At 40.4% G+C, this 71,006-nt stretch overlaps 5 protein-coding genes across 7 annotated transcripts; 2 read left to right on the top strand and 3 right to left on the bottom strand.

Moving 5' to 3' along the window:
• Positions 1–10,549: 10,549 nt before the first annotated feature.
• On the bottom strand, positions 10,550–14,282 carry c1h6orf120 (chromosome 1 C6orf120 homolog). 2 transcript variants are annotated; one of them, XM_036538153.1, is made up of 2 exons: positions 14,227–14,282; positions 10,550–12,412 (listed from the first exon to the last, which is right to left on the bottom strand). In XM_036538153.1, the coding sequence occupies exon 2, from the start codon at positions 12,352–12,354 to the stop codon at positions 11,797–11,799; it is 558 nt and encodes a 185-aa protein (XP_036394046.1). In that variant the 5' UTR covers positions 12,355–12,412; positions 14,227–14,282; the 3' UTR covers positions 10,550–11,796. The 2 variants fall into 2 exon arrangements, with proteins under 2 accessions (XP_036394046.1, XP_036394037.1); XM_036538144.1 differs by lacking the exon at positions 14,227–14,282 and adding an exon at positions 13,729–14,211.
• A 687-nt stretch (positions 14,283–14,969) lies between these two features.
• On the top strand, positions 14,970–22,455 carry ppm1g (protein phosphatase, Mg2+/Mn2+ dependent, 1G). The gene is made up of 12 exons (XM_036549170.1): positions 14,970–15,112; positions 15,322–15,481; positions 16,245–16,314; positions 16,732–16,817; positions 17,261–17,390; positions 18,118–18,587; positions 18,957–19,067; positions 20,058–20,292; positions 20,482–20,611; positions 20,791–20,890; positions 21,643–21,880; positions 22,213–22,455. Exons 2-11 carry the CDS (start codon positions 15,371–15,373, stop codon positions 21,829–21,831), a joined length of 1,632 nt encoding a protein of 543 aa, XP_036405063.1. The 5' UTR covers positions 14,970–15,112; positions 15,322–15,370; the 3' UTR covers positions 21,832–21,880; positions 22,213–22,455.
• A 3,808-nt stretch (positions 22,456–26,263) lies between these two features.
• Positions 26,264–42,790, bottom strand: dna2 (DNA replication helicase/nuclease 2). Its single transcript, XM_036555532.1, has 23 exons — positions 42,761–42,790; positions 42,603–42,653; positions 41,056–42,155; positions 39,950–40,114; positions 39,427–39,610; positions 39,034–39,182; positions 36,707–36,838; positions 36,194–36,422; positions 35,673–35,790; positions 35,354–35,513; positions 34,807–35,001; positions 34,335–34,565; positions 33,797–33,913; positions 33,266–33,375; positions 33,054–33,163; positions 32,561–32,785; positions 31,130–31,323; positions 29,677–29,766; positions 29,337–29,544; positions 29,087–29,176; positions 28,723–28,905; positions 28,228–28,374; positions 26,264–26,308 (listed from the first exon to the last, which is right to left on the bottom strand). The coding sequence occupies exons 1-23, from the start codon at positions 42,788–42,790 to the stop codon at positions 26,264–26,266; spliced, it is 4,263 nt and encodes a 1,420-aa protein (XP_036411425.1).
• A 6,764-nt stretch (positions 42,791–49,554) lies between these two features.
• si:dkey-197c15.6 (putative nuclease HARBI1) lies at positions 49,555–51,490 on the bottom strand. Its single transcript, XM_036546881.1, has 2 exons — positions 50,580–51,490; positions 49,555–50,196 (listed from the first exon to the last, which is right to left on the bottom strand). Exons 1-2 carry the CDS (start codon positions 51,241–51,243, stop codon positions 49,775–49,777), a joined length of 1,086 nt encoding a protein of 361 aa, XP_036402774.1. The 5' UTR covers positions 51,244–51,490; the 3' UTR covers positions 49,555–49,774.
• An 88-nt stretch (positions 51,491–51,578) lies between these two features.
• LOC118780468 (TATA-box-binding protein) lies at positions 51,579–56,390 on the top strand. 2 transcript variants are annotated; one of them, XM_036532976.1, is made up of 8 exons: positions 51,579–51,662; positions 52,419–52,499; positions 53,037–53,362; positions 53,533–53,620; positions 54,986–55,077; positions 55,172–55,339; positions 55,585–55,679; positions 56,019–56,390. In XM_036532976.1, the coding sequence occupies exons 2-8, from the start codon at positions 52,446–52,448 to the stop codon at positions 56,096–56,098; spliced, it is 903 nt and encodes a 300-aa protein (XP_036388869.1). In that variant the 5' UTR covers positions 51,579–51,662; positions 52,419–52,445; the 3' UTR covers positions 56,099–56,390. The 2 variants fall into 2 exon arrangements, with proteins under 2 accessions (XP_036388869.1, XP_036388858.1); XM_036532965.1 differs by having other exon boundaries at positions 52,303–52,499.
• The last annotated feature ends 14,616 nt before the right edge of the window (positions 56,391–71,006 follow it).

Below are 71,006 nucleotides of genomic sequence, written 5' to 3'. Positions count from 1 at the left end.
CACTTAAAATATTAAGACAAAATATAACATAAAGAGTTAAAGAAAATAAATTTAAAAGTGGAATTAAAAGAAAATTTTCCTGATCATGCAGATCGAACTGAACAAAGAGGCTTAACACAAATCGTTTTTTACAGCAGTTTTCAGGACTTTCAGAAATGTGTTAGATTCAATTGTACTACAAAAAAGGAACTCACTTCCTTCACACCAAAAGGGGAACAGTTTGAAAGTAATGGTAGATTTAAGGTAATGTTGGGGCGTCCCCTATTTCCAGCTCCCCCGCCGCCACTGCTTGTGATAGCTAGCTACCTTGAATGATGCACCCCTACTAGTTAGATGACGACGCTACGTGACGTCCGTTCAAAACATCTTCAAGCATTAAATTCTTAGGTAAGAACAACAGGGAAATTATTTAAAATGTTTTAATACGTTTATTTTTTTGCATCTGGCAGAGAGTTCTGTGATGTCTGCCTTTTCCAACAGGGGGTGCTGCAGCACCCGCAGCACCTCTACTTCCCACGGCCCTGCTGTAGCGATTGTGAAGTGACCTGTTGTCTCCATCTAGGGATGAATATGTGAAAGACATGTTGGATGTCCTGCTGATTTTTACTCTGGTGGATGATAAAGGACAGATTGCATATCTTACATATGTTTTTCTTTTACCTCTGCAGTTTATGGAAAAATAATCTTAAGTGATTCCAAAACATATTCTAAGAGACACAAAGGGTTATAGGTACAGGAATGGACCAGCCTGTCATTCTAAATTAAACATTCAGACATCTATCCATCTTTCCACATAATGTCTGTTGGGCCCACCCTGCTCTTCCCTTGAACAAATGTATCAAGGAAATTGCTCATTGAAAGTTGTTCCAAAATTCAAACCATTTTTATACATGCAAATAAATATTAGACATTGATCATTACACATCTATGGTTATACTCTATGCATCAGTACATGACCAGCGAATATCTACAATAACAATTTCAAGCATATACAGCTGAATTGCACATTTGTAGCTAACATATAATAATAGCTACCACTTTGATTGTCTGAAACTGAATTTCTCTAATGGACAAATTAATAACACATACCTAATTGAATTGCAGATATCTTCATTTGAACTGTGGATATCTGCACCTTAGCTGAATATATTTAACTGAGCTGAAGTTATCAAAAATAACCATTCAAGGTATCTTCAGTTAGAGGACAGTTATCCTGAACTGAGTTGATTTCATTTTTTGATATCTAAAATTAAAGTTAAGATTTGAAGTTTTAACTGTATCTGTAATTTAATTCCAGATGTCAATTTTTAACAGTAGATTATGGCAAGCCATTTTAACATTTAATAACTTGAGTTTACTAGTCATGATTGCATTTTGACTAGCCATAACTACATTTTGACAAGTCAGAATTGATTTACAGATGTCTTTAATTCAGTAATAGATATCACCAATTCCTCTGCCACTACTGATGATAACAATTAAAGATTCCCTTTATTCAATTCACAGTCATTGAAAACTTATTTTGACTAGTCACAATTTAATTTTGACTAGACAGAATTCCATTTCAGATATCTATCACTGAATTCTGACTAGTCAAAATGGCATTCTGACTGGTAGAAATTATGCCTCAACATATCAATAATATATTTCTGTCATCATTGCATTTCAGATATCAATAATTGCATTCTTAAACAATTATAGATATCTTGAACTGAAATTATGACTAGTGATAATTAAATTAGAGACATATAAAGTTAATATTACAATTAGTCATAACTAAATTAAAGGTATTTTGAATTAATATTATGACTAGTCAAAATTGCACTGTGGATATGTTGACCTGGAATGATGTCAAGTCATAAATTAATAGTAGATATCTTAAAATGAAGGTTCCATAGAAGACAATAATGACAGTTCCTCCAATGTGATTAGTTATTATAGAATTATAGATATCTACAATTTGTATTATCGCTGTATCCAGCAAAAACATGCATATCCAAGGCAACATGCATCAATTCCCCCAACCACCACCCCCATTCTGCAATATGACATCTGCTGGATGGCTCCACTGTGGCCAGTAACTGGACTCCCTTAGAGCCCCCATTCCCTCCAATTTACACATTACAGGCTGGCCATTTGTGCCAAAGCACCCTGCGCTTTCCAGGTGACTAATTGGCTGGGTGTTGTGAAATATGGATGAGACCTTGCTATTGTGATACAGCTGTAGTTCATGGCGTTGGTTAGAGGTAGCAGAGACCATTACACAAAACTTGTTTGCTTTAGGTTTATTGTGTTTGACACACATCTTTGAAAATAATGACATTGGCTGGTTAATAATAAACTCTGCAGAGTCATTTAATAGGGTGAAGACTTGCCCACAGAAAGCTGATCATATCTGGCTCTGCATGCTGAATCTGATTATGAGGGGTTGACAAAGGGGCAGAGAGAGGTCTGGATAGTTCACATGAGATATACATGAAAATACATTGAAATTGCTAAGATTAAACTATATATATTAAAGTAATATATATTAGTAGAAGTAACCAGATACAGCTGCATGATTTAAGTGGGACAACCACATAAAAACAGTAATTATCCATCTGAATGATTTTAGGACTTTACATAGAAGGTTAAATAAGAAAACCACTATAAATAAGAATACTCAGATGTTTAGATAATGATAGGCTTTTTATCTGTCCTGAGGAAAATCAAAGAAATGAAACAAACTTACCTCAAAACCTAATATTCATAATGCCTAAATCCATAATACCTTAGTCCAATCTTTGTACTTTGTCACTTCTGTTCAATTTGAGGATGTCATAGGCAAATGACAATCTGGTAAAAAAAAAATGTAGCCAAACTCTCAAAAATATCAAAGAGAACACAGCCACAGGCAATAGATACTGTAAAAAACCTGGACTAAGACAGGGGGTAGGTACATATTCCTGCATTGCCATAAATGCCACATTGTGCACATTTTCTGTTAACAGTAAAATGTTGAATGTTGAAAACGGTTGAAATAAAATAAAATAACATGTTGAATTCATCATTACCTGCAATCATGGAACCTCCCAATTGATCTAACTAATAATGCAACAAGGAGTGGTTCAGAATGGACAAAAAAGCCATCTCTAATAGGCTATATGAAGATGCCTCAGGACTAAGGAACCTCAAACATCCCCAGAACAGAGTGTGAGCCTTCACTGAGTATTACACTGAATGTAATGTAAAATTAATGTAATGTAATGGATCTTGTGTTTGAAGTCATTCAGGAGGCACACAGAGGAGCTTGATCAAAGGAAGAGAACCTATGTCCATCCATGCCATTTGTTGCAGGACATTGCCACCTTGTGGAGAGCCTATTCCCACAAGGCATGTACAGTCTTGCACCGCTTAACGTCCACGATACGTTCTGTGAAATAGGACGTTATGTGATTTGGACGTTGCGCGAACACCATACTATATACTTAGCAAACCTATATGGAGTAGGCTACTGTAGCCAAGATACTGTAAACACACAGTACCGTACTGTATTTCAACTAATGTATCCAGTAAAGCACACTCGAATATATGGGTTGGTTGTTGTAAGTTGGTTAATACTATACAATACTAAACATAATACACATTAATACACTGTACCATTATGCGCCTGGCAGCGCAATCACTTTAGTTCCATGAGACATGAGATACACGTGTTGCGTGCGGGAAGCGTTGCCTTCACTACGTCCAGTTACGTCCGTTACGTCCCGTTCTGTGATCGGGATTTTTAAACTTTATTATAACTTTATGGGACTATGGACGTAGATGCGAACGGATGTTGTCCAAATGGACGTTAAGTGGTGCATGATTGTATAGGTATTGCTCTCCATGTGCCACTGAGAACAAATATTCGTTTGTGATACTTTGTCTGGGCAGGAAGAGTGTGTAGAATCATAGGATGAGTGCCTTATGTAATACACAGATCTGGCACACAGTACAGTCAGCATAACTTCTCAACAGTCGCCTCATACTTGTATAAATTCAATTATAATGTAACAACCTGAGCCACAGTTGAAAGTGAATGTCTTTTGGTAACACCTTAGCTATATAAATTTCAGGGAGGTTGTGTGTATGCTGATTATGTCCCAAGCAATTTATTTCACATAACTGATACAATCATACATTACATCCATTTAGCAGACACTTTTCTCCAGACCAGCTTCCATCACAATAAGTGTATCCATTCAATTTAAACAAAAGTATAGAGCCTTGAGGGACACTCACAGACAGGCTGTGGGGTCTAGACGACACCACCGTCCCAGGACACCTTGAAAGAGCATCCAGAGGGGTAGGATTCAACCAAAAGGTGTCAGCAATCCCCAACATAGCAAAGGTGGCAAGACTGAGGAGTAGGAGGAAGTTCTAGCTCAGTGTTTCCCAAACCTCTCCTAGAGGACCCCTTGTCCTGCATGTTTTAGATCTCTCCCTGCTCCAACACAGCGGATTCAAATGTTCAACTCGTTATGAACTCCTGAAGCTGCTTAATAGCTGATCATTTAAATCAGCTGTTTTGGAGCAGGGAGCAGGGAGAGATATAAAACATGTAGGACAAGGGGTCCTCCAGGAGAGGTTTGGGAAATGCTGCTCTAGCTGATTGAAGAGCCTCAGTAATGGAGAATAGGGCAGTCTCTGTGGAATGACCAGCCCAGAAGCCAGACTGGAAAGGGTCAAACTTATTCCACAAGAAAGGACAGCTGGTTAGCCATAGCTCATTCAAAAAAAAGAGGGAAGGAGAGACCAGCCGAAAGTTGTGCACATCACATGGGTCTAGATTCCTTGTGTTCAACAGGGGTGCAACTTACGCCTCTTTGAAGGCTGTCGGCACACTGCCCGTGTCAGGGCTCCGCCCCCTTAAGCCGCAGTGTTTTTGTTTTCCCTGTCCTTGTGCTTTTGTTTTCCTTGTGTTCCTGCCCCGCCCTGCTCCCCGCCGGGTCCCCGCCCACCTGATTCCCTCATTGCCTGCACCTGCCTGCCTGCTCACCTGCTTCCCATCTCCTCGTTACCCCAGCCCTATATCTTCCCTACGTGTCTCTGTCTTGTTGCTAGTTCGTTTCAGTAAGTTTCTTCCTGTCTCGTCCCCGCTCTAGTAAAAGCCTGAATTCTGATTGCCGTTTGCCGAATCCTGCCTGTCTCCCGACTTCGTCCTTCGCCTGCCGACTTCAACCTGTCTGACACTCTTCGCCCGCCTGGTTACCGACTCTGCCCGCCCCGACTTCCGATCCTGGATCTGCCCCCGGACTGCTTCCCCGTGTTTTTGAACCCTGCCTGTCCCTGTACGACGAACTGCCCGCTGATTGTCATTAAACGCTTGGCTACGTTTACCCGGTGGTCCGCGCTTGTGTCCCGATCCCCGTTCCTGACAGCCCGTGGAGAGTGATAGACTCATCAGACCAGTGATGAATGGAAGAAAATTGGGAGCAAGTGTCTAAGAGAAGTGAAGGAATGAGATCCAGAGCATAGGTAGTGGGTCGATGTGATGTAAGGAGGTGGTCAACATCAGCATCTGAAAGAGGGGAGAATTGAGAGAGGAGGGATGGTGAGTGAGAGGGAGGAAAAAGAGGAAGAGGTGAGAGACTAAGTAGGTGTACAGTAACTAGATGACATGTATGCTGGTTTTGGTCCAACCTCTTAATTTTTTCAGGAGTGGATAGAATGCCCAGCCCCGCCACAATGGGTTCATTCCCTCTTTGGGATCCACCCGCCATAAGGACACCAGGACAAAGCGTGTTCTTCCCACTCACCTTATTTTAAGAAAAAAAAATAAGGTGAGTGGGTCCTACCGCCGCGGGGGAGGCTCCACACATGTACACCACGCGGGACACACACAAAACAAAAGGGGGGGGGACATTAAAAAAAAAAGCAAAAAGACAAAGCCCTCCGCGTCGCTCCTGTAGACAGGCTGGCGGCAACCCACATCGTCTTCGCCAGCAGCCTTTGCAGGCTCCGCGGGGTCTCTCCGAGGGAAACAGTTCAGCAGCCGGTCCACCCTCTTCCCTCTCCACCTCGTGCCGGGGACTCACGCACACAGTTGCCGGTTCGCGGTGTCACCTCCCTCAACCGGGGGAATCCTCCCAGGCACGCATGCGGGGTGGGGGCTCTCCTCAGGCCCAGCTACGTCCTGGAACTGTTAATTGTTTCTCTGCATGCTGATTCCACTCACCTGCCTAAATAGCCCTGGCATCCCCTTAACCAGATAGGCAGCAGGTGCAGAGCACGCACCAGGCAGCGAATCCCATCAAAACGCCAATAATATAATCATCGAATTAGCCCTGCCGCCCCTCGCTCTCCCAGGGAGTACAGCACGACCAATTACCGCTGTCAGAAGAAACTCCTGACAATTTATTATCCCAGTTTACTCTGTGAAGAGTGAAGTACTAACAGAAGTGGAAACCCCGGCTTCAGAAAGTAAAAATCATGCAATATATTTGTTCTAGCCATTCATTACACCAGCTGAATTTAATTAGCACAACTCTTTAGCCAGGTAGAGGAGCTAATTAGTGAAATCACGTTGTTTAGTGAATGTCTAGAACAAATACCTGGCAGGACTTTTACTTTCTGAAGCCGGGGTGTCCACCTCTGATTACTAATTACATTACTGCATTACTAATTGACAGGTGCATTTAAGTAGCAGAGTAATGCTAAAGTGGCAGCTGTAGCAGCAGCCTCGGTCAGACAAAGACTTTGTCGGACAAAGACAAGGGAGTCTTTCTGTGGGAGTCCATCAAGGGAGAACAACGGGTAAACAACAATGCACCATGCATTATCCAATCCCTGTGATCATCTCCTGCAGAAGATACAGAGAAAGGCTGACTTTATCACTGCATATGCCTCCCTCCTCTCTCTCCAGTTCCTTGCCCTCACAGAGACATGGATCACCTCAGACAACACTGCAACTCCACCAGCCCTCTCCACTACATACTCATTCTCCCACACTCCCTGACCCTATGGCCGAGGTGGTGGGACTGGGCTCCTCATATCCCAGGCCTGGAAATTCTGTTCTTCCTTGCTGTCATCTCTCTATCTCCTCTTTTGGATTTCACGCTGTTACAGTTACTAACCCCTCTAGAATGTGTGTTGTTGTTTACAGACTACCTGGCCCCCTGGGAGACTTCGTTGAGGAGGTGGATATTCTTCTTAGTTCCTTCCCAGAGGATGGAACCCCCCTAATCCTACTGGGGGACTTCAACATTCACCTAGAGACTTCAAGCTTCTGGATTCCTCCCACATACAGTCACCTCTAACACACAAGGCAGGCAAACGGCTGCATCTAGCCTTCCTCAGGGACTGCTCCACTATGCACTGCTTGACTATTTCTTATGATGATCCTGTCAATGTCTGGAGAATTGTACACCCAGATAGTATTAGCAAGTGCATTGATGCGAATACCATTAATATAGCTTTCATTAATTGTGATAAGTCATTCTTTGGAAATTAACTGCATTCGTATGTTCATATTTTATGCTACAGAAATCGTTTACAGGTATAATGTATAAAATGCTGGCAAGTAGCCTGTGTGTGGAATGTACTGGTCTTTTGTGTGGACTTGTCTTTCAGTATAGATGAGTTTTCTAAGAATAGTATCAGGTTGCATTTTGTTTTAATGGGAAGGTAGGAATTTAAAACTGAACATTGAAGTAAGCTTAGTATTGTGCCTTATGTGTCGCTAAACCTATGGTGCAAAACAAATTCGACTGGTCCTGTGCAATGCAACTGTTCAATGAGGTCCTTCAAAGTAATTCTTTCGGGGTTCAATGCTAACAAGTGTTTAAATCTCAAGCGGCTATTTTATTGGCTTTCATGTCAGTTCTACACTATCACTCACACATTTCCATGGGATTACTTGGCTAATTTACCCCACTGTAGTATGGAGAAACACATTATTTGAATAAATAAAAATTATGGTATTTATTGTGTCAAAGTAAGTAGTGACATCAGTTAAAACACTCACCACAAGAACTTTTTACATGTCATACTACAGAATTAGGATCTCACTTTGTACAAGTATTCCACTTCCTTTCAGAAATCAAATCCTAATGCCCACCAGGATACAAATTCACATATTCATAAGAATTTGATTTAGATTAAAATAAGACAGCTAGCCAGTGAGTTACCCATCTACAAATATTTTTAAAACTAACAGGCTAACCAAAAATCGCTGCTGTTTCCACACTCATAAGAGAGTTTCAGTAGGGCAGAAAGTAACTTCTAATGTCCTCTCAGTAATTGGTCAGAGTTGTATCTATGTGGTACAACATGAACATTTTTTAAATAAAAAAAAAATATGAAGATTAGCTAGCTAATGTTAAAATATGAAAGCAAATGATGCTAGCTGACTCATTTTTTATATATGGGTGTAGCTAACTGAAACATAAAGGACCAGGGTTCAAACTGGTTAGATCACCATGTATCTAGCTAGCAGCTAGCTCAAGCTAGCTCAAGCTTTCATGCTAAATGAAATAGTAGGCTCAAGCTAGAAATCTAGCTGACAGCACAAACCTTGTTACCTGGCTAGCCAGTAAGTAGCTATTCAATTTACAAAACTATGTAAATTACAACTGAAACAAACTCCAGTTGACATTTTATTGCAAAGTACAGTACATACTAAAACCACAGAAAACATATTTGACTGTACAGATTTTTTATACAGCCTTTTTCAGCAAAATCTGAAATTCTTCCAAGAGGCTCAAACTATGTCTCTATGCTTGCTGGCAATATGAGGCAGAGAGCAGCAATGCTGAAAGCCTCATGGGCTACAGAGACTTTTGTCAAAATGAAAAAGCAGCAGCAAAAACTAATTATTAATTGTGAATAGACATCACTTTGTAATATGTTAATCTGTGTTATTATATGGGTGTACCACATGACTCCACTCCCAGTGGAATGGGTGTCATTTCTATGTCTGCTTCAGAATATTAACAACCAAAAGCAAAGAAAGTAGAAATGAAAAGAACTGAGAACTGGCAAGAAAAGAAAAGCAACACAGCATGGGTTTATATGAAACCAGAAGTTAATGTATTTGCAATACATTTTTCAATTTTATGGATGCTTTTTTCTCTTTGGCACAAATAAGCCACATTTTACAGTCACAGCAATCAGAAGAGATGTTCATTTGTTATTTTTTCACTTTGCCCTTTTTCATTTGATAAAAATTAGTCCCCATGACATATTTCTGTAATTCTGAGAGACAATGTCTACAACAGTAAAAAAAACAAAAAGTGAGTTTCCTCTGAGAGCAGTGGTAGCAACTATATTTGTTACAACCTGAATTAAGCAGAACCAGAGCTGTACACTATGACTGCTTTCTTAACTGCAACTTAAATCTGAAGTGGGTATTCATTTAGTGTCCACCTATGTATAAATCACAGGATTTCAAAAATACAGTGCACTCTCAACTTTTGCTTGCACATGACCTAATTTACCACAATACATTTATGCACTGTAACTTGGTATTTTTCCAAATTATTTTTCTGAAAAACATAACCCATTAAGAAATAAAGATAACAGAACGTTAACTCAGGTGGTGCTATATGAAAGCCTGCATTGTAATGGAATATCTGTAGGCCTTAATTTTATGCTTGCAAAAAAATATTAACACAATATTCCCACCAAATAATGATTTCAGATTTTTTTTTTTTACCAAGCCAGGTGCAGACAGATATGCCTCAAAATTTCAGGGGATAATACTAAAATTAAGAAAAGCAGTCTATATGGCATTGTAACCGGTCTTAATGGTTAGCTTTATCTGCCAAATTAGCTTACATTCGAGTTATTTTTCTACATTAAGTGCACCATATACCAATTTAGTCAACGCACACCAGCGGAAATGAGCACCCACTCATTAGAAGGCCCCAATCTCCCAAATGAGATGTGTCCAGTACTGCAGAATCTGCTTCTAGAATACACCTTCAGTTAACCCAACAAGAAAGGGTGCACTGTCATAGCTTTCATCACACAGGACCAACTTGCAATTAAAGCAATCTTGCTGACTAATGTAATATACATCTCCCAATACAAGATATTTTTAGTCAGCCGCTTCCAGCAGAAGTCACTATACTATCTTTAGGGGAATAGCATGTAAATAAAAGAATTGCATCACCTTTCATGCAGATTCATTTCACATAAAAGGTTTAGATGGATTAATAAATCTTCACTTTAAATATACATATATAGAAATGGAGGCAGTTCCATAAAAATACATTGTAAACACAGGTATCTCATCAAAAAGTCTTAGACATCCTGTCTAAATAAAAACATTTTATTTCAGCATTTGTCTGATATATCTATTTTTTGTGTACAGCACCCTGGGTCATTGTTACAACAAGCTTTTTTTTGCTAAACCCATAAAAACACATAGCAAATTTGTTTTGTAATATTTGTACCTATTAACAAGAGGAAAATCAAAAAAGACACTTAAGACCATTTCATGACCCTGAGATTAAAACTAATAGAAATTAAAATTGTGCAAAATACCAAAAGATTTTACAGAAAAGCATTTGACAACACAGGCAGGGATAGAAATAAACTTCAAATTAATTATAAATTTCAGGCTTCATAAAAGAGAACTGCTGCACCCTTACTTTAATAATCAATGTCTATGGATAAGTGGTTCATATGATGACAGCCCAGTAGAGCCTTAAAGGCTACTGAGTTTTGTTATGGAAGTGAATCAGTGGAGGCAGAAGCAGACTTATACTGGCAGTGCATCCATAGATCAGTGAAGGCTCGTAGAGGTGGCTGTGACCTGTTGGGCTAGTAGACAAACCCTTCACTCTTCCAGACTATGGGATTATATGATGGTGGTGGTGGGGGCTGGTGAAGTCCACTTTGGGAAAAAATTACTTCTCCCACCCTCAGGGTTGGCACCATTCTCAGCACATGCTTTTGTCAACCATTCTTGTATGAACACAGAATTCTTTGTTAGCAGGTCACCTGTGGCATTAATGAATAGTGCAGAAAGCTTTTAAGCTTTTAAAAATACATGGCCTTCATTTACTAAATAAAGAGGACAGTGGCCTCAGTGCATATCACAGCATCACTGGTCAGTCTCAAACCTTATATTCCTATGATGTATGTAATATGACAGGCTAAGCATTTGGAACTTTAATGGCTTCAAACAATATCTAGAAGCCTCAGTAATGTTGCTGTAAACCTGGCTAACGTTTGAGGACAAGGTGATTCTCTATGATAATCTCACAGGCCACATCCTCATGTTACGCTGGAATCCTGTACGTTAAAACTTCTGTGTTTTCTAGACACCTTTAAATAACCATTTGTATGTGATGGTAAAAAACACATTCACTTTAAATAAATTGATCAAAGGCACTGAAACATGTCTCCCCCCTCTTTAGTGATAATATTTTTGCATAGTACAGACCTTGGGGTGTGGTTTAGACATACAGCATGACAACTGAATATACAGTACTAAGACCACTGGTAGGTAGTAATAAAACAGAGTGGGTAGTTGATTGAGAAAGGCAGGCCATAGTAGCTTTTTAGGCTATTTTGAATAGCATGGTTGCTTAATGTGTGAGAGGAGAGGACCCAGGCATATTCAGTTGCCGATTCTCAAATGTCCTATCTGTCATTCAGTTCTCAAAATATCTTCTCATTTCATTCCATCGTAACATTTAATTCCAAAAATGTTCTTTTGTCTGTATTTGGTCCTTGCATTTCTGACTCAATGTCAAGGTCACGGTGCACAATTCAGTTTGACTGAGGCCGCAGCTTACAGGGCCACTAGATGTCAAGAGAAAGTTCTCAAAACAAAATTTCAAGCACTATCTTCAAAATCCCAATCAGAATGGTCCATAAGACAGACTCCTCTTCCTGAAATTCTTCCTCAGACACATGAGGATGCCTCTTCTGTTTGTCCCCCTCTTCAGAGAAGTACACACTCTTATCAAAAGGGTCCTCGGGGACTGTCTGATCATAGAACACCTTCATTTCAAACTCGCTTTCTTGGTGAGATGGGTGCCCATAGATCCCAATGCCCACAGGACGCATGAAGTCCACTGGCACTACTACCACATCCTGGCCACATGTGACTGACTGCAGCTTGTATGTGTCAAAGCTGGGGCGCAGGGTTTTGTCAGAGACATAGAGATCTGCATCCCCTTTGAGGCTCTGCATGTGTAGGATGATGTTGCCATCATGGTTCAACCTCAGGTAGCTGTAGTTCCCAGCCCCAATGTGCCCTTGCACCACATGGAGAAGGACCCATTCCTCTGGGATTCTATCTTCATCTAGGGTATGCAGAAAGGTCAAGGCTTGAGACAGGAGGAGCACCACAGACAAGGTTCTCCAGTGCAGTGCCATGTTTACTGAAACCTGTCAACAACTCAAAGACGCCCTCCTACTGTCATTCATGGATAGTCTGAAATCAGAAAGAAAATGGAGAGAATGGCCTGTTATTGCACAACAAATAACTGCACATTCCACTTAACTGCAAAAGATGCAGCTGATCATGGTTTAAAATACACTGTTTTCTAGAACATGACTTGATTACATTATCTGAACAACATAATTAAAGGCAAGAACCTATTTAGTCATTCCCCTTTGTAACCCTGACTAGGGAATCAAACACTGTACACACTTTTAACTTGCTGCAGCCCAGCATCTTCCTTAATAGCACATGAGCTCTGAGAGATAAGAAATACAACCCTTTGATAAAATTGCTTACAGCCAATGGCTATTTTCACATTACAAGTCCCATAGTGCATTGAATGGAAAATGGAGCAGCCCTACTGATGTCATCTGAGGAACATAGGTACCTGAGAAGTCACTAAAGAGCATGACTGTGCAGCACACCAAGGAGACCCTGGCCACCATGACCCACCTAACCCTGGCAGAAGAGGCACATTATATTCTGTCACAGAGGACTTCTTGTCAACGTGGGCCAGTGATAAAGTTATTGCTACTGTTTGTATGCAATGAAATTACTAAAACTTTTTCTGAAACCTTTGGCATTGCCTGACTGTTATATGATTGTTCTTGTAGGTTTTGAAAGTCCTGTGAAAGGTGACCCACTTTAAAAACTGCTTCGTCTAACAGCCTAAACACATTAGTAATCGGTCAGAACATTGTGATACCTCAATCTAAAATAATGTAATGACGATTTTGAAATTCCACTGCCTAAAATAAACACCCCAACACCTTCAGCATGTCATATCTGAGCACTGTAACCTGAAACTAGGCCTCCTGCATCATGCAAGCTACTTCTAAATGGCCAACTATGGCTTCCAAGCCTTGCTGCTATTAATAGCAGAAATGGGTTTGTTCAGGTAATTTGAAACTAGTAGAAAAGGTGTTGTTCCTTCTGGTAATCAAGGTGCTACACTTAAAGCCCATTCTACCACCAGGAATTAACACTTCAAAAACTAACAAAATGCAGCCTCAGAGTGAACTCAAACACGTCTGAGGCTGATTCAGGCAAGATGTAACCAGGCCTTTTGAACAGGTGCCTTTAATGTGACTCTTATGCGACAAATTTGATAAAAAGCTCTCATGGGGTTGACCCATGGATTTGTTTTCATTATTCCCAGCAGTACCCTTCTGGTCAGTGGTGGCTTCATAAGTCAGTTTATTTTTCAATATTCATCAGAAATGTACGTTAGACACAGTTACTTAAAAATAGCGAACAGTTCATTCCAGATATGCTATCTAGGTCGATATCGTTACCAGAGCACCTACCTAGCCAACCAGCCGGCTAGCTGCTGAAATCGTAACAGCTCATCGGCGAACTTAACTGGCAGCGAACCAACCAGCGACATCTGTCTTTTTCTGTGTGCATGCAAATCTTTGTGTGACGACCCCGTCTTTCACGGCCAAGGCAAGACAAATGTTGCTTTGGTCTGATAAAGGTTGACAGCAAGCGCGTTAGCTAACTTACGTTAGCTACCTCGGACAGCATTCATCTTCCACAAGAGCTTACCACACCTTCGCGAGCTAGCTAACTGCCAGGGCCTGTCTTAGATGTTTGGCATCCGGAGACAAAGTTAGCTAGCCAGCTAGCTAGGATTTTCAAGTATTATCTTGTCATCTTATTGAAATCTTGCTGACACCCAAAGCGGACACTGGCCTTTGTCGCGAGAAAGTGAAACGATATGGTGCACGATTTTAAAAAATGGGCACAACTGAATGCTAACCCGATGTAGCTAGCTATTAACCTCCCTTAGGCCCAGTACTCACCCGTGCATTGTCAGACCAATAGTAATTTCCAAAAAAAAAAAAAAAAAAAAAAACGGGTAGCTCACTCCTCAATTTCCTCATGTCCCACGACCAGAGTTGTATCTCGCGAGAACATTAGATAGCTAGTTTACTAGGTGTTAGCGAATAGCGAATGACAGTTGAAATGCATTGTATGAAGGTCGACTTACAAAATAGCTTTCCTCGCTTATAATAAAGCCTAAAGCATTGGTAAGGTGGAAGGTAATGCTAGCAAAAACACATTGTTTTATAAACATACCTAAATTAACCACCGACAGCACAGTCTAAAAACTCGTAAAACACAGTAGATTGACTGGCTAGCTATCTGTATTAAATAAATGAGAGTATCTGGTGCAATACGCCATTGTGCAAATCTACCGGCTTATTCAAAATAATGCGATTTCTCCGGCTATATCATCACATAACTAGCATTCCTGTTTTTGTTAAGCTATCTGGCTAGCTAACCAGTTAACCTACGGGTGGCACGTGCAAGAAAATATATATATTCCCTGACACAATTTATTATGCCAACGATAAAAAGCGCAAAATAATTTTTATAAAAGACTGTTTGACTAAACAAATTATGCATCTAGTTTTGGTAGCGTATGTACTTCCTGAACATAACTTTCTGCGGTATAGTTAGCCTAGAAATTCTTCCGCGCCACAAAGTGGAGCTTTTTAAACAGTCATGCGCAGTTCTTATTTTAAAGCCGCTTCCGCTTCCTTTATGTCTCTTCTCGATCGCTTTTGGGAGGTTGTTGATTATGGTTAGCACGACACGTGCTGACATTTTCATTATTTTCTGTGATTTTACAAACAACAAATAAAGCTTTCTCTACTCTTTAAGAAGCCTTCTTCGGTCTATCGGGTAACGTCACATCTAACATACCTGTTACATTTTACTGCTGAGACAAACCAGCTAGCCAGCTTGTTAGCTAGCTAGCTAGCTAGCTCCACCTGTAATTAATTGCCAGATTGAAGTGTGATGACTGGAAATGATTTCAATGAATTAAAGGTCGTAGAGAGTTGAACTTGCAAGCTAGTTAATAACTTTTTTTTTTCTTTTGGCAAATTCAGTCAGCACCCTGCGTTTCCAAGGATTTCTGAACAGGAACAATCTTCCATCATGGGGGCTTACTTGTCGCAGCCCAACACAGTAAAATCTGTTGCTGACGGAGGCAGCAAAAATATGAGCTACGGATATGCAGCCATGCAAGGCTGGCGCGTTTCTATGGAGGTAAGAGTTGCAGTTATAGCGAGGTCTTTTTCTCACGTCGTTGCTTAGCTAATGTTATCGCTTTTGACAAAGATGGATCGTATTCTGCCTAGCCTGGTAACGTTGTTGGTTATCCTCCTCGCTAGATAGACCTAGCTAATGTAAAGTTGGATAGTGGATCCAAAACGATTAGGATAGCTGTCGGCGCCCTTTGAGCTGCCTTTACACTAACTTATTTAGTTGCCGCTGGTTGCAGTCAGTTGCATTCTTTTACCTAGCTATGTACGTATTAAGTTATGTATTGTTTATAGGTCTTAGCTCTTGGTAGCTACACATAGCTAGCCAACTGATAACTTATCATAAAAGATTGTGATTACTAACTTGTTCTTTAAATCTAATTTTGCATTGTCGGTAACGTCGACAGTCACTAGAGCGGTATACAGTTTCTAACACTGGAGTAACCTTCGTCCTCTTGGATTTAGTTTTTGTTACAGTTGATCAGTTGGTGACTTGTTGAAGCTAGTTAATTTTTAGTGTAATAGTTTTCTATATTGTATTCACGTGAAGAGGGCACACACAGCGATCCCACTTGCGTGTCTAGTCAGGAGTTGTTTGCTCTTGGTTTGTAGCTGAGAGAATCTTGTTTGAGCTGAGCTCTAAAGAGCAGTATTGACTGAACGCAAAATACTTCTCTCAAAATCCAGATATTTACCTTCTCTGTTACTTACGTAAAATGTGTTTCTGGGTTTTTACGTGTCTTAGCTCTTTAAATCTTTATCTGTAGGATGCTCACAACTGCATTCCGGAACTGGATGACGAAACTGCCATGTTTGCAGTTTATGATGGACATGGAGGTAATCCTGTTCAGTTGTTTATCACATTGTTGGTCCAAATTCTAAAGTTTAGTGCATTAACACGATTTCACAAAATGAGCTGCTGTAGTCTGCAATCCTAGTCGGGCTCCGTTTTACAAATAACATGGCTTGCATGAGACTAAGACGCACCTGTGAAATATCTCTTTAAATGAGTGGTCTCTACAACCAGGCTTGGTCGGTAAGTAGCTATTAACCTTTTTCCCAAGTTGGCAGAGTCAACAGAATCCGAACAGAACAGAATACAGAATCAACTGTACATGGATTTAAATTTTTTGCGCTGTCGTAGCAGGTTACACGTGGTGTAAAATTCTACATTTTACCATCCCACCTGCCTAGGCTTGGTGAGAAAGAATTAAAAGTGTAAAAGCAGAATACAGGAATGTTCTGTCCTTCCAGGTGAGGAGGTTGCATTGTACTGTTCCAAATACCTGCCTGAAATCATAAAAGAACAAACTGCATACAAAGACGGCAAATTGCAAAAGGTAAGGTTAAAAGCCATGTAGCATATTCATACTTTGACATTGCATTTAACATAAAATGACAGTAGTGTGACTGCACATGAATGATCTAATATTTGCAGAGTACTTTGTTATAATGGACTCATCGAGTGGAAAGATTTGCATTAACCTTTCAAGCTCTTCATATTAAATACTTAATAGTTAGTTGCCCTGTTGCTCAGTCTGAGGTGAATTACTCTTAAACATCTGTAAATATCATTGTTCTTGCAAATGTTTATTTTGAAGCTTTGACCCATGTCTCTGACTAACTGGAGGCCTCTGAGGCAAAAGTGCCAATTAACATGCAGGTGACTTTACCAGACAGGAAGTTAACATTGACACTTGAGCATTATGTGAATATGTAACTGGCTACTAACATTTCAGTGACATTTTGTGAATTGGTGCATCCTCCTTCTTCTGCATTGTAGGCCCTGGAGGATGCATTCCTAGCAATTGACAGCCAGATGACAACTGAGGAAGTGATCAAAGAGCTGGCCCAAATTGCAGGCAGACCACAAGAGGAAGAGGTGAAAGAGAAGGTTGCTGATGAAGACGATGGTGAGTTGTTATTGAATTTATGAATTCCTGGGTTCCCACAGTCTTTTGAGTCCCCTGTGACAAGAGCAGGCAGCTCTCAGTGGACTTATTCAGTGTCCCTTACTGACTTACTGGCTGAGTTAGGGACTCCCACCATTATGAAGTTTGCTGTTAGAGACCAAAAATGGAGAGCTGTAGTCTTAGCCAGTATCTGTTCAGCTCTTGTTGACCTGGAAATTCACTTAAGTCATGGAAATGGCCAAATCCAGTAGTAGTGGAAGGTGATTTCACTAAAACTTAGGACCAATCATTTTTAGTCAACACATAGTTGTATTTTAAGGAAGGATTATATCATTTTGGGAAATTGTGTAACTGCATTTATTTGCAGATTTTTATGCAGGAACACTTTACCCCAAATGTCTGATGTGATACGGCTTATACTGTACTTCATGCTACACCATGTTCCGGCCGGAAGCAGATGGGCTCCCCCTCTGAGCCAGGTTCTGCTCAAGGTTTCTTCCTGTAAATTAGGGAGTTTTTCCTTGCCACTGTTGCCTTAGGCTTGCTCTCAGGGGGTCTCTGGCCTGGGAACAATGTAAAGCTGCTTTGTGACAACTTGTGTTGTAAAAAGCACTATACAAATAAAATTGAATTGAATTGAATGTTTTAAAACGCTCCATTAATTTAAAGTTCATGGTGAATTGAAAGCCCACTTTGTTTCTCTTTTTTTTTTTTTTGCTTCTACCAGTGGACAATGAGGAAGCTGCACTTTTGCACGAAGAGGCCACCATGACAATCGAGGAGTTACTGATCCGCTATGGGCAGAACTTGAACTCTGTCAAAAATGGCAAAAAGCCCTGCCCCATGGCCAAGAAGAAGCCTGAGGAAGGGGAGAAGCCCCACTCAGGCAAAGACATTAATGGGGAGGCACCATGTGAGAGCCCAGAGCAGGACAGCAGCAGCAGCAGGAAAGCCAAGGCTGACAGCATGGGGGGTTCAAACACCAGGGCCTGTCAGAGCTCAGGGGAGAGCGGGGTGGGGTCCTGCTCAGTAGAGGAAGCTAAGGCCGAGGGGGAGGCTGGGGGGACAGGGGACGCTGGTCCCTCCTGCTCATCATCTTCCTCCCAGCCCCAGTGGGGCAGCAAGTCCAAGTTCTTTGAGGACAGTGATGAGTCAGAGGAAGGGGAGGATGCAGAGGAAGATGACAGTGAGGAGGAGGTAGGGTGAATGTAACTGGACAGGAGCAGTTCACACAAAAAACAGTTGTATGAGATTCCATCAAAAAGTGTACATGTCCACCTGTGACAAGTCATAAACCTATCGCATAGTGGTTTGTCCCAAAGGTTTGTGGGGTTTAAAATGATATTTTGTTTAATGTTACTGAATGGTATTTGCAGCTCAGAATAACAAGGTGAATGCAGGGGTTGTACATACAGACTTGGAATAGTTGGCTCACTTGGTTAGTAGTTGCACTGCTAAGCAAAGTGCTCTTTGCATGAATGAATTGTGGACTGTTATATATCCATTTTCTGTCTAGGATTCCATAATTTGTGAATGCCAGATTTCTGTACTGATATTTTTTCCAAGGACTGCAGTGAAGATGAGGGTGATTACAGCAGTGGAGAAGAGGAGGATGAGGAGGAAGATAGTGATGCTGAGGATGAGATGTGCCTTCCTGGAATGGATGGGAAAGAAGAGGTGATGATTTTAAATTTTGAACATTTGTTTTAGTTTTGAAGGTATTGTTTGCCTTGTAGTTTTCTATCCTGATGTAGCATAGCCAAACTTGATTCATTTTGTGGGTAACCTGAAGTCATCCATTGAAGCATTTTTTCCTAGCACAAAGTGCATTGAATTTAATGCAGTGCAGTAAACAAGTCATTTAAGTGTATTTGCCTAACAAGGGGTGGACAAATCATAAGTTGAAGTGGTAGCCCATTGAGATTACATTATATTTCTGTCATTTAGCAGACGTACTTATCTAGAGTGACTCACATAGTTTACAGTTTTTACATGTTTTCCATTTATATAGCTGGATATTTACTTCTTACCAGTATGCTACACTGCTGCCTCAAGATTGCCAAGAATTTTTAATTGCCCCATCTTTTTTTTCCTTTCTTTCTAGTGTGACATTAAATTAGTTCAATTTCATATCCGTGGGGGAAAACCAGAAAGTACAAGCAAATTTTAGAGTGAAACTGCTATGCAGGAGCTGTGTCAATACTGGTCTCCTGTAATGTAGTCTAATTAATAAACACGGGTAATGAGTAAAATAAATGTAAAGGTAGAGTTGTTGCACACTGCTCTGCAGCCCTGGGAACAGCTGTGTACAAAACCACAAATGATAGATATGCAGAGGGCAAGGGTCAGATTTGTGCCAAAGTGCTAAGGAGCCCACGGGGAAATATCCAATGTAAATGGGTGATATGAAAGGTGTGCGGTTAAGCTAACAACCATTTATTGTATTACATAATCCTGAGCTGTGATTTTAGATGGCCAGTTGATTGTAATTGTTATGAAGAGTAGTGCTTCTTTTCATGATTCATATGACATTGTAATCCTGTGGTATCAGCCTTGATGAATTGCAGAGCCTACTGTCCAAGGGCTAGGTCAGTGCAATCTAATCTCCTTCCATCTAATACACCTCTTCTGCACCCACCAATCTGTGCTGTCCTACCCATTGCCCAGCCGGGCGCTGACAGTGGTACCACAGCCGTAGTAGCCCTGATCCGAGGCAAGCAGCTGATCGTTGCGAATGCAGGGGACTCGCGCTGTGTAGTGTCAGAGCGAGGAAAGGCAGTGGACATGTCCTACGACCACAAACCAGAAGACGAGCTGGAGCTGGCCCGAATAAAGAACGCTGGTGGGAAGGTGACCATGGACGGCCGTGTCAACGGAGGACTCAACCTCTCCAGGGCTATTGGTAAAGAGGGTTTTCTTCCCCTTTCATGCAGAAATTATGCACAAAATGTAATGCAAGTCGCCCTTATCACTAAAAATTTCAAGTGAACAGCAATCGGACCACAGCCAGCAATAACCTGTTGTTGATCACTACTTTGCATAGTGGAGGTAAAATCGTGTCAGATATCACTACATGCCTTATCTGTTTCAGGAGATCACTTTTACAAACGGAACAAGACTCTTCCTCCAGAGGAGCAGATGATCTCTGCTCTGCCCGACGTCAAAGTACTGACTCTCAATGAAGACCACGACTTCATGGTCATCGCATGCGACGGAATCTGGTACAGCATCACAGAGCACCCTGATCTCACTGGTGTAGCTAATTTCTCACGCAGCCAAAAGTGTTTGTCTGCACAATTCAGGGCCAGGTGTCGAGGTTTTGCAAAGTTAATACGCTTTCATTTGAGTGACCCCCCCCCCCCCCCCCCCAAGTCATCCCACTAACGACTGCGCTCCACAGGAATGTCATGAGCAGCCAGGAGGTGGTGGACTTTGTTAGCAAGAGAATAAAGCCTGATGAGAATGGTGATGTCAGACCACTGTCATCGATTGTTGAAGAGGTAAGTGCCAACATGCTTTAGGGGAAGGTGTGTGATTCCACCAAGTTGCACACGCTAAATTTTTATTAGATCAGTTGACTTTCTGGAGTGTTAATAGCCTTATTTGTTTAGTTTCAGTAATAAATTATTACACAGTTATTAAGCAAGAGCCCATAATGACTACTGCTGGCTGGTTTGCATTCCAAATTGCTTAATTGTCCTTGTATTTCTGCTCTGAGCTTGCAATTGATAGGAGGTGGCTCTGATTCCAGTTTCCTAATCTGAATGGAGCACATATTGCCTTCCTGAGCAGCCTAACCTCTTCATCCTGAAGGGTCGTAGTCAGTGTGAGTCCTAGTAGTGTGCTCTCTGATGAGATTTAAGTTTGGATTGAAGTTAAGTTTTTTTCTGCCTCAATGATTTGCCATTATTTTTGTGCCTTAAGGCACTCCGCATGTAAGGAACTCCTTGTAAAACATGTAGCGTGGAAAGGATGACATCTGGTATGCAGAAACTGCAGTTGACATTGGACCTCAGCGTAAGCCATTTTAGGTTGTTTGTGCGACTCTTGACATTTCAAATGGTTACTGTTAGCTCAGGACATTTCTGAGGTGGAAATATTGTCACAATACTTTTTTTTTTTTTTTTTTTTTTGCACGACCTTCTAATCTTTGCAAAAGAGCTGACTGTCAGGAATAGGAACCAGCATTTACATGCACCCTGGAAATTACTCAAGTACTAAAATTCTCTACCAACTGACTGTGCTTCCACAGCTGTTGGACCACTGCCTGGCACCGGACACCTCTGGGGATGGCACAGGCTGTGACAACATGACTTGCATCATTATCACCTTCTCACCACACCCCTGCAGCAGCCAGGGTGAGGGGGGCAAGAAGCGCAAGCCCGACCAGAGCTATCTGGAAAAGAATGGGAATGACAGCAAGAAGACAAAAACCGAATAAAAATGGCCAGTTTAATGGGCCAAGTCTTTTTAGGAAACCAATCAAACTGGTAATTTTTTTTCCTCCCTGGATACTTCAGACTCATGACAGTGTCCGTAGGGGGATCACTATCAGTATGTAAAAGACTTTGAGAAAGTGTAAATGTAAATTGGCCATTTATTTTGTTTTATAACCATCCGTTCAATGTCTGTTTAGTCTTTTCTTCCCATCTGAAGTATGGTTTAATGCTGTTGATTAGAGTGATATGGTTTGAAGTAGTGTGTAAATCTGAAGGGAAAACTTTAAAAAGCTATGATTAGATAACATCCATAACTGATTTACTGTGTGGTAAGCTCGAAAACTAAATCTCATGCAAAATTCTGAACTCAGGATTTTTTTCAGGTCAACTTGGATTTTTGACAACCGTGTGTCCAGCAATACATTTAGAATAGAAGCTCAAGAGGCACAGCGAAATTACCCCCATGGAAAAACATGTACGTCATGTGCATGTATGTCAGAAGAACATTTTCAAAATGTTTTCTGATCAACAGAAAATCTTCTCAAGGCAAAATGCAGCAGAGCCATAGATTTTTTTTCCCTCATTTGTTGAAGAATTTTAGATGGGACATGGTTCTGGAGCCTACCAAATATGAGGACCACCTAACATGCATGGATGAAAGCATCTGATGTTTAATACACAGGCCAAATTGCAAATTTTCCTTTAATGTACCACACAATGTCTGTCATTTATGCCTATATCCTTATCCTATGTATATATATATCTGTATATTTACATACTACCCATTTTTAGTTTAGATATGAAATGTTTTCTTGATAATTGTGGAGTAATGTAATATGTGTTGCCTATTATTTGAACACCAATATGTAAGTACATTCACATACATTTTTTAAATTACATAATGAAAAAGATCCTTTGCTTTTTTTAGTAGAGAATGTGTGTATGTGTTTAAAGGAATCAGTGATGCCATATTTGTCTCTAAACCAATCAGGGATTTCAAAATAAGTCTTCCCTTTAAGGTCACCTTTAACGTCCCAGATTACTTTTGGAAAAAATAAATTGAGGGAAAAATTAGTTGGACTAGAATTGTGAGGAACCTGTTCAAGAGAAATTGAGGGATATTGACTTTTAGCTTTGGGAGAAATGTAAAACTAGAGAGTACTTCATTGGTCTGTAGTGCAAAGAGGTGTTTGTATTTGTTCCTATATTTGCAGTTGGATGCTTTTTGCTCCTCATCTTTTCGTATCTCAAATTCATGACAAGTTTTCCTGGCAGCATCACCTTAAATGTGAATGTTCAGATAGTTGGTTAACTCACAATCTTAATGTAGCACAACACTCTGAGCCAAACAATCTAATGCATAATTACCCCTTTGCATTTTTTTCTTAAGTGGATTTTCTGCTTAGTTCAGTAAGGTTTATATATGACGTACTTTTGAATATATATTTTGGTACTTTTTCAAAGCATCTTTGTATCATTACGTTACCCAGAACACAAACATTACTCCAAAATGAGATGCCATTTTCCCCCTGAGTCAATAAATTGAACATGTCAATCTGTTTGGTTGTAGCATTAGTGTAATGTAAGAGTGAGATGTTCTGGTTGGTACTATTAGTCATTTGCTATGGATGTTTCTATTCCTGGTGTAACTGGAAAGGATTGCAAGGAACTATCACCAAATGAAGTCAAGTTTTTAAACCAACCGCATCCTAGAATACTCTGTGTTTCTATGGTTAATATGTTCAATCTGTTCCATACACTGCTTGGTATGATCCAACACCCCACTAAATTTAATGTATTATAGCTCTAAGCGGAGTATGCAGAAAAAACATACTGTGATGCAAAACGCCTCTGATTTGAAACGAAGTTTTTTTTTTTACTGTACCTCCCTTGCCAGTTATGTTTATGAAGTTACTTATTTGAATAAGTGACTTTCATACCCTAGTGGCAGCAGAAGGGGTATCATTTCATCCATCCTTAAAGTTATCTCTTTAACATGGAAATTTGTGGATCTTGATTGAACTTGACAAAGACTGAGCTGTAGAAAATACTGCAAAACTTGCAGCTGTTAAAGCACTCAAACTGAAGTATTGAGTATGCCTAAAAACCCTGCATATGGGACTCCAACAACACATTTCCAGTGGATACTCCAGGTAGGATCCTGTAGGAGTATGATCTACAGCCTTTGTGGTCTTAAAAGGATAGCAGAGGTGTCACAGCTAGGAGGGGAATACTAGTGCTGTTCCAACTACACAGGGGAAGAGACAAAATGTAACGACATACTACATAATACATACATTCAATGTACATGTATACAAGGATATGATGGGGAAAGTAAGCTCCATGCAACAGGAATACACCTCATTTTAGAGCATCTGTAACACAAAGGCATCCATGGGAAGAAGTTGCCCAGCTCAGCAGTACAACACAGCACAGTGAGAAAAGCATAGCATACTGTCGTGTCGTCAGCTGATGCAGAATTGCTTGTCTTATTACATAAACTTCCACTTGCAGGTAAATGTTTATAGGCTGAAGAATGTACAGTAATACAAGAGTCAACTAAAGAAAATCTAGTGGCTTTATCCTTTGCATTCATAACTGTACTACCAGCTAAAAACTATGATAAATACACAAATGCAGATAATGTATGAAGCTGTTCTCTGCATAGAGCAGGTTTCCAGAAATACTTCTGATACACTGTATCAGTCCATTTCAGTTTTCTTCTTGACCTCCTTTGAAACATTCCCATCAGTGTACATCCTCTTAGAACAGCCACCAACTGCATTGTAAGTAGGTCTGACTACTTACAAATATTTACTTTTGTACCACCTAATTTAAGCACACACAACTGAGATACAATTTCTTACAACCAAGGAACAGATACCCAACTGGTATACAACTTTGCACTGTTGCTTTCTTTCCATTGCATCATTGCAAATCCTCCAAGACACGTTTCAGACAGAAAACATGGGGAAAGATTCCAAAAGATAAAAAAGCAGCACCAAACTGGCTGAGACACTACTGGAGGTACTGTGTATCATTCATTTAGAATAGTGCTGCTTTAACATGTATAAAATAATTTAGGAAAATGTCCTAGTAATGAGTTGTAATTGAAATGTATTGAGATCAACACTTGGAGTGGCATTTTTTTCTCAAATGCACATTTACTGATTCATGATTTCTATGCGTGAGTTACTTTTAAATAAAGTTTTAACTAACTTCCAACTTTTAAAACAAAATAGTATTACATAAATTATGCCACTAATATTAAAAATCTGATTTTCTAAATAAGTGATATGTATAAATTTAAAGACATCTTATCCACAATACATACTACATAGTCTTGTCAAATCAAGTTTTGTGCAGAATGTCTTTCAAAATTAACATTGTTTCAACATTTAATTTTCCTTTTTTGGGCCAAGTGTGTGTATACACAATTCTCTCTATTGAGGCCACTGTGCAACTACATCAGTTTTAGACATGGGGGAAACCATAGAGAAAGCATCCATTCCTTCATCATATATTATGTATTTTCTGCATGTAATCTATGTGCAATGTCACATTTGTCCATTATTTAGGCCTATCTGTGAATATATTACCATGGGAAAGTGAGAAAGTGCAAAGAACAGTAGAAAAATTGGATAGCAACCAGTTATTCACGTTCAATGCAATGCAAATCACACTGAAGCAAGACTGATGTGTAACCATTGTCACAGGACCTTAGCATCCAACTTTAACAAGAAGAACACAAACACCTCCTTACAAACATCCAAACAACAAAATTTTAGAATTTATTAATCACAAAAAAATAACTAAAATACAGAAAAATGATCCAAACAAAAACAAACATTATTTAACAAAATTATTGTAGAATATTCCATGAGGTCCTGGTCATATTCATATATATAACATATACAGTAGTTGTTTGAAAAAGGGAACATTAAAACAAAGTTTAAAAAAAGTATAATTTTATAACAAGGTATTTTTGTATGAACTAAGATGACCTCTATTGTGTTAATTTGATTCCAGTGTTTATAAGTAGTACATTACCTTTTGCCTGAAGTACAGTGTCATTACAGCAACTTCAACTGTTTATAAAAATATACATCTTACACCACCTGTTAAAATACAGAAGTCATAAGATCAGAGCAAGATTATAGCTTGACTTATGCAATGTTATCCATTCATGGTAGCATTAAACTAATACTCTCATTTGATATTTCTAGCTCATTGCCTGTAATTGTTTCAGATAGACTCACATTGTGCAATTCCAAAGCTAGCTTCTTACACACCCATAAACATGAGGTGAATTATTTAAATAGGTAATTACTTTCTACCCAAAGCTTTGTAAAGTACCAGTAAACACATCAGAAATATGCTCCTTGACAACTCCCTTTCATCTACTGTAGATGTTGCTTTAAACAGAACTTCAGGCTAGTTTGGCAGTGCCTCATGGGCTCCAGGTGGAAGCTGGAATATGTAGGATTTAGTTAAGGAAAATAGGCCCCCCCCATTTCATATCTAAACCCCACACTTACATGCTGAAATATATGCTATACCTCTGACTGAAGCAGCACTGTCTTTAAAAGTAAAAAAGAGAACTCTGAAGTCACCTGAAGTGATTTAGCTCACAGAACTATTGAGGCATTTTTGTTAATATAATTACTCAAGAAGTGGCTATTCCTCATATTACAGTCATAAACCTGAAAAAGCTTTGCTGTTACATCTATTATTAGCTGTAGCAATTCAGCAAGCAGCAATATGATACAGTGGTAAGGAGCAGGGCTTGTTACCCAAAAGTTGCTCATTTGATTCTCTGGTTGGGCACTGCTGTTGTACCCTTAGGCAAGGTATAAACCCAAACTGCTTCAGTAGATATCCAGTTGTATAAAGGGATAAAATGACAATTGTAGGCTATGCAAGTCGCTCTGGATAAGAACATCTGCTAAGCAACTAATGTTAATTGACCAATGTCACTGTTACGCTGTTTTCACACTTGGTTTGTTTTGCTGGTCCGAACTCGAGTGCGATTATTCCCCCCTCCCCCTGGACCCGCTGGTCCCTTTTCACGTTACATTTTTTGGTTCAGTGATGTGATGTTTTCTGGATTAATCCAGAATTCCGGATCTTCCGACCTGGGTCGGGGTTGGGGGGGGGGGGGGTAATGAGCTTCTAGGCTACATATAGAGGTTATGCACGTGATGTCACAGTAGGCAGAGTCACTGCGGGTTACACCCACTGGGTGGCAGCGTGAGCATTCAGCTTGAATGCCGCGAAAACAACAAAAAACATCTAAAATGGGAAAGAGCTGTTGTGCGATTGACTGTACAAATATAGTCAACAAGAAATTGGAGCTATCATTTTACAGACTGCCGAAAGCTAAAGAAAAGAGAAGCAAACGGATCGCTGCAATTCGCAGAAACACCTGGAATCCAGGCACCGAAACGTGGAAAGTTAAATCGCTGTTTCTTCAAAGCTAAAATTAGCTAGAATTTTTCCAATCTAGTTTTCTAATCGCACTGGTTTTAGCATATGTGCTAAACGGCTAATCGCACTGGTTTCACTGTACACGCAAAAGGGTTAAAAGTTTCTACAAAATATGCTGAAATTTTGTTTATTATAAACAGAGGTGGACACCCCAGCTTCAGAAAGTAAAAGTCCTGCCACGTATTTGTTTTTTGAGGCCTTCTATTGAATTGAAAAGTTGCATGTTGCGTGTTGCTCCTGCTGAGTTAATATAAAATATAAAAAATATAAAAATAAATGAAAATGATTTTTTTTTCAAATTAATTCTTGTTATGGGTCATACCTTACCATCCATATGCTATAGTAGAGCCGCGACCAGTTTGATCCTACGTGTTTGTAAGGACAGAATCTGGACCAGCACTATGGAGCAAACTTGTGGCCCTAGTAGATTTCTGGAAAAGGTATGAAATGTCAGTGTGAGTGTGGGTGGGGGTTGGAGACGCAGCCGCACGGTGCTCTGTATATTTTCCTGCTTTTTTGTCCTTTGCCAATCACATGCCTGTTGGTTGCCCTGGTCCGTTTACGTCATCAACACATAAGGAACGTGCAGCTTTTATTTACCAATTTCGCTAAGCAACTACACAAAAGGCAGGCAAAATAGCGTTTACTTCCTGGTTTTAGATCAGATAGCTTTCACACCAAATGCGATCCGCACTGGACTTCAGGTGAACCGTACCCCAGGCCCCTGTTTTCTGGAGGACTCGGGCACGGTCCCTGGTGCGCACCAGAGTTTAGAAAACAGCGTTCACATCAACAAAACGAACCGAACTAACGGCTCAAGCGGACCCGAGTCCGCACCAAAGCTCTAGTGTGAAAACACCCTTAAAATATACCAAGCGCGTCATTGGGCAATTATATAGTGTAAAGGATATCATGCACTCCTGTTCAAGATGGGCCAGCAGCCTCTCAAGGGGAGCATAGCGACGCATGGTGGGGATGGAGCCCAGCATCAGCAGCTTGTGCTTGGCGCGGGTGATGGCCACATTCAGCCTGCGCCAGTCCTTCAGCAGCTCCCCCAGCTATGGAGAAACACAATGGCTACATGCAAAACACACAGCAGCCAGAGGGCACTCCCCACAGATCTATCACAAGCACAAGCATACACTGGTCTGTCCAAAGAAAAATCATTTCTACTTTTTCTATTTGCAAGGAAGGAGGAGGATGACATGCATCACTGCAGCTTTAAGGTGATCATCATTCTGTGTGTAAAACATTGTAAAATATAGTATCAAAGATGGAAAGGTTTTGCAGTTTTAATATATCCATTTTACTCCATGTGCACACCTAGGAAAGGAAATTACTACAAAATGACAGACCCATTCTGAGATATGAGACATGCATTTTGTAGACAAGAGCTGAACACTCACATCACCCTCTTCACTGCTTCTAACAAAGGAAACGATGATGACACTCTTGTCCCGTCCCTGGTACTTATCCACGGTGTTGACTTCCACTGCATTGAAGGCTGGGCTCTTGAACAGGCTCCATATGGCCTTCAGCTGCTGTCTGTACGGAGCGATGACACCAATGTTGCCTGCCTTGCAACCTGCCTGGAAAATAGCAACATTGCCAATGATACACATGTACAAACAGCACAGCTGTGACTGAACGGCGACGAACCATCCAGGTTCTGGGTGTGCAAAGCACCTACTGACTGAGTGTGATGATGGGTAAACCAAAAAATTTAGGGCCATCTTCTACATTCCACTGAAAAGACAATCTCACCCTCACCTTTAGCAGCAGGCTGACTATGTAGTGAACAAGAGCAGCCTCTGTGTAGTTGCTGATTCCTCCCTTCTCCACTGTCTCTGGGGCTGGGACCTGTAGGGAGAACACCACAGATATGTCCTTAGGACGACCTTATATCATGACAGTTAAAGGTGTGAACACAATCTGGTATATGATGGGTACAGTCTAAGAGTTGTCATGCATGAGAGTGGTCATCCATGCCTTCATTGGGGACACAGTGAACAGACCTTACCTGGGCAGTGTCCAGGAAGCAGACTGCATTCTGTGGCTCCAGAGCTGCCCTGATCCAGTCACTGTACTCTGCCTGGCTCAGGTAGAGTTCCAGCTCCTGCTCTACAGCACCCCTTGTGGGAAGTTGCAGCGCTGCACTTGCAATCTGCTCTGATCCACATTCCAACTTTCCCCCATACACCAGCGTGTTGCTCAAAGACATGATCTTACTAGAAAACCAAAGAAATTATTTAGTGTTACAACAGTCACAGCAATACAATGTTGATCTTCCTGTGGCTTATGCAACACTGCATACACTTGTAATTAACGAAAAGATTTTTAAACACGTCTAAGAAGCCCACCTGTTCATCCTGTATTGTACATTCAACTGGACAACAGCATTGCTATGATGCTCCAGACGCTTGAACAGACTCTCATCCATGCCCATAGCCCTAGAAAGGAAAAATATGTGAACAATAGATTTCCCAGTAAGGTAAGGCTCTAACCATATTACATTTCTCTCCAGAGTTTGTAAAACGTATCACAGGTAAGCCATAAAAATATTGTGTATTTTTATACGACAACAAGTAGCATAAGGAGGTAGTGGTATTCATTCATTGGTAAAGGAATTTTAATCATTTTATGCTTTTAGAATATAGTCCTCTGTCATGCACCACCTTTAGTAAATTTCTTATTCATAGTTATATGCCATAATTATCATAATACCATCCATCACTTCAGTTATTTAATCAAATGTTGAAATGCTGCTTACTTACAGTATTACAGAATAGTAGTAATTATTGATGCATTGAATATTAGCAAGCTAATAACTTTTATACTGCCTTGTGAAATCTGTTCTAGCTGCAGGTTGTGAACATTCTCTAACCACTCAATATCTAATCAGTGTGAAATGACGTGAAGGTAAGGAGAGTTAAGAGTCGCTTAACCCAGTGTTTCTCAACCCTCTCCTGGAGTACCCCCTGCCCTGCATGTTTCAGATCTCTCCCTGCTCCAACACAGCTGATTCAAATGATCAGTTTGTTATTAAGCAGCTTCAGGAGTTCATAACGGGTTGATCATTTGAATCAGCTGTGGTGGAGCAGGGAGAGATCTAAAACATGCAGGGTAGGGGGTACTCCAGGAGAGGGTTGAGAAACACTGGCTTAACCAATCACATAACGATGTAACCTTTTTCCCTGTTCGCACTTTTCAAGCACTTGTGTTGCATAAATTGATAATCTATAAATTTACGTTTAGCTGCAATTCATAGAGACAAGAAACAATTCAAACGTGATATTCTGTTATTTGAGTTATACTTGCTTGAGTTTCTAGCTACAACTTTAATTTATTGCTATATACCAGTGTTTCTCAAACCTCTCCTGGAGTACCCCTTGTCCTGCATGTTTTACATCTCTCCCTGCTCCAACACAGCTGATTCAAATGATCAGTTTGTTATTAAGCAGCTTCAGGAGTTCATAACGAGTTGATCATTTGAATAAGCTGTGTTGGAGCAGGGAGAGATCTAAAACATGCAGGACAAGGGGTACTCCAGGAGAGGTTTGAGAAACACTGCTATATACAACCTAACTCCATAATGAACCTGGTGCTTTATGGTTTGTATGCCTACTCACTGCACTCATGTACTTACTAAATAGCAAAACAAGAACACTATGTATGAACTGCTTTTTTACAAGGACCCCTCCTTAAGGCCTTGAGTTTCGTAACAGATCTGCTCGCTTTCCTTGTATTATTATTTAGTGCCCTAAAAATCAATCACTGGCAACATCACACACGTCGTGCAGAATGTGTGCTCACCTGGCCTCTGGGTTCTGGACGATAGGGGGAAGCTGCTGGTGATCCCCAACCAGGACAAAGCGTTCAGCATAAAAGAGGGGGCCAAGGCACACTGGCTGGTTGATCTGGGATGCTTCGTCCACGATGCAGAAGTCGAATCGCCGCCAGCTGAAGATGGGGTGCTTCACGCCCATGCAGGTGGTAGCCACCACAAGCTGAAGGAGGACAGAAGGAGAGAAAAGACAATCCACATACAATGAGGTCCCTCCAGTATCTGAAATCCCATTCAATCTAGTGTCAGATAGAAAACAAATATGTATTGTTTATTTTCTTCTTTTTTCCCCTCCATTATTTGTTTTGCACATCTCACAGCAACATCCTGAGCACTCCCACTGGAGAACAGCAAGAGGCATAAGCAATCCTCCAATACACACACATGCCACTGCAACTATATTTGCAGAGGTCTCAAGTGCACTGCAGTGAAGTGAACACTAATTGACTGTATCTTTAACCAGAACAACTATAAATCATGAGCTCAGTCACACCTGAGGCTGTTTTATTCTGATTTTTTTTATTGTATTCATCTCAATTCAGAAAATACTGACTACTTATTTATTATAAAGAATGAACATTACAGCTTAATTTTAATGTATTTAATCTGTAGTACTGTGAAGCAGATCAATTTACTTGACTACTGGAACAAACTAACAGCCAGTTTGTCACTAGGGTTTCACCATCAAGATATTCACCATTACTTGCACTGTTGCACTTGCTTAAAATAACATTTACACAGCTAGCCTTCATTTTAACAGTTAAAAAAGAAAAAAATGTACATATTAAAAGTTACAAGTTGTCTAGAAATGCAACTGTTGTAACTGTTGCCAGACATCTGTCATTTGTTTGAAGTTTTTTGTCCTTTTCCACCTGTACTAATGTACTGGGGAGGTCACCTTTTCACCTATGCCCTAATAACAAGCTTCCATCCCACAGCCTCTTCATACACTTTGTAGGCTTTTCTTGTTTGTAAATGCATTACGGTAAAAAATTCTAAATCTGACAAAACCTGTTTTGTTTCAGTTTATTTTAAAAGACCTGACAGCAGTTTAATATACCATTTAAGTTACAGATGGCACAAAATGTCAGCTATTTTGTATTCCTTATAATTAGTTTGGTTTTAAAACTATATTATCAACTTGTTTTCCTTCTAGTTAAACAAACTATTTATGAGATACCTTGGAGGTAGTTATGAAACTGGTTGTATTGTGCTTGCCTATTTGCTATTTCAAACACTGAATATGGCTGTCATATAAATAAGACAGTAATACTCATCCCCAGTACTTCACAGTTCCCACGCCCACAATTTCTCATAATCCCTCCCACAGCCATGGACACCCCTACCTTATAAAAGCTCCTCATGCCAGTAAAAGCCCACACCTCCCTGGATCAACCCACCTGACTGCTGTACAACTGCTCTAGCTCAGGCAGGGTGCAGAGATTGCGACTGCGGCGCTGCTGCTCCTCTGTGAAGGGCAGGATGTCAGGATGCACCTTTTGGGCCCGCCCCAGCCGCAGGAAGCCAATTTTGAACCTCTTCAGCTTCAAAAGGATATTGTCCACGGCAGAATGGGTATAGCTGGTCACAAGCACGCTAAAGCCACAAGCATGCAAAATTCGCACCTGAGGGGACAAGGGCAAGGGGCATGTGTGATCATGTAAAATTCCATGTAATTACGTTATGGTCCATTAGCCAGTTTGCCCTTGCATAAGAACTACAAGTTTAGCACTTGACAATAATCTGAAATCAACAACTCCAGAATATTACATAGAAACTATGTTAAGACTTTTGTGAATTAACACATGCTGTTCAAAAGAGTACTATGATACAACTACATTGCTGACCACCAGGAAAACTCTTCTGCAGAAAAATTATTATAGAGGATTTTACCAGTGTGCAGATGGTGGTGGTTTTTCCTGTTCCTGGCATGCCTACTATGAGTGTGTAGTCCCTAGATAGCAGCACCTTCTTCATGGCTTGTTTCTGAGGTTTATTCAGGCCTAAAAGATTAAAAAAAAAAAAATTTAAATACTTTTACTGGATAGTGTTGTTCAGCCAAAGTAAGGCATCGCAGAAAGGGTCAAGGTTGTGGGATCAGAAACCTTTCAGGATGTTGGCGACTGTGTCCTTGGCCCCTCGCGGAAGCACGTCACTCAGGCAGTGGATGAACTGTGGGGGCCGGAAATCTACAATCAGCTCCCGCAGCTTCTCACTGCAGGCGCACAGAAACGTGAGTGGAAAACAGGGATGTGAAACTGAAGCTTAACTTAGTTCAATATTAGCTACCTAACAAGGGCCAATACAGTAAATAATCCTGGTAATTGCTTTTATAACAAATATTTTGATATATGAATCGTTTGTATTGACTTGGCAGTACAGACTCTTTAAACTGCAGTGCATACAACTGATTTTACTGAAAGAAACATAAGCTCAAACTTTGACCGCATGTCAGGAGAACACTTTATTCGTACTGATAATTTATTGTTCCATTAGGCTTGTCCAGCTATTCAGAACAATTTTCAGCTGTTTAATCTAAGAAGCCCAAGGTTTTTTATGACTGACTGTACAAGATGGCATCTGTCCTGTACAGTCAGTCCCAAGTTACAACTGGCTTCTTCAGAGATGACACAGACCTTGCCACAGAGTTTTCCATCAGTTTGGAAAGGTTTCCCAAATGAGTGTCCATTCCTCCCACCCCTTCATCTTGGTCCAGTCTGAACAAAGTTTCATGAGAATACTTTGAGAGGTTGCTGCAAACAAAGAGAAAAAAAGCACTATTTACAAATATTAATTTAGGTCTGTCTTGCCAGCAATAAAGATGTTTTCCATCAATACAAAACCTACCAAGATTAACAGAACTTTCCATGTGGTAATTTTTTATATCTGGATGAAAATAAAAATGTTTTTGCCTTAGCCAACCACCCAATAATATAATGATCATTTTACAGTATAGTACTGTTATTTTTATTGCATGATTTCCCATGACAAATCATTAATGGATGGAATAAATACATTCAGTTTTCACCATTTACACCAGAATTCCCACATTTTACTCAATTATCTTCCACTGTATTAAGTTATGGTGTGTCGGTAAGTGCATTTTAATCACCCTGGCTTACAGTTCAGACAAACCAATATACAATACATTTGGACATAATAATATAATCTCACCGATCCAGTGTGCAGGTCACTCCAGTATTGGTCACTTCACTGATATACCCTGCAGCCACAGCAATCAGCTTCAACTCCTGGTCGCTCACCACAACCCTGTCCCCCATGACCAGACTCATCTCAATCTTTTCTCTGCCCCAGCACTCAAAGTGGTGGACATATAAATTGTCTGACAGGGCTTTCACAAGGCCAGTCCAGCGGAGGTTGCCAATACACCCTCCATTCTGTTCCCTGAGGGGGACAGAGAGGGTCAGTGGTGGTCCTGACCTGACAGGAGCCACAAAAACCAGAGGAGATAAAAGGATGTCACTCATAGAACTGAATCTCACCAGAAAAACAAAACATTAGGAGTCCCATATAGCACAAAACCCATTTCCTGTCTTCGAAATAACATCATTGCATCAACAGTAAACAGTCTAAGCCTCTGGGTGCACACAGAGAAAAGCACAGGCTTACACACACACTGACAAACCTCTCCTCAGTTGACAGCAGCCAGATATTTTGCCGGCCCCCCTTTTTCTCCATGGTACTGGCCTCCAGGGCACAGAGCAGGACCCAGTGGCTGAAGTACTTCAGGTGGCGCTCTCTTAGGTGCTGGCTCTCCTGTGCCAGGAAGGGTGGCTGGCCCTGGGCTGGGAGATCATCTGATCCTTCACTCTCCACAGCTCTGTTTGGGGATATACACGCCGTTGACACACATAAACTGAACACGGAATACTACATTAGGAGAAAGATTAGCGCACATTGTGAAAGCAGAAGTAATTAGCATATGGCTCCTGCAGCACTCTGCCAGCTTCTCTCTCCTTCTACTGTCGTCTTGAAAGGCATTACAGGCCATTGCTAGCTGCCTCAGCATTTGACCACTTTCGTATTTTTCATTGTGTGACATTAAACAATGTCAAGGAAGAAACTGGGCTTACCATTACGTAATAATACCCTTACTAAGCTGTCTTTTTGATATAAATAAAAAGGGTACAATTTGTATTTCTATTTAGGCTGCACCCTGCCCCAGACAATACCTGCTATAAAGGGAGCAGTTCCTCTTCTGGGGACAGTACTTGCAAGCCTGCTGATCAACTGTTACAGCAGGCAGGGGCGCCAGGCGTGGTGTGCCCTCCTCTCCTCGCACCACACTGTTGACAACGTGATGCACCAGTGTGTTTCTCAGCTTCAGCAGTTCTACAAGAAAAAAATTTGGAAAAAAAAAAATTGTCATTCTAATTGAAGTCTTACTCCATTATTTGCCTTTCACTACGCGATTTGCCATGCCTGACCACAGGAGAGACAATGGGCCCTCTGGCCACCTGTGCCAGAGAGACTGAAACAGCGGTGCCCTACCCCTTCTGTCTATATGGTTGGCCACGACAGGATGCATGTTGCCAGTTTTCAGGTAGAGGAGGAAGCCAGCTTCTGGGTCACTGCGTCTCTCCAGGCTCATAAGGGTGTACAGGATGACCTAAGGAAGCAGCCCACAAGTCTCAGACAACAATCCTGTGCACCAGAATGTGGATAACTAGTGTCCACAAAAGGCTTTATGTCCAATGCGTAATAATGTATATATAGGCAAAGAACAGTAACTACATCAGTCAGCTTTGCCACAACAGTAATGTTGTGTTTAATTTTATATTGAAAGAAATGCACCCTGCATTCCCTAAAATGTTGTTGCACTTTAAACATGTGCTGACTGGCTTTACACTAAGACAATGTCACTGCCTTTATTAATTTCCCTGCACTGGGACTGAATAGCTTCCTTGAGTAGTTCACATTATGGTTATGCTAGATGTGCATGGGCTCAGTAATGGTCACTTGCCCCAAACACACAATGGAGAGTGAAACTGGGCTGGTGGGATACTCTGTACCTGACTGCGGTGTTCTATGGAGTTGGACTCCTTGCCTGTCTTCAGTTCCAGGGGCACAACCCTCTCCTGTGGCAGCTGACCCCTGCGGTGTAACCGCACTCCTGCAGTCAGGTCAATCTTGCCCTTCAGGCCAAAGCGCGGGGACCAGATGTTCTCCTCGATGTCCACAAAGTCAGTGACTGTCACACTGCAGGCAGTGTCCTGCTTTCTTATGCTTCCCTCACTGGGTCTAAATTGACAGCATTAAAACATTGGCTTAGAGGTGTGAAAGGGCAGTCAAACCACCAAGCTAGTGACCAGAAGCTTCTGGATGGGACAAAAGTGTCATTTCTTCATGTCAGGATAAGCCCAGGTGAAAATTATTCTTACACGACAATAATCAAATCTATAAGCAAACAGTTACTTTGGACATCAGCAAAAATAAAACAATTTTGTTATGAATGTCCAGTCACTAAAAGCAAATTGTGAAGCACCACTCAGTTCCAGCCATTGTGGGCCCGGGAGAGTACTCACAGAGTAAGCGCCATCTGTTTTTTTCCAGCCTGTAGTGAACCACTGAGGTAAGAATTTGCCCAGTCTGACACAGAGGGTAGGTACTCTTGTATCTCTTGCCGCATGTCTGCTTGAGTCAAACCGAGGCTATACCTAAAAGGGAGCAAACAACCATTTAAAGCCTTGCTTTCTGTTCAATAAAATCAAATATATGGTCCAAAAATGCACATAATGGTGAATCTAGTCACTCCAACCAACAATCATTGAATTCAAGTCAAATACTTTCATGAGAATCAAGCTTGTTCAAGTAACACCAGCTGAATGCACAACAATATTTACTGAAGAGTTGTCATCAAGTTGAAATCAGAAACTGATAGGGCTGGGTATTGGCACAGATGCCCCGATTAGATTCCATTCCGATTCACAAGGTAACAATTCGATTCAATCCGATTCGATATCAATTCGATAGGAATGAAATATGAAATACTATAGCAGCTTTCCATATTTGGAGAGATGTTTAAAAAGCTCTAAAGAGAACACAAATTTACAAATACAGAGTCACTGGAAAAAAATTGTGAAAATCACTAAAGAAAAGGCCAAATGCTTGTACAGTCATGCGCCGCTTAACGTCCATTCGGACAACGTCCGTTCGCATCTACGTCCGTAGTCCCATAAGGTTTAAAAGTTTAAAAATCCCGATCGCAGAACGGGATGTAGCGGACATAACTGGACGTAGTGACGGCAAAGCTTCCCGCACCCAACACGAGTATCTCATGTCTCATGGAAATAAAGCGATTGCGCTGCCAGCTGTATAATGGCACAGTACACAGTATACCGTGTAATACAAATGTCTTGATAGTCATAATAAACGCCTATGCTAATGTCTTATGTATGTACTGTAGGCTACCCTACTGTACTTTATATCGTTGTTTTAATGTGAACTTTGCATACTTACAATCAAAAAGTTAACCGTATAATAAGTGTATGCTTCAACTCGTAAGCAGCAGCATCCAATCTCATACCTATTCCATACAGGTTTTCTATGTATATAGTACGGTGTTCGCACAACGTCCTATTTCACAGAACATATCGTGGACGTTAAGCGACGCATAGCTGTATACCAAAATCTTTTTATTTGAGGAACACATGGGTATAGTTCCTTAAAAACAAAACCAACCTGTATCATTGCCTATGTTAATGACACAAAGCAGCAATGCGTTTGCATTAGTTAGCTCAGGGAAAGCTGCTTTGTAAGGTAGCTACAATGACTGACAAAATGTAGCTGACCGCCAGTAGCAACTTTGCAATTGTCAACGTTTTCTTGCTAACCTAATATGAACAACTAGCTAGCTAGCTAGCTACCTAGCAAACAAACATGAACAACTATGTTTCTCTTGAGTTGCGCTAAATTACACTGCATTCGTGAGCAAGTATTGCTGTTCAGTTTAGCTAGGTAGCGGTTGTGCACTGTATTAAAGTTAAAGCTAAAAAGCTGTGCCTGCAGTGCAAATATATATGAATATGTATACCAGGCATCTCCACAATTTTGGACACCCTTCTCCACGCATCATTTTTCAATTTATCTCTCTGTACGTATCAAGAGATAAATAAGTATGGGGAAACCCGACACTGCCACGATAAGCTTCTCCTCCAATGCTTGACTGGAACCAAAATGTTGGATCATTCGTTTCAGCAAAGTGTGTCACGCTGCCTTCGCTGTGTCGCATCGCTAAGTATGTGCATAAAACAGATCTCGAGTCTAATCTATTTTAGCCCCACCTAGTTGCAAAGCCAAAGGCCGCTCGTGTCTTGTCGCTGTAAATCGCCAACTCTCTGAAAATGACTGGCAGCCAGTCGCTTTGTCTCTCTCCTATGTCGTCCATGTGGCCATAGGGTTAGCCATGGTGAACACTGAGAGGTGGCATCACATTTAAAAAAAAATGATGTAACAGGTTTTCCTCTATGCGTTTGCAGGTCGTTAAACGTTAAAAGTTAAACGAGAGAGCGACATCTAATGACGGGGGACTAGTAATTGCCTTTAATACGACAGTTAGGCTTATGTCAGAGCCCGTCTATTTAATTCTCTGGCTATGTTTAACCATTTCGGAACTGAACCTAGAAAACCGGAAAAAATACATATTAGCCTAAAGATTGATCCATAAATTTTACAGATCGATATCGAATCGGAAGAATTTTTAAAAAACGATTAATCCAAAAAATTATATTTTTGGACACCCCTAGTAACCGACATGTCTATATTTAACCTTACAACAGTAATGGTCAATATATCTCTCTAATATATCATTTTGATTGCGACTAAACTAGCCACTATTATGTTTGGTTCTTACATTTCTCCAAGGTATTTGGGCCCATGAAGTGCCTGCATGGCAAACTGTTCCAACCTCTCCAGTGAGAAGTCTCGACACAGCGCCGCTTTCTGGAAGATTTCATGGACAATGGTTCCATTGAGCATCTGCTTGGAACCTCCATCAAAAGCCTGAAGAGTGAGATTCACACTTTTATTCCTTATGGCTGAACTGATTCTTGTTTTTGTTTCTTATTGGTTTTGTTAACAGCACTGACCTTTCAGTCACCAAGAAATAAACTATTGTCAATACAGAAATCAGGAACCTGTTTGGTGAATTTGGGCCTCACAAATCTATGACTGCAGTAAGTGTTCAGTAAGACTGTACAAATAGCCACTATTCTAAATTCTCAGTCATGTGATGTAGTGGTCTTACCTTGAACTTCTCCCCAAGCACAGCACGTCTCATACAGCGGATGCTGTTGGCAATGCTGGTGCCAGAAATTAGCATATCTGGTAGTAGGACCAAGAATCCAAATGTCCTGTCAATTGTCCAGACACCTGAAACACATTCCCCCTCTAGATGAACTACACTGCCCACAGCAACAGCAGCAGACTCCCTGGGGAAACAAACGAGAAGTATTATCACACTGCCACTACGATTATGCTCATCTCAAAGAAGCCAGATACCTGGATGTTAACTCACACTCAGCTGATATGAAAACTATTACCCAGAATAGTGACAAAGCACAGTAGAATTTCTACTGTATTATTCAGATTTTATCAGACCATGTATTACTATGCCAAAATAACATTACTTACAAATTAAATTTACCAAGAATCAAATATTTGATTGTTAGTCAGCACTGGCTGGAAGTTTTACCCGTTTAGGCAAGAGGATGTTGGTTCTAATAAATAAATGTTTTTTCCATTGTACTGGTATTAAAAAAATATACTACCAGCCGTCTTTTAGTATAACAACTTCTGTTGGATTGGCAGTTTTGGAGGCAGTGACTGTCAAATGCTTCTCTGAAACACCTCGAGGACCAGAAATCTCTTGCACATCCAGAACCCAGTATCTGTTGAAAAGCCCCGTGGACAGGAGTATGTGGGCCGGAATGTTTCTTAGAGGAAGGAAAACATGACAGTCAGTCTTGACAGTGATCTCTGACAAGTCTAATCAATCTTGGTTAGAGATAGAACATGAACGCACTACATACTAAATACAGACATTCTCCCAATTTTCTGAACTGGGTCTAACATTTATTGCCACTTGTCTCTGTAAACAATCAACATAGAGGTGCCTCTTTCTGGTTGTGAGTGACCACTTACAATGTCACCCAGCTTTCCTGAAATGATTGGGACAGGCCTCTCTTTACTTCATTGATTTGCTGAGGGGATGTCCAAGACTACTTATTGGGCTAATATTTTCATACATTACCCATATATACAACTGGATATTAACTTAAGAAATTCAGGTTAAATACCCCCTTGAGGGTACAACAGCAGTGCTAATTTCTGAGTCACCAAATAATGTTTATGTTAAAATAAACTTTAGTAAACCCCAAGTATATTTTAGATCAGTGTTTCTCAGTCCTACTCCTGGAGCCCCCTGTCCTGCATATCTTCTATTTATCATTGCTCCAAACACACCTGATTGAAATTAGTATGATTAACATGCTCTCATCAGGTGTGCTCAGCTAATCAAAAGTGCCACTGATGACTTTAGTCAGGTAGGTAGAGCAGGGAAAGATGGAAAACGTGCGGAGCAAGGGGGCCCCAGGAACAGGATTGAGAATCAGTGTTTTAGATCAGCGTTTCCCAAACCTCTCCTGGAGTACCCCCTGCCCTGCAGGTTTTAGATCTCTCCCTGCTCCAACACAGCTGATTCAAATGATCAGTTTGTTATTAAGCAGCTTCAGGAGTTCATAACGAGTGGATCATTTGAATCAGCTGTGTTGGAGCAGGGAGAGATCTAAAACATGCAGGGCAGGGGGTACTCCAGGAGAGGTTTGAGAAACGCTGTTTTAGATGACTTGAACGTTTTAAGAATACCACGTCTTACTTTGATGTCTTCTCTTCTGGCTTGCTCAGGCTCAGCTCCATGTTGTCATCAAACCAGCAGTCTTCCACTGTCCCCATGTCACCCTTGGAGCATACACCCCCATTCCCACCTGTGTCCCCACATCCACCTTTGGAGGCACACATGTCCACAACACTCCCTTTGTTACTAAACTTGTACTGCTGACCATCCACCTCAGTGCCACTTGAGCGCTTAACCCTTTTGTCACATCCCTGGTGCCCCAATGCAATATGTGTCAGAGCCTGCTCATTCCAACGAGCATGGTCAGTAGGGCTTGGTAAACCTGCATCTACTTTCAGATCAGCAATTCTGGTAAAAACATTTCCCTCATCATCTGCTCTGAAGCTGCTGTTAGAAGCCTTGATCAGACTGGCATTTGGGGTGCTGGAGGACACCCCATTGACCAGAAACGGTTTCAGCACAGGTGCCTTTTTCTTCAACAGTGCCTTGGTCTTGAGGCTCCCATATCCAGTGCCCTGAAACTGAATGTGTCCAGCCCTGTTTGCTTTGTTGTCCGTGTCCTTGGCTGAGGAGCTTGACCCCTGCTTGGCTTGTGCTGCTGTGCCACCAATTGCACTCAAGCACCCATCCAAGAAGTCATCCAGCTGGGAGGCCCTCCTGGCTGGGCTGAGGCAGGGCCTCTTCACTGTGGTTGTCTTTGGGCGCTTGGCTTGGTGTTTCTGCGCATCCTCAGGGCTGCACAACACACGTTTCACAGGACTGCTCTCAGCAGCACAACTCTGCGCAGACAGTGAGGCCAAGCCCCCGGAGCTTCCCCCTGTCCGCGGTGAAAGCAAAGGCCTCCTGGTTGTGAGTTTACCCTCGTTCTGGAGCTGGTCAGAGCAAGTGACACCGGACACGGTGGAGGAAACCTCCTCCAAAGGTTCCCGTGGCAAGTGTGAGTGCCTGATTTGACTGTTAGGAGTCTCCAGCACAGAAGACAGACCTGGTGAGGGTGGAACATTCTCGTTCTCGTTCTCCTCGTCACTGGCTCCAAGGAGACTGAGGATGATAGATTTAACATCTACATTCTCGAAACCTGTGCTGTGAACCCTGTTCTCCTGTGGAGGAAGGCCCAGACTCTGCAGCCAAAAACAAATTGAAATTACTGCTTTACGGGAGTACGTGACATTTAAACACTTCTGCCTCTACAACAAAATTAGGTTAAAAGAAAAAAAAATTGCAATTCCAGACAGTTCATCCTGTGATAATCAGGGTAATCTTAGATTGCAGGTGTACGAAATTACATTTTCAAACCGTTTCAACAGCAACCATTCGTAACAGCTGCATTATGTCATGGGGGATGATGGCTGTTTTGTTTAATAACGTTGGACATATCGCATTCAAGAAGGACATTTCCATTCAAATAAGTAACGTTAGCTAGGAACGATGCATCAAATTCTTCAAGCTCAATTTACCTGTGTAACACAGCTCCAACAGGTAGGTTGTACAATAACAAAACATTCCCCATATTGCTCTGGTGCTGTAAGCGACGAGAGAACGCCGATGTTAATGCCAACGTTAGTTACCTTATTCTTGGAGAAAAAAGACGCGACGTTCCTTTGGCCTCCGTTTCCAACCTAAAACGAACGACAGAAAACCGCTAGTTAGTAAAGCTAACGTTAACTTGGCAGTGGTAGCAAATGTTAATAAATTTGGAACACCTGCGTAAATCGGTGATACTCACCGCTTTCTTCTTCAGTTTGTTTTTAATCATTTCCCTAAGCTGTCGTTAAATCAATAACTTTGGCTAGATGTGTGATTTTTAATTGTAGTAGGCTAGGCTAGGTAGTCTAGCATTATGAAACAATTTCATTAGTTACTGTACTGGCTTACTAGTATTAGCTATTCATGTAGAGACTGAAACCAACATATTGTAAGTTCCTCATCGAGATCTCTTAATCTGGTGAAAATGTAGCTATCCCTTTTTACTTAAATGCCTTTTCGTTAATCACAGACCCTGCCTGGCATTACCAGCAAACTACCTAACCAGCGATCTACCACAGTACATCCCGTGGTTCATTGTGAATTTCGCGCTTGTTGTAGCCAACCAGCTGAGAGCCAAGCGGATGCTTACAGAACATACACGGGCTAGAGTAGCAAATAAGCTGCAGAAGGCGGGACTTCAACTAGACGGGCTTCCGTTGAAGTAACTGGCGTTCTAGAATTGGTAAGCGTAGGGTAAATTTTAAACCAGCCTAAAAAAGACTGACGTAGAATTGAATATAATTTTACATATTCAATGGTTCCTGATGCTGAACATGATATAATTAGGAAACAGTATGCTTATGGTACAAGTTACCATATGGCGATTGCTCAGAATGTTTTTCCTTTGGACTTTGGACACTGGACAAAAAGGTGTGAGATTGGTTATGGAAATTCATGAAATCTGGCAGGTTTGCTGGTACATATGATGTGTATGCGTAGGCCATAATTCAGCTCCAAAATCCAGTATACATCCACGATTTGCCATGACTCATGATGAATAATTCAACGATAATGATTACAGCACAGAAAGTTAGCACACGTGGCCCTTACCACAGTATACATATGTTTTCTAAATGTATGGTTTCACCATATTGAGCTCTGCTTTTCTGAAAAAAAAAAAAAAAAAATCCTTATTAATGAAAATAACATCACATTGGACTATTTTGCACCAAATTCAGCGAGAATACCACTATTTGATCTAATTTGGAAGGACAACATCAAAAAATGTGATATTTACAATCAATCTGCAGCATTTCTTCATAAATATCTCACTGTTAGCTAAATAGTTCTCGAATTTGATAGGAGTGAGAGCTCAGATCTTAACCATACATTGTTCCTCATCAAATGATCCAGTGAGAATACTGATGACATAAGCATTGCAAAGTCAGTTTTTTTAACAAGGAAACAAAAAACTTGCATGGGGTCTGTCTGTAAGGGAAAAGTTGCCCTGTTAAAATGTCAAATAATTTAAGCAGCATATTTACTTCCACAAACAACAAAATCTTGTTCCCACTGCTGAAGAGATATGATTTTCAATGGCTATAATCATTACACAATTACATAAAAACACACAAAACTTTTCTCTTGTATACACTGAGGAGTGTGTCCACTATTAGCATAATACATCATCTGGTTTTGTATTTAGTGTCCAATTTTGAATGTTCTCTTGATCCAAAACAGGTTGTAAAGATGTGAAATTTTCTGTGTGTGCCTCTCATCCACAAAAATAATTGAAGTCAGCATAAATGGCATACATGATTTGGTGACTATCTTGAATTTACTAGTGAGTACTTGGAACTTAAAACTGGTAGCCTACATCGTATCTATAATCTATATACCAAGTTCAGTCTAAATGTGAAGGAAGATTTGCTCAGTGAAAAAAATAGACCTGAATGTACAATAAAAATATGGTTCTGGAACTCCAGTCGTAGCATATAACTACATCTTGTGTTCTACTATTCAGAGATATTTTGTCAATCAAAGATTTCAGTGCTCTTTGCAGTCTTCTGTGCAGTGAGAAATGAAATAACTTTTTCAAATAGTTTACATAATTTTTAAATTAGCTAAAGTCGTTGTCGCAAATTCCACCAAAGTTACACCAAAGTTGCATATGAAACGCTCATTTTTATAGCTGGATATTTACTGAATCTCCCCATGTATCCGGGGTGTAAACATTTCTACCCTTAGCAACTGATCTAAACCTATATATATAAAAAAAAAAACTGATAAAAACTCAAAATAAAAACTGCACACTAAATGTTAAGGATTGGTTAGGTACTGATGTGGGGTGTTTGGTCTGGTTTAACATCTGTTGTCAAGACAAGGTCATAACCGGAGTAGTTTCATGGATGTTTAAACCTGAAAATTACTACTAGATGTCAGCGAGAATAAAATCGTCCCTTGTCTCTTGACGAAAAACTCACTCCGGTATCATATCCACCGTAGTGATTGAGCGAGACAGAGAGGTTGTCGTTGTCTTGTAAATGCTGAAGTCGTACAGAATCAATTGTGAGTGTGTTGCTTATTCTGAAAAATTAAAAAATATGCTCTTAGCAGAGATGCATGGGCAGAATTTAAAGATGAAAGACTCTCACTGTACGGGACTGGTAGAGCTAGCTATAGATAACTAGAGGTTTCAGGAATCTACAGGGACTATTTCAGTGAAATATGTTTAATGTTCTAGCAAAGAGTCTCTTTGGTCAATAATAAACTTAAATGGTAACTGCTTGCTTTCAGTTTTCCCCATCGAGAACCAGACATTGTTTTTGTTGTGCTGTGTGAATAAAATATGTATAACGTTATGGTAACGGAGACGAGAGAGCGTTTTTAGCTCATTTATCATGGTGCTTGGAAGCTTTCTTATGTTTACATTCTGTCTCGCTACTATTGATAGCATGGTTTCCTGATTTATTTATACAGACTGTATGTCGTTGCATTCTAGTTGATAGACATTAGCCTATTCTTTGAAATGGCTTTTGAAATAAGATGAGATACCTAGGTGTCTAATTAGTGATCAGGTTGGTTGTTACTTTGCTAGCTGCTAAATTAACTTAGACTACCTAGCCACGTAAAGTTGTGCTGAGTTGTATTAGCTAACTAACAGCTAACACTCAATAATAATACTCTTCTTAGTGTGACAAGTAGCCTGCTAGCTGGCTTGCTGGTTTAATTCGCGGCTGGCTGGTTTCTTAGCTGTGCCAATGTGTAATTAAGGACTATTTGGCTAGCAAGTCATAAATCTACGCTAAATAAATCCAGCGATGGCGATCTATTTACAATAGTTAATGCATTTGAGTTGTTTTCAGAACTGTGCTGGCTGCATGTTGTTTGTGAAGACTTTGCCATTGTGGCCTCAGACACTAGACTGACGTTTATGTTTTGCACAATTACCATGATGCTACATGGATCTGTCCACAACAATAGCAGTAATTGAAAATCCAGTTTGCAATCATCCTTTTAGCCTCCTCCCATCTTGTCTTCTAGATTTTTATTTTAGACAATCCCTCCAAACATAAAATGTTCAATCACACCTCATTAATAATAATTAACACAATCCAGACCTTAAATTAATCCTTAACTAGACAAACGGGCAGAATTTCTCAATTTCTCAATAGTCAAATCTGTTCTTAGAAACTCAGTCATGGCATCAATTGAAGACAGGACGTGGCTATTTATTGAGTCCCTGAAATATTTATTTTTCATTAAGAAAATGACACAAAAATTTCCTACACAAAATTCTTCTCACTTAATGTTCTCCCCCTGAATAATAAAATTAGGGAAGACATAAGGAGATGGGATTTAATACCATTCCTTAATTTCGGCTCTCGTATTGAATCTGTCAAAATGGTTATTCTGCCGAGCCTATTGTATCTCTTTCAATCCCTTCCACTTGATATATCAGATCAACAGTTCCAGGAGTGGGATAAACTCATCTCGCGGTACATTTGTCAGGGGCGTCGACCAAGAATCAAATACCAGAGTTTACAGTTAGCAAAGAATAAGGGGGGGGGGGGGGGGGGGGGGGGTGGGTTGCGCTCCCGTGTTTAAAAGACTATTATATTGCAGCTCAACTGAGACCGTTAGTGTGCTGGTGCAATCCAGAATATAATGCCAGATGGAGGGAGTTAGAAGGGGCTATATCAGCAGAGTTCCCAATACAAGCGGCAACAGGGGATAAGGGGTTGATGAATAAGCTAACTGATCTGGGAAACCCCTGGATTGCTTTACCAATTAAGCTGTGAAATAGGATAATAGATAAAAATAATTTGAAAGAGGCGATAAAAGTTTTGAGATGGTGTGCATATGATCCAGATTTCATGCCCAAAAATTTGGATGCAAGATTTAAGGGTTGGAAAACTCATGGATTAACAGCATATTGTACTCTCTTGTGTAAAGGGTCAGTGAACAGTTTTCAAAACCTAAAGAGACAATTTGGGCTAAATAATGACGACTTCTATAGATTCCTACAGATTCGTCATCATATTGAGAAAATAAGGAAAGAGATCAAACAAGAGCAAGGGGATAATATTTTGTTAAAAGTTTTTATGGATGCATATAGTTCAGGCTCAGGCCAAAAAACCATCTCAAGACTCTAGAGGGGCTTACAAAAAATGAAAGGTAGTCTGCTGCAAGTAAAACAGAAATGTGAGAAATCTAGTCCTAAATGAAGAAGATTGGGAACATTTATGTGAGATACAATGGAAAACTTCAAATTCAACACTATGGAGAGAGTTTTGTTGGAAAAACCTGATCAGATTTTTCATCACTCCAGCTCAAAAAAGACATTATACTAATTCATCTAAATGTTGGAGACAGTGTGGAAGCCTCAAGGCAAATCATTTTCACATATTCTGGTCTTGTTCAATATTGTTCCCTTTCTGGCAGGAGGTCTATAACATTCTGCAAAAAGTATTCCAGACAAACATTCCTTTTGAGTTTGTGACATTATATTTAGGAGTTCTACCATCAGAAACTGTCTCCTTTAATGACAAATACTTATTTCAGATTTTGAGTGCTGCTTCTAGAAAAGCCATAACAAGGAAGTGGCTTAAACTAGAAAAACCTGCAGTGGACGAGTGGTTTGATATAATTTATGACATTTTTAAGATGGAAAGAATTACTTTTGATATAAGATTACAGCGGGATCTATTTTTGAGAAGATGGGAAAGATGGATTAGATATGTCAAACAGGTTCGACCATCATTTGTCTAAGGTCTGGATTTATATCCATTTCCCACCCTTTTTATTTTATTTTATTTTATTTCTTGTTAACCCTTTTGTATCGGTGGTTTGTTTTTAGAGTCGCAGATATACACCCCAGTATTATTGTTCTATGGAGTTAAATTCTCAATTATGTATTTTATAAATGTAACCATGTAAAATCATAATAAAAAGAGAATTGAAAAAAAAATTCCTACACATATTCTGTACTTTTTGGTGTTTGTTGTTCATCGGTATTCCACACTCCTAATACCATGACAAATCACCTACAACTGTGAGTGCCCAACTAGTCTTCTCCATTTTAATCATCCTACTTCACATACACACAGATAAAGAAAAACAGAAAATCTTAGCTGCCCAAGAAAAAAAAATCAGTGGCAGAGGTAGTCTGATTTACCCTGACATTGAGGATGATTTGATTCACTGGGTTTTAAATCATTGACTACACAACAATATCAATATCAATCACTATAGAACCAAAACCCTGTTGATCTGCCACAAATTTAAGGCAAGTCATGAGTTGTTCTAAAAATACATGTAATGAGACTGTGACATTCCATATGAAAATTACAAAGACTACCATAACAGTATCAAAAGTATCAACTTCTGCCACCTTCAGAGACCCTCCTCTGACAATAGAACAACAAGCTGGTAAATGTGCCCTGTGCCAACATTACTGATGCATATGGTGCTAAAAAAGGTCTGCTCAGGAGATCCTTCCAGTCATGTAACTTTACCTCACTGGGCCCTTGGATTCTTTCATGCGACGAGATGATTCACTCTGAGGTTAATGATAAAGATCATTTCCGAATGCAGCTCATGATCTTCCTATTCATTATTGCGAGGAAACAGAATGCATTGAAGCTGCTTTTTCTCCTGGAGATAATAAACACCAAAAGTGAAGCAGTTTTGATACACTTCTTCCTTTCTAAGTAACTCAATTTCAGAAATAATGTATAAGAATGCAGTTGCACAATAATCAGTTGTATAGTTTAAATCCAGCAGAATAAAGTACAGAATTTGTATCCACTGCATCCAAGCATTATATGCATGTGTATTTTAAAGTCAAATTCCTTTCATTAAATCTTCCATTTGTATGCATTCATAGTATTATTCATGTAGTGTGTTATTGAAGCTTATATGTGATGTAAATGGGAAACATTTCTCAAAGCCACTACATATTTAACATTGTAAGTAAAAATGTATTTTCCCACCATAACAAAAGTAGAGTGTAATTAGTTTTCCAAAACACATTCCGTTACAGCAGCACATATCTTTGGGTGTTTTTAACACCTGCCTGATTGTCACCCTAAGGCAGTCCTATTTTAAACATCCAAAAACACAAATATTCATATACCAGCAATTACCTCATATAGTTATGGAGCTATCCATCAAAAAGAGCTTAGAGTACATAAACAGCATTCAGAATACATAAGAGGAAGCATGGAAAACACACAACCTGTTTCACAAAGTAACAATACTAATAGTAAAAGATGAAGACTTAATCAGTCTAGCAAGCAAGTCATTCATATTAGTTTATTAAAAGCTACTTAATTCAACTAAAAGACACTGAATTTAGACATGTCAATGTTTTAAGAGCTGACTAGGTGAAGAGTGACAAAGCCATCTGAAGCCAACTCCATGTTGTTTATTTTACAAATTGTACATTAAAGTGGATAAACTTGTCACCGTTTTTAAGTTAAAAACATACTGTTAAACAAGAGATGTCAAAAAACATGTCAGCATGAAGGGAAAAAATGAATGAGGGCATGACAGTTGCTTAATGAAATAGCTGTTGATATAGTATTAAGATAATTCCCATAAATTATTTTTTATATTATTTTACACAGTCAAGGAACCATGCAGAGTTATTTTGAATGTAACTGTAAAAAGGCGATGAGTTAAAGAATACTAAAATGCACAGAATTCCATTCTCAAACCAAACCATTTCAGTGCCACTCCTACACCCTCACCCTGTAAAAACCCTCACCATTTAAGCCATTTCAAAACTAGATGGAAACCCCAGTACATTGTCTGAGTCCTGGGAGAAAAAAGCTTTAATCATTTCTTCTCTGAAAAGAAGCATGTCAGAACCTCCTTGAGTAAGTTCTTGCCGATTGATGCCATGATACACTGGTTCTGGCACAAGCTTCCCCGGCAACGCAATTGAAAATTTCATGGCAATATTGTGTAGAACACAACACGCATTCACAATCTCAGCTGGTTTGTTGTAAGTATACTTCTGAATGTTTCCCAAATTGTCCAAGCATCGGAATCTTGTCTTCAAGGCACAAAATGTCTTCTGAATTGCACTTCCAATCTTGAAGTGGGCCTCATTGTATCGTATGCTGGTCCTCTCCCTGACATAGGACAGGGGAGTCAGGACATGCTTGTCCAGAGAGTAACTGCTGGCACCTTTAGAAGATGAAAACAAAAATACAAGCAGCTAACAGAAATTAATTAATGGTGAGTACAGGCCTTTATGCAAAATTCGAAAAGAATGTCCACACACACTCCAAATCCATTATGCTCAAATTGTGATGTGTGTTGTAATTGTGTTGACTATTTGAGTACCATTCTCTGATTTTGCATTATTTTGTTTTTGCCCAGCATCTGCATAATTTAAAGTCTGAGTATGCCTGTGTGGACCTAAAGGCCGTAGATAGTTGCATTACACTGCAAACAGGGAAGAGACGATTTTTTCATCAACACAGTCAGGCCAACAGAATGTAAAACGTCACATTTGCATACAGAAGGTCAGTCTATATAACAGGTAAAATGAGAATAAAACCACTTACCAATGAGCCAACTGTGGCCATGCCTACCACTTTTAAACTGCTGGCATATTTTTGAGCTCTCCCAAACATTTTGCTCCGAGGTGCTTCCCGGCCACTGATTCTCGACACTTAATAAATTGCCTTGGGAGTCGCAGATCATCTGGAACATTGTGGAGTAGTGACCCATGAAGTTTAAATAACGGATCTCCTCACCTGGAGGTGGCTTGATGCGCACGTGCATACATCCCAACACACCCACAACATTTGGCATCCCGCAAAACCTCTGAATCTCTTGTGCCAAGAGGACCCGATCATTGTAACCATTTGGAAATGTGATAAAATCCTCAGCTTTGTCAGACAAAAGTGCGGATACAATATGAACTGCTCGACTGATAGCTACCTCGCTCAGTCCAATCATATCTGCTATTTCCTTTGTCAAAGAACCGTTTGCGTAGAGGCACAACGCAGCCAGCACCATGGCATCGACAGAGTGCACACTGGGCGGGTGATTGAGATGGGCTCTAGTGTAATCAATAATGAAATTAATGGCAGGTCTAGTAAAATGGAAATGCTTGAAGATAAAGTCGTCATCGAAATCATCGAAAGAAAGTCTTGGAATATTCACCCTCTCCTCCTTTTCGACCTCTTCCTGAGCAGCGAACCAAACTGCAGCTGCGTATGACATTTTGACTCCCGATTCCCGAACAAAGCTATCAGTACCTCTCTAGCTAACGTTAGATTGTAAAATATTGTTTACTGCGTTAAAAGTTATTTTCCAGCATTCTTCAACCTAAGGTTCTATCGCCGTAAGTTCTTAGTGCAAAAATGTAAAGACAGCTAGTTGTAAAATCCTACATTATTATTATGTTGCATCATTTAAATACGATTCTTTCAGCCTAACAGTAACGACTTATTTCTCTTTCTACCTCTTCTAAATCTATCCTACCCCTAGTGACACCGGAAGTATTAGCCATCTCAAACGCGAAAGATAAAAAATGTTCCGCGCAGATTTGTGGGAAATTGATATTTTAGGTGGCGGTGTTGATGAGCATGTGAAGAAACAAGTTAACGAGCGTGGGATCAATGAAAGGCAGGAACATATAGGTAGCTTGCAAGATTACATTTATCTCGTTTGAAACTTACAGTCGAGTTGCGGCTCTGGATTTGAGGGGGTTCATAATGACATTTCTAGTAGTCATGCACAGTGTGAAGATCTAGCCAGCTAGCAAGCCAGTCGTCATATGCAAGCGGGAGTTTTTGTCAATGTGTTGGCACTAGCGTTACATACACTAGCTAGCCAATTGGCCCGTTAGCTAACTACATTATTGCATGCGTTAAAATGTGAAATCAATATTGCACCGCTCTTTGCTGTTAACGTGCTAGCTGTTTGGTTAGCCATGATATCGCTATTAGTTACCGTTAGCTAACATTAGCTAGCTTTGAGTGGTTGCTGCTCACGTCAGTCACTAGTGCATTTTCTAATTGAATTGTCACCATTAACTTGATCGATAGCCAACCATCCTGGTTGCGAGTTAGCCGAGAAATGGGCTGTTTGCTTGTTTTAAAAGTATTTGGTTATATGCTCATTGTTTAGTTTGTAACCTAGCTGACGTTGGAAATGGAATGGATCTTGCACTTTTGGTCATTCCTCTTGGCTAGCTAGATTGTAAGATGATATTCAGCTTGACCAGTTATGATGAAAAGCGACTCTGTATAATTTCGACACAACTGTTTTTTTCCCCAGCTATAACTCAAGGCTATAAAAGAAGTCCAAGCACCGCAGCTCTCATCCATGTCTTGATAGGCTGCTGTGGTTTAGCGAGACAAATGCAGAAATTCTCTGCGTGACCCTTCTCACAGTGACATCGCAGGCTCGTAGAGTTGGGAATGGAGCAGAACAACAGCTTGCCGCCGTTTGGGCAAGGGCTAGCCTCGCCGCAGGTGAGTAGTATGACGACAGACATCACGTTTTGTTGAAGTCCTTCCCCATCAGCCGAAGATCCAGTGGACAAAGTTAGTTGTACCAAGTAGTCCAACGCAACACAAGGCGAAAATGTGTTTGATGCATATGTGTTTTGCTGGTCATATCTTTTTCTTTGCTTTTGAATAGTAATCATTGGTAGATCAGACAAGCTGGAAGTGGACAGGTTTATTTAATTTTCTAAAAAATTATGTTCTGTGCTGTCACCAGTACAATACAGATCATACACGTGGTTTAAATGAACCAGAACTCTTATGGAGTATAAGAACAAATGTTTTTCTTCAGATTAGATGCATAGTCATTGAGCATTGAATGTTTATCATCCAGTTGGTGCATTGATTGCCCTTACAGTCCTTTTTTAATTTCCCTGTGTTAGAGGTATCTCAGTGGCTCATTATTTGGCCATATTTTGTATGTTTGTGTAGCATTTGAAAGTTTGAAAGTCTTCCCTAGTCAAATACTACCAGCATTTGAAAGTGTTGAATGTCTTGTCTTAGGGGGCAATGACACCAGGCATCCCCATCTTTAGCCCCATGATGCCCTATGGGACAGGGCTCACGCCTCAGCCTGTGCAGAACACCAACAGCCTATCCCTGCTGGAGGAACAGCAGAGGCAGCAGCAGCAGCAGCAGGTCACCACCCAGCAGGGAGGGGTGCCAGGGGCCTCTGGACAGACCCCTCAACTCTACCACTCTCAGGCCGTCACCACAACCACTGTACTCCCAGGCAACACCCCTCTCTACACCACCCCTCTCACCCCCATGACGCCCATCACTCCTGCCACACCTGCCTCAGAGAGTTCAGGCATTGTGCCGCAGCTGCAGTGAGTCTCTCTCTTTGTTCACTGTGACGTTTTAAACCATAAATCCCAATGGCTTGTGTTCCTGTTTAGTCAAACTTGCCTCATGGAGAATTTGGAAAGTCCACTAAAGAATGACATGTTGCTTCTGATGAGGCATACCTGACATTCTATTTACTTTGTCAATTTAACAGAAATATTGTGTCCACTGTGAACTTGGGCTGTAAACTGGACCTGAAGACAATAGCACTGCGAGCCAGAAATGCAGAATATAATCCCAAAGTAAGTTCACCAATTGTTAGAGTTTTTTTGAAGGCAGGAGGGGGCAGGTGTTGCCTCCAAGAACAAGGGGTGTTATATTTCAGAGTAACCTTACAGTTTGCAATTGATTCATACCGGGAAAACCATAGGCAGGGCAAAACAACAGTGCAGTTTTCTCTTGACAATTGCTACACAGATATCAGAAAACAATATATCCACCATTGCATCTTTCTGTTTTAATTATAACTTAAAACTTTCAGCGGTTGTGCTATTTGAAATATAATTCATGTCATTTTTTACCTGGAAAATGCAGCTCTTTGTACATCTAAATCCTTGAAATTAATCTCAAATATATATTTTGGCAAGATTAATAATACCATTGAATAAATATTTAAGGGAATTACACAATTTGCAGAAAATATGTTCAAATCCATTCCACAGCTGCAGAAGTGAAAAAGCATTATAATGTTGCTAATTGTACCATATCACAAAGATGAAAGACAAAAAGTGTGAAAAAAAGTGTTTGTGGCAGAAAGAGAGGTTAGCTGAGGGGACAAAGTTGTTTTTGGAGGAAGCTTCTGCCTAATGTTGTGCATGGAAGCTAATGTGATGCTGGTTTCATCTTGGGATACATAATTCTGGAAACATGGAAACAAAAAGCATTTGAATTATGATAATGCAGTTAGCCATTATCCCTATAATATTTTCATATGGTATGAATGCATATGTTAACAGCTAGCCAGCAGATTTTGCATAAACGCAAAAAGAATGCACAAATTCCTTTTCACATTTACCTTTTGTGAGAGCCAAACAGTTGATTGTGGTGTTTGTGTCCTTGCCGTTTTAAACTAGCTACCAGTTTAACATTTTAACACCACAATAATTGACTGAGGAAAAAGTCTATTGAAGTACAAACTTGCAGAGTACAGAATTCCATGTACCTAGTTCACATCATTGCTGCTTTGTGTCTGAGATGGATGTTAACTTTTCTCATTTGCTAACAAACAAATGCAGATTCTATGAACATATAATGAGAAGCATGTACCTGAAAAGAAATGTAATACTAGTTCACATACACTTGATAAATGAGGCCCTAGAGGACTTGACTACTTATCCAAATCACGGCTTCAGTTGAAACATTTGGCAGAAATCTTGAGGTGCTCTGGGACTGGGGCTGCTTGTACCTAGTACTTTGTGTTTGGACAGAACACTTACGTGAACAGTTACATGAAATACAATACAGAACTTTTGGTAGGCAATTGACAGATTAGTTTTCTAACTGAAATAAATTAAGATAATATTCATTTTTTTCCAGTAAACTTTTTTGTTTGCTTATTGTGTTGTCATTGTTTTTAGATTTCAATTACTCAGCTTTTTACTTTGTAGCGTTTTGCTGCTGTTATTATGAGAATACGAGAGCCAAGAACAACAGCCCTCATCTTCAGCTCGGGGAAAATGGTGTGCACTGGAGCAAAGAGGTCAGTTCAGAGAGGCCTGGGCATGGCTCTGCATAAGTGGATAAAATATAAATAAGGACTTGGTGTTGATTTGTGTTGTTCTTCCCCACCACAGCGAAGAGCAATCTCGCTTGGCAGCCAGGAAATATGCTAGAGTGGTCCAGAAGCTGGGATTCCCAGCAAAATTCCTGGATTTTAAGATTCAGAATATGGTAGGGAGCTGCGATGTCAAGTTCCCAATTCGGCTAGAGGGCCTAGTGCTAACACATCAACAGTTCAGCAGGTGCGTCAGACTGCTTGGTTCTCAAATGTTTACATTGACTCCAGTATTTGAATAGATGGTGAGGTAATGGGATGTGCCCTACCTTTGATCATGACCAACGACTTCTTTCACTCCAACGTACACCTGACTTAACAATACCATTCTAATTAGTTCTTCTCTAACTGTTGACAATCAGTTGTCTCGATTGATGTTGTCTCCATGAAGTTAGGTTCATACATAACAAAGCAGGTCTGTTTCTGTTTCAGTTATGAACCGGAATTGTTCCCAGGCTTAATCTACAGAATGATCAAACCGAGAATTGTACTGTTGATATTTGTGTCAGGAAAAGTTGTCCTGACAGGTAAGCCTTTCAGTATTCTTGATTTGTTGTGTTAAACTGGATCATGTTCATGCTGCAAATGCAATTTGGTGATATGTGTATATAATTCATGTTTTAGTTCATTAACTGTTATTTTGAAGAAAGTTCTATATGTCAGAAATAACCCCCAGTTCTGGTTTTGAGACTCCCCAACATGCATAAATATGTTCCTTTGCTGAATTCTCAGTATGCATAACAGCAGACTTGCCAACCTAACTTCATTATATAACCAAAACTGTTTCATGAGAATTTATGTGAAAAATATTGACCAGTGTTTTGCATGTGATAGCTGAAATCATACTTTTCTATGTTTGTTTTTAGGAGCAAAAGTCAGAGCAGAAATATATGAAGCATTTGAAAACATCTATCCCATCTTAAAAGGATTCAGGAAAACAACGTAATTGGACTGATGATGGACTTTTTATCATTTTGGTCAGATTGAAGTATTGGCCTTTTCTGCCAATTTATTGGGGGGTTGAGAATGTGTCTGTGTATTGCAAATTATGCAGAAGCCAAGAGCCCATTCTGTGGCATTGAATTGCCAGTGGAGACTGCCATTTCATTTCCTGAAATTTTTTTTGGTCATGCCTGGTCCACCTGGAAATACATGAAAGCTATTTTCACTTGATTTTAAAGAATGAAAATTTTGTAGTATGTTTTAAGTTCAGAATGTTCATTTTAACTGCAAGTTTTACCCAGATTTATTTAGATGTGGTTCTTCTATCCATTCATTCCATTTTTAATAGAATTTAGATGTGAAATTTTTTGTGTGTACATCATAAATGAAATAATTTGTACAAGGAATCGTTAATGAATTAGCCTGTTTCAAGTACACAACTTTTACTGTATTTAAAGATTTTATTTCATTTCAGTTTGTAGTATGGTCACATTATCACAGCATTAAAGTAATCTGCTGGATTATACCATTTAAAACAAGGATAAAATGAGCGCAAGCTCAAAAGCATTCAGTGAGTAAATACAGAGTCAGAATTTATCATATTACAATCACAGAATCAAACTGTTCTAAAAAAGTAAAAAAAAAAAAAAAGGTTTAATGAATAATGTTTGCATATAGCTTGTTACTATACCTCTTAAATGCCTTTTATTTTATTCTTGGGTGTATGTAGGAATTCAAGGTTGCTCTGTAACATTTAAGAACTCTCAATCAAACTTCTAAATGTCTTTGTTTAGCCTCAAGTATTTAGTTCTATTCAAGACTCTGTACCCTGTTGGAATTATAATTTTCAGAAGATACTAGCCTGTATGTACATTTGGCACTCCCTCCCTAAAATGAACTTTAATCATTTGTGATGTCTCTGCTGGCTTTAGGAGGAGCTCTGTGTGTCTGTGACTGTTAAATTGAGCACAGTTAAATCTTTATTTGTTAGTACTTCGTTTTATTGGAGGTCTCTGCTGTTAGCAAGGGAGCCATTGATGACCTTATATATTTAGTGTATGGTGCATATGCTAGAACCTGGTGTCTTCCACAGGTTTTTTTTTCATTTGACTTCATTTAATAACACTCTGTTATAAAAACCCTGTTGTTATAGTCCATTGCCTGACATCCTGTGATATGTGCTCACTCATACTGGCACAGTATTGCCGGTAGTAAGAAGTATGACTTCATAAAGGAAACTGATTTATATGTCTTTAGTAGGCTATCTTTTGTGCATTTTATGGGAAGGCTAAAGGCCTGCATTGTGACACTGTGGCAGATGATGTTTCTCCTCCAGCTTTACAACAGCTGTCAGGTGTTGTTTTTACAATTAGTTTAGAAACTCAAAACTAAGAAATTGGTTGAAAGGTTTGACAATGCTGGTACTGAGGTGTAGTGGGTAGCATCTCAAGGGTTTCAGTTTAGCTCTGGCTGTAGCATTTGCATTTTCCGATGTCCACATGGGTTGTTACAGGGTTTTCCAGACAAAGGTCTGGAAAAATGTTGTCTAGGCAAACTGACATCTCAGAATGTTCATCTGTGTGACCTGTGAGGAACTGGTGTCCCTGACAAGGGTGTTGTCCCACCTTGCACCCTGTGCCTGTGGGGTTTGGTCACTTCTGTGTGGACATGGCACATGTCAAGCAAAAATAATACCATGAAATTACTGCAGCCGAAGTGTTTTTTTTTTTGTTATAAGAGCTGACAAGAGAATAATGATCAATACAGCAATAAGAAAGGAAAAGGGAAACAAAAATATTCCATGGTCCTTTTAGAAAAAAAAGTCATTTTTTGACCATGGATAGACTGATGTTACCATTTTTATGACACGCATGTCCTGAATGTAAATGTGGTTCTGCCTAGCACCACTTTTCCATTCAATAAAGTATCATGAAGTGACAAGAGACTGGCGAAGAACTGAAAACAGTTTTATTTTATGGTTCATGAGGGAATTTTAGTAGTCTGTTGTAATGTTTTCATCCACCTCAATGTATAACAAAATTACAGGGAACAGAAATAGGTGATACTGGGACTCCAGTAGCATCGAATCACAGTGTTTGTTTTACCTCTCATGTTTTACCTCAGATACTTAATGCCACACCCTCTTTTCTTAAAAGAGCCATATACATGGTGCTTGTGTAGTGGGTTCACATAAATTGTTCCTTAAGTCTTTCAGTGTTTATGTTCATCGCCTTTCATAAAAAGTTGCAATTCTTCCTGTTCCCCGCTCCTTCCACTAGGAAAATGTCCGTGCCTCCTTATAACAGATGGCACAGTTGATTAAAACAATCGCCTGCTACCACACAGCGTATCATTATTTACGTCATTTTTTTCGTGAAAACTTTTGTCCATACATTTATGAATAAAAAAACTTTGCTTCGAGAGAGTGCACATATTTTCTGTGAAAATATAGAGGACTAAAATGATCTATTAGATAATGTATAAAATATATTTCAATTAATATATTATTTAAAACTCCAATGTTTGATTTCGAATGGTCTATACTTATTCAGTGGGCAACACTGTGTTGTGACTTTGTTCAATCTCTAGATGGCCAATAGTTAACTGGAAGTCTTTTTTCTGAGTTTACACATGATGTCATGCCGTTCTTGTGTAGCTCAGTGAGGCTGGAATCGGGTAATACACAGAGCCAAGACAGTACCGTAGTGTGAGTCACGGACCAGTCTTGGTCTTGGTCTACATAGCCTATAGATGGCAAGAATACCGATAATTTTGACTTCTTCCCAAGGTGTCTTCTGTCAAGCTGGACTGCCTAACAGCTCACAAGGCCCATTCTGCCAGTACTCATGTAATATTAGTTGATACAATGAGTAGTGGGAGGGTGTGAGATGTAAGTAGTATTTAACTTCTACTCCTCAGCCATCCTTTCTCACAGTACTCCTGATTGATGGTAGACTATACATCACATTCTTTCACATTAGCCCCTTTCAGACATTCACTGAAAGCCAGAATTTATCTAGCTATTACCTGGAGGAGCTGTATGTGAGGATGCAAATGTCCGAATCAGTCGGACTGGACATGAGACGGACTTCACTCTGCCAGCTCCCTAGTATAAAGTCCGTCTTATGTCAGATTGAGTCCATGTGTGAATAGAGCAGGTCATTTTCCGGAGAATTCACACTGAGCGAATGGGCGTGTTGATGATATTTCTATCATGTGACTGGCGTGAAACCAGAAGAATACAAACATCTGCTTCGTACTCTTTTCTGCTTGCCTGTATATTGCTTTCCACTCTTTCATTGATATTACAGATACGTCCAAATACATGTTATTTTGAGTCCAACGATCATGAAAGAGATAGTTAGCTATAGCTATACTGCCAAAACTTGTCTCTTACGATGAATAATAAGGTTGGTTAGTAGTTTATTATCTGGTTCGTAGCTACCTAAGCTGTAGCTAAGTAATAGTGATAGGTATAGTGCGATAGGTGAACTGGTGACCTAACATTATATAGCGGACAACAAAAACACCTTCCTGTTATGATAAATGTATAATTAATAATTTACATTTACATTTATTTATTTGGCAGGTGCTTTTATCCAAAGCGATGTACAAAAGTGCATACAGTAGGTATAGCGACAGTACAAGGACAGGATGTGCACAGTTCCACAATGAGAGAGTTCTCAGCTGAGAGCAAAGTCTGTTTGACGACACAGTACTAGCTAATTTATACAGCTACAGGGTATAGGGCAACTAACAAGATCCAACTTCAAAACAGCGCAATGAGTGCCAGAGTAAAGGTGGTAACAAGAAAACAAAAACACAAAAAGCACCCAGCAATTTATAACAGTGGTGATCCAGATGGGGAGCTGAAAGGTGACAGCAGACAGGATTTGGGAAGTGCGTGGTTGGGGGGTGGCGGTGGCGGTGGCGGCAATTGTGTGATAGGTCAGTCCAAGTAGAGTCTGAAGAGATGTGTTTTCAGACCATGTCTGAAGGATTAGAGTGATGGAGCTGTCCGTAGTGGGGCAGGGAGTTCGTTCCACCACTGTGGGGAGCGATGTAGGAGAAACGTCATTGCCTTGCAGAGCGAGAACCTCCCGCTTTGCCTGTGCAAGTAGCAAGACGTCCAGTTGCTGCTGAGCACAGAGGCCGGGCAGTTGTGTAGGGCTGGATAAGGTCTTGGAGGTAGGTAGGGGCTGTCCTGTTGACTGAAGAGAAGGTGAAGGTCAGCGTCTTGAATCTGATCCTGGCTGTGACAGGACGCCAGTGGAGGGATTTAAGCAGGGGAGTAACATGGGAGAATTTTGGAGGTTGAAGATTAGTTGGGCAGCTGCGTTCTGAATGAGCTGCAGAGGCTGGGTGGTGCAGGCTGGGAGGCCTGCGAGGAGAGCGTTGCAGTAGTCTAGACGAGGGAGCACTGTGGCCTGGACAAGGAGCTGCATGGTGTGTGTTGTCAGGAAAGGACGAATCCTCCTGATCTTGTGGAGAACGAGTCGGCAGCCCCGTGACGTGTGAGCAATGTACTCCTTGAAGTCCAGGTTGCGGTCGAGGATGACGCCCAAGCTCTGATTGAGAGGATGGTATTGTGGTGCCATTGACGGTAATGGAGAGGTCTTGCAGGGGGGAAGGGCCGGCTGGGATGAAGAGCAGTTCTGTTTTCTTGAGCGGGGTGGTGCAGAGGTGGAACCTTTCCAGTAGATCTGGGAGGATCTACCAGTCAGGTAGGACTTGAACCAAGAGACGGCAGTCCCAGAAATGCCCATCTCTGACAGCTTTGAGATTAGTGTTTGGTGGTTGACTGTGTCAAAAGCAGCAGAGGGATCAAGGAGGATGAGGACAGATGACAGGTTGGAGGCTCTAGCGGTGTGGAGAACCTCTGTAACTGCCAGGAGTGCAGTGTCTGTTGAGTGGCCAGGTCTGCAACCTGACTGGTGGGGGTCCAGGAGGCTGTTCCTGAGAAGAGAAGGGGACAGTTGGTTAAGTACTGCATGTTCCAGGGTTTTGGATAGAAATGAGAGGAGAGATACCGGTCGGTAGTTCATAACATCTGATAGGTCAGTGGATGGTTTCTTCAGGAGTGGAGTAACCAGAGCTTTCTTGAGGTCTGTGGGGACAATACCAGAGGTTAGTGAGGTGTTGATAATTGAGGGAAGAAATGTGGCGATCTCACCTGATATAAATTGGAACAGAGTAGAGGGGATGGGGTAGAAGGCAGGTTGTGGCATGGTGGTCTTAAATTAGAGAATTGAAGCACTTCCAAGTCGTTGAGCAGCATGAAAGAGGACAGGTGGTTGATACAGGTGGTCATGGTGGTCAAGGGTGTTGTTGAGGGAGTGAGGGAGTCCCGGATGCTTGTCACCTTTTCCTCAAAGTAAACCCTGAAATCATTGGTAGAGAGGAGAGAGGGGGAGGGAGGAGGAGGATGGGAGAGGAGGGTGGAGAAGGTAGAGAAAGGTTTCTGTTGGTTAGTTAATTAATGTTAGCATTAATTTTGCATTGGAAGAATGAGGACTTAGCTGATGTTGTTGCAGTTGTAAATGCTGTTAGCAGAGAGTGATAGGTAGCCAGGTCCACAGAGGATCTGGATTTCCTCCACTTCCTCTCAGCAGCTCGCAGAGCAGTCCTGTCTGAGCAGAGGGAGTCAGTCAGCCATGGACAGGAGGGTGACGGTCGTGATGGCCTGGAGACAGTAGGGCACAGTGCATCTAAAGATTGAGAGAGAGACATGTGTTAAGGACTGATGTAGCAGACTCAGCAGGCATGATGGAGAAGGAGGGAAGGGGAGGGAGGGTAGAGAAAACAGTGGAGGTGAATGCGGAGTGGGAGAGTGTGTTGAAGTTTCCTCTGAAAGTGGAGGTGGGGGGGTTGAGGGTGGAGGGGAGAGTGAGGGAGAATAATACAAAAAAGCCATCTGATACGTGGAGGGGAGTCACCGTGAGGTGGGTTGAGACACAGCTCCTGGTGAACACAAGGTCTAGCTCAGGGGTGTCAAACTCATTTTCACTGAGGGCCACATCACTAAATTTCTAGGTCATCGAGGGCCAAATAATCGTTGACCATCCATTAAAAAAGGGCAACCATGAAATCTGCATGGCAGTACGATTCATTTTTTCAAGACAGTTTGAACACCGTTTCATTGGGAATCAGTAAAACAACTACTAGGCTAATTTCCCATTTATTTTATTTGATTCCATTTCAATACATTTCCAACTTTTTTGTTTCATATCTTTTAACATAGAAATATTACAGACTGGCGGTGATTGAGCCCTTTGGCTCAAATGAAGTTGACAGTTCTGATGACAACAGCCATGACATTGTCCATTTTCAGTGTTTTACAACAGAGTGCCTCTCTGTGGAGTATACAATGAAAATTCCAAAACTCGCCCCCTCCACACTGCTGCACTTCCTCTCGAAGTCTGGCCACAACTCCAGCTTTCACACCGATCATTGATGGTGCGCCATCAGTCGCAAGATTTACGTATGGCGTCAGATTTTTGTCAAAAGTCGCAGAAAACATTCTCGCGAGCGCTGGAAACATGCGAGAAATTCTCTTGCACGTGGTGGCTGCTTTGTGCGCGAGAATGTTTTCTGTGCTCGCAGCATGTTTTGTGCGCTCGCAAGAACGTTTTATACGCTCGCAAGAATATTTTCTGCGCTCGCAATTTTTGACATAAACTCCAGTCCACTCCCAATTTATCCAATGATGCAGCAAGACTACTGAAGATGTCGCTAGCCATAATAGAGTCAGTCATGGGTACCAGTTCTACAAATTCCTCTGTGATGTTACAAGTAGAGTCAACACCTCTAATAAAAATCGCCAGCTGTGCCACATCCGTTATATCTGTACTTTCGTCAATTGCGAAGGAAAAAGCAACAAATCCCTGAACTTTTTGAATGAGCTTTTGTGTCAGCTGTCCAGCAATGTCCTCAATCCATGCTGCCGCAATGTTTCTGGAGAGGCTAGTGTTGACGAAAGCCTGTCGTTTGTCTGGACACAAGAGTTCAGCTGCTTTAACCAGTTTTTTTACAAACTCTTCCTCAGAATATGGCTTTGATGCCTGCACGATGTCATTGGCTATCAGATAGCTGGCCTTTACAGCAGCCTCACTTGTTTCATGGTCTCTTGTGAATACTGATTGCTGCTTCTGTAATGTAGCCACCAACTCCTTCACTTTCTCCTCCTGCAACTGGCCGGTGTAGCGATCATACTTCTCAGTGTGAGTGGTTTGGTAATGCCATCTAATATTATACTCCTTTGGAACACCTACTTGCTGTGAGCAAACTAAACAGATACACTTACTGTTAACCTCCCAAAAGAGGTGGGCGTTTGTCCATTTTTCCTGAAAGGCCCGATACTCTTTATCAACTTTTCTTATCTTTGACAACATTTTGTTGCCAGCAAGTAGCTAGATTGCGATCTTTCTTTAGTCATGAATGATGACTAGCTGTTCAGTTGAAATAGGTTGTTGCCACCTAGTGGATGGATGACGAATTAGGTTTTGTGGTAATGGTAAAGAGTTGACGCAAATAGTAGGGCCTGTATTACATCCTCTGGTTGATGTGCGGGCCGTTTTGAATCTTTGTGCGGGCCGTATGTTTGACACCCCTGGTCTAGCTGGTTGCCGGCCTTGTGGGTCGCAGGTGGTGGTGAGAGGTTGAGGGCGAAGGACTGGAGGAGGGAGATTATGCTGGTCATCAGGGAGGTCTCAGATTGAATACTGAAGTCTCCCAGTAGAGTCATTGGGGTGTCATCAGGGAGGAAGCTCAGAAGAGTGTTGAGCCCGTCGTACACATAATAATAAATTATGTGTACCGGTAGCACCATTTGGATGGCTATGTGTGATATTTTTTATAGGCTACCCAAAAGTACAATAGCTATGTTCGCCTTCTCCTCCTCCGTGCCACATTATGTACCCGTACCACCGAAAGGTAAGACATTGGAAAGAAAAAAACCTAAAAATACTTCAACTCGTCAATACTTTTCACGCATGAGAATGCAAGTGGCGTCTAACTGGAAAATACCACAAGGAAATCTGGACATTTCTAAACTCACAATTTTTCATGCAACAATGTAACATGCTACAAATGTAATGATTAATGGTCGCATACTGGGTACTACACTGAAAAATAGCATGCAGTATACAGTATATACTTGTGTAGTACGCAGTACACAGTATGCAGTGGGCAGTTTCGAATACAGCCATTGCGATTTCTGCAGCGTACTTTTTGCATCATGTCCTGCCTCCTGCACGCTCTACCCAGGCACCGCCCCTTGCCTAAACCAAACGGAATATTTCCAATAGGTGGAAACACGTCTGACATGGACAATTTCCTGTTGTGTGCTACATGTGTGTAAGGGCAACTCCGGACAATGTCCTCTCCCTGATCACCTATGCCGTACTCCTCTGATTGGACCTCATCTGCATGGTCTTCCTGACCTCCTGCTATGGCCAGGCCACAAGAAACACAGTTAAGGTTTGAATATAGTTAGCTTTCGGAGGGCAGTAAAAATGCTGTTTTACCCATGTATTCATTTTGTAAAATTTTTGTGATCATTGTATCAACAGATACAACTATTGCTATTATACTTCCACACTAGACATGCACTTTCTGTCAGTTTAGTTTTATCTTGGACATAATTGAAGGACAGGGGAAACCTCTCCTTAAAGAAGAAAACACTTCTATTTTTTCTAAGTTGTTATTGGAAAGTAGTTTCAGTGTTCATCATATCTTCTTGTCAATTAATTCCAAGCTGCAGATATTTTTTTCACTATGTTTGTATATGCAAAGTGTTCCAGCAACCAGTAGGAAATTGTGAAGCTACAATATGTTGGGAGTGGTGACAGTTTACATACATGAACTAAGACCAAACCTGCAATGCAAAGTTTATTGATACAGATGTGTCTAAACATTGGTTGTTCAGTCTGGTAGAGTTAATTTGGTTTGTATTTTGCTGTTTACTTTATGAATGCAGCAACTGCAGATTTGGGGGCCATATGATATGAGTTATAGACACAGATGTTGGAAAAATATGAAATGATCTGGAAACTGTACTGCAGTTGAGGTCATGAATATTGAGCTAATAAATTTGTGAATCTAAGACCCTCCCAACTACACCATTTTTTTTCTCTTAAAAGGTACAGGGTCCCATGGGTCCCATGTCCCCCGGGTGTCCTTTATGACCAGCTGAGTATGAAGACACATTTCCACTAGACCAAATACAGCTGTACCTTCACTGAAAATGTTTCTACCTACTCCAGGCACATTTTATTAATTTCATATTACAGTCTGTTTGAGCAGTATTTTCTACCAAAATGACAATGAGTGTTTGGACGTCAGCAGGGCTGTCTTGTGATATCAGCTTAGTTAGCTGCCATAACCCTGTCTGGTTGGGACAGATATATTTTCAAATCTATGCCACAGTCCTAACATATTGTTGCAATCATCCCTGCCTTTTTCAAATATTTTGACTTTAAGTGACCTTTTTGATTCGGTGTAATCAAAAATGTTGAAGCCATAGTAAAATGCCATTTTAAATTAAGGGCTCTGTGAAAATTTTTAACCTGCTAGTAAGTCTGATCAGTTTTATTACTTACACTATATTAGAAAGCCATTATAGCATTATAGCAAGCTACGATAGCTCAATAGCAGGTAGCTGTCTAGTCCAAAGAGTACTCAAAACCAGATATAACTCAGTGCTATAAAATGTGACTCATCAATGTCTACTTGTTTACCACTGAAATGTACAATGTACATGTTGTTTGGCAAGGAAAACAAATAAATTAAGGAAAGCAAAATGTAGACATTCAAAGATCTTAATATGATCCGTGATGACAGACATGAAAGTGCAACATGAAAAATAATGACAAGCTGTCAGTTACTTCATTACAATCACCAACTGCGCTGTGGTGGAAAATTTTTGATAAAGTGTATACCCCATATGTAAATTATGAGTATTACATGGTGGAAATAAGTTATTGCCAGCAAACATCATAAGCATTGCCAACAGATGTTAGCTTTTCATTTTAACCACAGTTATTGACATATTAACTGAAGTTATTGATATATTACATTAGCTATTTATTTTATCTTTACTGTACATGTGGAGGTCTGGAAGTGTATAAGGAAACCAGACAATCTAATATGTTAGCCTTAAATAATATGTATTCTATTATACTTTGTATAGTGGAAAATATTGTTTGCATTAAGCACTACTACTGAAAAGTAATATGATGTGATTCTATGCCTAAATAATACTGGGGGTTACCCTAGGTCATAAACATTGCATGCAGGCAATTGTAAGACACCACTAGGGGGATAATCTTGGGGGCTGTTACAGGACAGTGGGTGACCTTGGAGAAGGAACACTGGCTTCAGCATTGGCCCTCCCTGGAAGTCACCCCAGAACCTTCATGCACTATGTTGCTGTTCTATAGTCATGCCAACTTCTCCTATTGGTTCATGGTCTACGCTTATTGTGTCTTTTCTGCCTTCACTTCTCCTATTGGTTCATAATCTACGCTTATTATATCTTCTCTCCCTTCACTTCTCCTATTGGTTTACGGTCTACGCTTATTGTATCCTTTTTCTCTGACTCATAGTCATGCCACCTTCGCTTATTGTATCTTCTCCCCCTGACATGTCCCTACAGCGTGTCAGCATTTTTTGCCTCCTTTTATCATAGGCATCCCATTTTAGGTTTATATTTTCTTTTAGGAGTCATACAGCTAGAAAATAAGAGCTGATTGCCTGCTTTGGCCTAGCTGACATCTACTGGCAAATGCTTGTGAACTGTATGTGGATTTACTGCAGTTTGTCATAGTTGCCCATCATAGTAGTGCTGAGCCAACGGCCCCCCTTGCGGGGTTTAATTCTTCTTTGTCTTGCTCTCGCGGCCCATCTCCTGGGCCGTGTCCAGACGGGGCCTAGTTCTTACATTAACCCTTTGCTTTAAGGCCTAACCTTGTAGCTTATGGCACATAGATATCTGTGTGCCTTCTTACAGTCTGCAGCACCGCGGTCTGGCTAACTGAGTTACTTAACCTTTTTTATTATTTAAATGTGGGCCTGGAAATAATGGTAATATTCCAGGCATATATGCTGTGTATTATTTAATTATGTTTAAAAATCATATTGGTGTGGAGTGGAAATAATGGGAAATTTCAGAAGTGTTATGTTTAAAAATAATATACAATTAATGACGTTATATGGAGTTTATGGGACTTTCCAGGCGGGGTAAATGTAACAGTTTAAAAATTAAATAATGGTGTATTAAAATGGAAAATGGGATGATCTTGAAGGAGGAGCCTGGGAGGAGTTGGAAATTGTGGTCTGGGATAGGAGGAGTGAGAAAAGGCATAAAGGATAGATGTAGGCTGAGGGGAAGGCGGAGTGATTGGGGAGTGTTTGTGAATGTATACACACCGCATATACACCTGTTGCTCCGCAGACCAACCCGGTTTACTGTATGTGATTGATCACCATATGCAATAAACCAAACAACCATGATTACATCAGTCTCTGTGAGGACTTATTATTTTCCGAAAGGCATCAAAATGTGGAGGAAGACCCTCGGTCCATTTGGCCGAGACCAGGGGGATATCCACCACAGCGCTGTATTGAAGGAAATTGAAATTCAAGCATCCTTATTCTTCCACTCCGTAAGATGTACATCTGATAGCTTGGAGTTTGGTGATTTGACGGACTCTGTGTTGTCCTAACAATTCCATATATATTTAGTGACATGGGAATTTAATTGGCCAGTAGTCTGAATGATCAATTTATAATCATTCACGCTTTAAAGACCGCAGCATGTTAGAAAAATGTGTGTGCGTGCACACGCACGCGCATGTGTGTGTGTGTGTGTGTGTGTGTGTGAAAATATGTGTCAATGGTGTAACTTTTTTCCCCAAGGACCTTTTATCAGCTGAATAGTTTTACAAAAGTAAAGTAAGCTAATACTAATATTGTACTAGTTTTTAAAATAAACGAAGGTTTTGGTACAGACCAAGTGATCACGCATTTAAATACATTAGTCGAATAACTAATATGTTAAAGAATTATACTGAACAAAAACTAGCAGACATTGGGAGCGCCATGATCAATTTATAGTAGCCCTGCGCTGTTAGAATGTTTCTCTGTAGGGTATTATTTCTCTATTAGGGCAATACTCATGACCTGACACCACTTGGAGGAAGTACATTGAGGAGCAGCCTGGAGAGAACATAGTTACCATTAAAATCTGAACCTCATTGGTGAGGTCTCCTAAGCAATTGTGTCATCTTTCTAACAAGAAAATGACAGTGTCATTATTTACCAACCTTAACAGGTAACAGGTAAAGATGCTCAATGATTTTGTGAGGATATATGTGATTAATGTCAAACTTTTCTCTAATTTCCAGTCAGTGAGATGTGTATTTTGTGAATACCATGATCAGATCCAGCATGTCCTGGTGGATTGGTAGGTAGTCTAGCTACTTAAAATATTCTCACAACATAAGAATAACATTGTTTGTAACAGGATTGTTGTTAAGTTACAGGAGGGTTGTGAACATGTTATGTGTTAAATGAGCAACCAGAATCTGGAAGCAGCTCATTAGCTCTGTCTGTGGGCAAAAGTATGTTTGGAAATTGCAGTGCAAATGGGCAGGACTTTTTAAACATGAGTAGAAATATGTAGTTTTTCATGGGTATGTGCGCTTGAGGCCTGATACCTGTTTCATGGGAATTTATAGAGGAAATTCCCAGTATTCTACCCTGGTTAAATATTCTGTTGTATGCATTACAAGAAGACTGTAAATTCAGTACTGTGTAATCCTTAGAGCCCTGACTCCCAGCAAAGTTCAAGAGTGTGTTCTGAGTAAAAAATGGAGAGTTTCTAGTCAGTGTCACATAAGAACAAAAAACTGTCTGTATTTTGTTACCTATTTGAAAATAAAAAGTATGTAGTATGTGATGTTGTTTTTGAAACCAAACAATTATAATGCCTTTCTGCTGTGTACTACAGATAAATGATAATTGTTCGCCCCCCATTGTTCCTCATACTCCATACTTCATCCAATCTGCTGAGGCCCTCACTATCTTCAGGAGTACTGCTCTGAAGTACTACTCTTCCATTCTCATCTGAACACCTGAAACACTACCACCTAATGCAATATCTTATGTCTTAAAATTTGTTTACAAAATTCCATCTATGGTTTCATGCTTGGCAAATTATTGAAACTTGGTCATACAGCGCTTCTAATATTGTTGACTCCTTATATGGCTATGTGCTTGTGTTACCACTTGTAAATGTAATGTAAATGTCCACAATGCTCCTAACATGCAAGTAAAAATATAGGCCTCTACATGTACTTAGTTATGTGAAAATGTTAGGCATGACCCTGTTGAAAATGTCTGTTTACACCAATTTTATAATATATATTATTATTATTATTATATATTTATTTAATTTGAAGTTTATTTACTTTTTTGAATCAATATTTTGCTTAAATGATGTGTGATTTAAAAGACTTGAATGTCTGAAATCAACAGGGTAAAAATTTGGAGAGAATGCCATTTTGAAGTTGTCTGTTGCCACTGTTCATGAAGGGGAAATTTTTAGGCTGACAGTATTAGAAACTAGTATGTCCAATATAAGCAATGTGATTTTTTTAAGTTCACATTTACAGTTTTGATTGTAAAGGACAATAAATGATTCTGCAAAATGACAGATTGTTCGTCAGTCATAGATAGCAGCTTTTTTGACTTTCTGATGACCGTGACTACATTTCATTCAACAGCCAGACATGTCTACTTAGTGGTTTTGACAGCTTTGGGCCACTTTGCATCACGTTTGCCGGACAGCAACATGAAGCGGCCCTACCAGCTCACTGTCAGGACCAAAAAGAAGGGGAGACTTCAGCATAATGCAAAGCACCTCAGCTTGTGCCTGCGCATATTCTGAGTCACTTGTATTGGAGCAGTTATGTCCTCCTCAGGGCTGTATGATGCCTCACTGCTGTGCAAAAGCCTGGATGTTGCTTGTATGTTGTAAAGGATGTATTTGGACATACATCTAAGCTGTCACTATCAGGTAATCATGGTTTATCAACTTTCTTTGACTGCCAAATGAAGAAATAATTTTTTTTAAAAATCCAAAAATGTCCCAACATTATTTTCAAAGCCTGATTTAGGATGGGTTTGGCAATCTAATGTTCCTGCACTGGGAATTATTTGAGCTCACTGGTGAAAGCCATCAGGGATGACACTGAATTTTAAACCTCTGCAAGTAAGGCATTGTCTATGGATTCTCCAGGCTCTTTCTGGTCTGACAGCAGTGGATTGTTCTAGGGGCAGTTGTCAGTTGCATATCCCAAGACTCTGCACTGATATGTTTGATTAATACGTAGTGTGACATTTTCAGCATGTAGAGAAAGAAAAGGATATTAGATAGGGAGCATTGAAGATTACTTTACCTGGACTCAGTGTTGAAGGTGGGATTTATGAGCACCCTGACAGATGTTTGCTGTGAATAAGTATAATTAATTTTTCTCTGGTTGTGTCATATGTCATAACCTTTGATTTGCTCTTGTTGTTAAGCGTGACCATCCTTTCCTAATATTTAACATTAGTCATGCCCCTTGTATAGAGCATAATAAAATGCACATAGGGACACCTTCTGAGTCAAACAGCCTATAATCTGATTCCACAGGACAGCTTTTTGTTTGGTTCATCCTTGTTGACTTCTTGCCACAGCGTTGTACCCTTGCCAAATCTCTGCTCTGAAATACTCAACCTCAGGTCCTGGCTGGGGATGTGGCAGCTAACTGATCCTTTAAAGGGAGGATACAGGACCACCTGGACTGTGGATTGCGTGCTGTCCAGGAGATTTGTGGCCTTTGTGCATTTGGTGACTCATTTCCCCCTCC

The sequence above is a fragment of the Megalops cyprinoides genome, chromosome 1 (assembly GCF_013368585.1).
Source record: "Megalops cyprinoides isolate fMegCyp1 chromosome 1, fMegCyp1.pri, whole genome shotgun sequence".
NCBI lineage: Eukaryota > Metazoa > Chordata > Actinopteri > Elopiformes > Megalopidae > Megalops > Megalops cyprinoides.
The sequence above is the reverse complement of the archived record's forward strand: the minus strand, read 5'-3'. Positions and strand labels throughout refer to the sequence as shown.

What these genes read in the sequence shown, in the direction of transcription:
- dna2 (XM_036555532.1), bottom strand. Translation starts at nt 42,790, where the DNA reads ATGATTAAAAACAAACTGAAGAAGAAAGCG. An exon ending in GTGACCTGCACACTGGATCG is followed by an intron (nt 33,914 to 34,334) that starts GTGAGATTATAT and finishes CTTTGTTTGCAG; the next exon opens with CAACCTCTCAAAGTATTCTC. An exon ending in AGTCGCCAACATCCTGAAAG is followed by an intron (nt 33,164 to 33,265) that starts GTTTCTGATCCC and finishes TTAATCTTTTAG; the next exon opens with GCCTGAATAAACCTCAGAAA.
- ppm1g (XM_036549170.1), top strand. Translation starts at nt 15,371, where the DNA reads ATGGGGGCTTACTTGTCGCAGCCCAACACAGTAAAATCTGTTGCTGAC. An exon ending in GAATGGATGGGAAAGAAGAG is followed by an intron (nt 19,068 to 20,057) that starts GTGATGATTTTA and finishes CCCATTGCCCAG; the next exon opens with CCGGGCGCTGACAGTGGTAC. An exon ending in ATCGCATGCGACGGAATCTG is followed by an intron (nt 20,612 to 20,790) that starts GTACAGCATCAC and finishes TGCGCTCCACAG; the next exon opens with GAATGTCATGAGCAGCCAGG.
- LOC118780468 (XM_036532976.1), top strand. Translation starts at nt 52,446, where the DNA reads ATGGAGCAGAACAACAGCTTGCCGCCGTTTGGGCAAGGGCTAGCCTCG. An exon ending in GGCATTGTGCCGCAGCTGCA is followed by an intron (nt 53,363 to 53,532) that starts GTGAGTCTCTCT and finishes TCAATTTAACAG; the next exon opens with AAATATTGTGTCCACTGTGA. An exon ending in AGGAAAAGTTGTCCTGACAG is followed by an intron (nt 55,680 to 56,018) that starts GTAAGCCTTTCA and finishes GTTTGTTTTTAG; the next exon opens with GAGCAAAAGTCAGAGCAGAA.
- si:dkey-197c15.6 (XM_036546881.1), bottom strand. Translation starts at nt 51,243, where the DNA reads ATGTCATACGCAGCTGCAGTTTGGTTCGCTGCTCAGGAAGAGGTCGAA. An exon ending in TGGCCACAGTTGGCTCATTG is followed by an intron (nt 50,197 to 50,579) that starts GTAAGTGGTTTT and finishes CATCTTCTAAAG; the next exon opens with GTGCCAGCAGTTACTCTCTG.
- c1h6orf120 (XM_036538153.1), bottom strand. Translation starts at nt 12,354, where the DNA reads ATGGCACTGCACTGGAGAACCTTGTCTGTGGTGCTCCTCCTGTCTCAA.